This window comes from Schistocerca americana, chromosome 1 (assembly GCF_021461395.2).
Source record: "Schistocerca americana isolate TAMUIC-IGC-003095 chromosome 1, iqSchAmer2.1, whole genome shotgun sequence".
NCBI lineage: Eukaryota > Metazoa > Arthropoda > Insecta > Orthoptera > Acrididae > Schistocerca > Schistocerca americana.
Window position 1 is genome coordinate 235,690,194 of NC_060119.1, and position 72,089 is coordinate 235,762,282.

The 72,089-nt window shown below is 40.5% G+C and overlaps 1 protein-coding gene across 1 annotated transcript; it reads left to right on the forward strand.

Annotated features, from left to right (window-relative positions):
• Window positions 1-9,014: 9,014 nt before the first annotated feature.
• LOC124621869 (E3 ubiquitin-protein ligase RNF25) lies at window positions 9,015-43,184 on the forward strand. Its single transcript, XM_047147372.1, has 6 exons — window positions 9,015-9,166; window positions 9,281-9,349; window positions 22,279-22,519; window positions 27,084-27,302; window positions 36,874-37,101; window positions 42,639-43,184. Exons 1-6 carry the CDS (start codon window positions 9,144-9,146, stop codon window positions 42,816-42,818), a joined length of 960 nt encoding a protein of 319 aa, XP_047003328.1. The 5' UTR covers window positions 9,015-9,143; the 3' UTR covers window positions 42,819-43,184.
• Window positions 43,185-72,089: the final 28,905 nt, after the last annotated feature.

Consider the following 72,089-nt stretch of genomic DNA (forward strand, 5'->3'; position numbering starts at 1 on the left):
ATTCATCAGCATATATTGAGCGCTGATTATGGCTACACTATAAGCTAACAGTACTTAATGATATCACAAGTTAAAAGAGATCAATGCCTTCCACGCACTCTCCTCCATCCCAGTGGCAGGAAATTTAAAATATGAAGGGGTGGGAAGCTTGAACAACTCAATTTTCATATGTTACAGGACCCTTTCGTTTGGTGCGAAATTTCAGAGCTTCTGCATACAAATGAATGAAATTCAAATTTTACAAGGGGCGATAGAATGTGAGACTGGCTCTTTTATCCCAAGTTAAAATGAGAGATAGTCCTCTCATTTGGAGATTTGCATCTGATGTGTTCTACGTCCAAGTCCTGGAGAATTTTTTTCAAAAATTTAAGATCTTCGATATTTTCTATTCTTACAACATGATGTTCCAAATTAACGATTTCTGAATTCTTGCCAATAATAGAACATCAAAAAAGAGACCCAAATCTCCTTCATAGTATAGATACTGAATGCCCATTATTGCTGATTGGAAACCATCTGCAACTGATGTAGCTTGTTTCTGATAAATTACTTCAGTTTATACGCTGAAGCACAACGTTCAACATGCTGGACAAAACTTTTTCTGAAGTGTAGCATTTTTCTGCTTCATAGAACGTACGGACTTGAGTATTTTAAGTAAGAAACACGAAGAGAAAAAACACATCCGAAAATTTGGAAATTTGTGGTAAGATCTTATGGAACCAAACTGCTGAGGTACTACTTAATCTAAATTAAACTGACGTTCGCTAAGGACAACACACACATCCATGACCGAGGTAGGACTCGAACCTCCGACGGGGGCAGCCGCGTGAACCGTGACAGGACGCCCTAGACCGCGCGACTACCCTGCGCGGCTTAACATATGAGAACCATTACTTGCAGAACACAATGGCAATGAGCGAAGTGTTATGGTCTACAGAATGTAATCATATTATATTGCACCATTGAGCCACATGAAAGCCCTAGAGGCTATTTGGTTTCAAATCCATGATTTGAAACGGTGTGTACGCGCGCCTGTGTGTGTGTGTGTGGGGGGGGGGGGGGGGCGTGCGTGCGTGCGTGCGTGCGTGCGTGCGTGCGTCAATGCATGCACGCTCTCCAACGAAAGCCCAGCCATGTACAGGTGTTGGAGAAAAATATGGAAACACAACGTGGAAATACTAAACTTTGCCACGCATAATAGAGTGTAAGAAAGCTGTTGGTAGTCGAAACAGCTTCCATTCATCTCAGAGGGAATAACTAACTACAGGTCCTGTATGGTTTTCAAAGGAATATTACATCATTCTTCCTGCAAAATAGTGGCAAATTCAGGTAATGATCATGGAGGTTCATAGCGATCAAGCACCCTTACCTTCAAAGTAGACCACAGAGTCTCAACAATACTGATGTCTGGTGACAGTGGCGGCCAGAGGAGATGTGAGAAACCATCCTTGTGCTCACAATATCAGTCGTGGACGATGCAAGCTGCATGAACAGGGACCATGTTCAAATGGCTCTGAGCACTATGCGACTTAACTTCTGAGGTCATCAGTCGCCTAGAACGTAGAACTAATTAAACCTAACTAACCTAAGGACATCACACACATCCATGCCCGAGGCAGGATTCCAACCTGCGCCGTAGCGGTCGCTCGGCTCCAGACTGTAACGCCTAGAACTGCACGGCCACTCCAGCTGGCAGGGACCATGTAATTTTGGAACACAGCGCTGCCACTGAGAAATAAATGTTGTGCCATGGAATGGACCTGACCAGTCAAAATTGTCACATGGTTCAGATCCATGATTTGAAATGGTGTAGGTGTGTGTGTGAGTGTGAGTGTGTGTGTGTGTGTGTGTGTGTGTGTGTGTGTGTGTGTGTGCGCGTGAGTGTGTGCATGCTTCCCACCGAAATCCCAGTCATTTACAGGTACGTGATAGTAATGCAACCTCGTAGAGTAACCATAGGACCCAAGGAATTCCACGATAGGCTGCCCAAATTATCACCGAGCTCCTGCCGTGTTTCACTCTTGGCACATAAACTCGGCCAGAAGTTAGAAACAGTGTGAAACAAGGCTCACCCGATCAAATGACTTTCTTCCATTGCTCCACAGTCCAGGATTTATGGCTTTGGCATCACAGTCTCCTGTTATGGTCACTTGCATCACAGACGAGTGGTGTTGCAATCTCAGTTCACACTGTAATTCCCTGCTTGTGGAGCTCGCCTCATGTTGTTTTAGTGTTGACAGGTTTCGCGAGTGCGACATTCAATTGTGCAGTGTCTTTTGCAGCTGTCGTTCTCTTCTTTTTTGCCACGCTCGTCTTCAATGACCGTATGTCTCGACCACTCAACACACATTTTCGTCGACGTTGTGACTTATTTTCGACTTTCCCTGTATGTGGTATAAATCTTCGATACAGTGCCCCTTGATACACCAAGCATCTCTGTACACTTTGTTTTGGAAGCATACACTATATGAACATCAACAATTTTCCTATGCTGGATCACTTACCTCTGACATAATGCCCTTACAACTACCTGTGACATTCTTCTGACTATGTCTGACATTTGCAACATATTGAGGACATTACATGGGTTCTGTTCTTAGTCATCGGCTAGCATCTGCATTTATGTCAAAGCACTCATTTATTACGGCGTTTCGATGTTTTTGTCCAACCCTTGTACATACCTATCAACAGCTGTGGGCAGCACTGCAGACGGCGTGACTCAAGCTATGTTTGGCTGTCTGCAAGGATCTGGCTAATTCACTTCCATTTCGTCCATCTGCTGTATGTACTGCAGAAAGTGGTTGCTCCGAGTAGTCCTGAATCTATGAGGCGTGTTTTTAAGTAAGGTCCGTTTGAACATAAGTACACAATGAAAGGTTATTTCAAAAAGTAAACTTATTTTCAGAAAGTACATACTTCACTCTATTTTTCGCATAGTTTCCAAGTTTGTTCAGACACGTATCATACCTTTCAACCAACTTTAAAATACCCTCTTCATAAAAATTTGCTGCCTGCTCCGATAACCAAGAGTTCACTGCCGTTTTCACGACGTCGTCATCATTGTAACGGTTGCCACTAATGTGTTGTTTGAGGTGGAGGAACAGATGGTAATCGCTCGGCGCAAGATCAGGACTGTAGGGTGGGTTGTCTAAAACTTCCCAGCTAAAACTGTCCAATAAATCGCGGGTGAGGTCTTGCATTCTTCAGGAGAAGGACAATTCCCTCTGTCAGCATGCCGCATCTTTCTCAGGGTTTGGCAGTATGCTTCTGCATTGATAGTGGTTCCTCGATGCATGAAGTCAACCAACAAAATACCATGCCTATCCCAAAACACCGACGTCATGATTTTGCGCTGGGACAGAGTCTGTTTGGCCTTCACCTTTACAGGTGAGTGTGTGTGTGTGTCTCCATTCCTAGCTCTGTTGTGTCGATTTGGGCGTGATATGCGAAACCCATGTTTCGTCTCCAGTTACGAACTGACTCAAGAAGCCGTCACTTTCTTCGTGATAACGAATCAAGAACTTCATCGCACACTCAAATCTTTGGTTTTTGTGGTCCTCTGTTAGGAGTTTCGGGATCCAACAGAAGCACAGTTTGCTAAACTTTAGGTGTTCAGAAACAATGTTGTAAAGCACTGATCTCGACACGTCAGGAAATTCGTTTGAGAGACCTGTTGTTGTGAAGCGCCTGTTCTCACGAATCCTCGCTTCAACTGAAGCCACCAAATCGTCTGTAGTCAAAGAAGGGCGACTGGAGAGGTCCTCATCATGGACGTTGTCACGGCCATCTTTGAATTCTCGTAACCATTTACACGCTTTGATTTCACTCATAACAGTATCACTGTACACTTCACAAATCTGTCGACGAATTTCTGCAGCAGACAGGTTCCTTGCTGACAAAAACCGTATCACTGAGCGAACCTTACACGTGGCGGGCGGGTTAATAGTCTTAAACATTTTGAAAGCACAGAACAGAGCTGTACAGGTTAACTACAGAGCTGAAACTGAGCACAGTTGTTCCCGAGGCATGCCAGTACACGACGCACGACCTCTTTGCGGTATGTGCGCGAACTACTAGTGTCTACAACAAAACGGACCTTACTTAAAAAACACGCCTCGTACATCAGTACTCTGCAAACCACTGTGAAGGCGATGGCAAAGGGTACCGCCTATAGACCAATGTTTTAGAGTTTCATCACATTCCATGCATGTATGGAGAAGAAGCCATTATGGAGTACCATATGCAGAGGGTCGTAATATATTCCTTAGTCACTACTGAAACTTTTAAAGTAGGCTTTCACAGGATAGTCGGTCTCTGTCTTCAATCTTCTGCCAACGCCGGTTTCTTACACTTTCGTTGCACTTTCCTGTGGGTCAAATGTAGGCCTGCCTCATACCATATGTCTGTCTGTGCATGCGTTTAAACATCCTCATTTAATCCCTAAATGCTTTCTGGAAGCCAAGCAGTACTGTATCTACCTCTTTGCCTTGATCCAGAGCTTTCAGTAGGTCATGTGCGAAAAGCTCGAGTATCGCAGAATCGATGTTTTGGATGTCAAAGATTTTGGATGGTAATTTTGTACGCCTAATGCTCCCTTCTTGTACAGAGGTGTGATCTGAGCTGTATTCCAACTGTTGGGCAATGTTTTTTGTCTAACGGATTTTTGGCACGTTGTAGTTATACAGGGACCTTGTTCAACTTCAGCGATTTTAATTGTTTCTAAACGCTGTTTAGATGAATATCTATATCATTTATCTTTGCTGTAGTGTGGGAATTAAACTGGCACAGTACTTGTGGATCCTCCTTCGCAAAGGAATATTTTAAAGCAGAGTTCAATATTTTTGCTTGTGCTTTGCCACCCTCATTTATAATTAGCGTGTCACCAATGATTGTTTGTGCACTAAATTAGGTGCCACTAACAGTGTTTACATATGACCAGAATCATTCTCGATTTTGTGAGAGGTCTTTCAATGAGATTCTACTACAGTAGTCACTGGAATGTTCATGCATTACCTTTTGACAGCCAAGTGTGTCTCACTGAGCATCTCTCTGTCTTTAGTCCTATGTCTTTTTCCTCCTGTTGTGCAGTAGTCAATGTTTTCTTATAAGTTTTCTTACAGAGCCTGTGTACCATGTAGGGCTCCTCCCATCACGAGCTGTTATATGAGACACATATCCAGCTCTTGCTGCACTGTTCTTCTAAACAAGAGCTACTATTCCTCTATGCAGTTCCACTCACAGTAAGTACTTAGATTTTCTCTTGAGATATGACACTACTGCCTCTGTGTCTAATTTACTGAACAAATAAGTTTTTAAACATATTTTAGATGCCCTTCACACTTTAGTAATCGTTACTGCTTAAAGTTTCTTACAGTCACTCATGCCAGTTTAATGTGGACCTCCTGAAAGAGGTTAGGTCCTTTTATTGCTATTAGACCTAATATACACTCTAAGACAAAAAAGGAACAAAAACGACACACCATGACGGAATTATGGAAATTGGACACAAATTGATTTTCATACAGATATCGGTGGAAAATGCAAAATAACTGTAAACTTTGGCGATCAGTGGATGAATGTGTAACATCGCAGCATAGTTTCACCACACAGCTGGCATCTCAACACAAGGGCCTAAAGTCTTTGCTAATTTCATTCCGTGTACTCAGCTGGACAGTAACTATGTATCGCATACAGGTGCGTGAACAATATATGCAGTTGTCAGCATTTGAGAGAAGATATGTGGTTGGGCTCAAAGAAACCAGTTGAAGTAATCTGCACATCAGTCAACAATTGAGTAGGAACAATGCCACTATTCGACAATGTTGGCAGGAATGGGTGAGCCAGAAGGAAATGGTTCACCTAGAGAGACGATAAAACATGAGGACCGAGCAATCGCCAGAGAGGCATTCAGAGCCTGGATTAATCATCATTCTGTTGTGGAAATGGTGCCTCAGTAGCCCCAAGAAACAGTTATAGGCTGCTTGCAGAAAGGGGCCTGAACTCACAGCTCCCATTGTGCTGACTATCATTGATCTCTGTACACCAACAAGCCTGTTTGCAGTGGTATTTAGCACATTCTGCCTGGAACATCACTGACTGGAATCGAATTGTCTTTAGCGATGAGTACTGCTTTGAACGGAGCCCCAAAGACCAGCGAAGACGTATCTGGATAGTGGTGGGATACCAATCTGACTGTCGCCCGCCATATGGTTTGAAAACCAGGAGTGATGGTTGGGGATGTCAATTGATTTCTTAGAAGGACACCTTTGGTGGTCATCTGCGGCACCATGGCACCATAGCAACGATATTCCAAGCGCTGTTTTGTTGCCCTTCAAGGTAAACTATCCAGTGCTTACATTTCAGCAAGATAATGCGCACCCACAAACAGCAAGAGTTTCTACTGCTTGTCTTCTTACTTGCTGAACCCTACCTGTGGACCAACATGTTACTGGCTTGCTCAATTTGTGAAGCTCTTTCTCTTGAATAAATCATCAAATTTATCTGAAACTGTTATCATTTGTTTGTCTGTGCATGTGCATCACATTTGCCGAATTCCATCCCATTCAGATAATTCTTTTGTGGAGTGTCTTTTTTTATTTATTTATTATTTTTTATTAGAGTGTATTTAAGTCACAAGTCTAAACTAAGTGTCTACTATCTGAACTAAGTAGTTTTCATGTAAAGGATTTTTTGTAGGAAGTTTTATCATGCACATTATGTACAAAACTGTAGTTACATCATGCAATTGCTGAAGGGCTCACATCTTCTCCAATCGTGACAGAATGACTGGGGAATTTGCTGATGGTAAGTGAATGTTTAAGGAGACCAGATAGCTAAGGTCATCAGTCTCCTATTCAGCCCCCAACGACAAAAGCAATGTACACAGTCTGTCTGTGTGTAAATTGTGTGTGCAAGTGTGAGAAAGTGATCTAAGTATTTGTTTAGCATGTATCTGAGGTGTAACACGGGAATAACCCAGTATTCACCTAGTGGGATGTGGGGAAATAGTGTAAAAACCACATCAACGCTGGCCGACACAACGGCGTTACTACGTGCAGCTACATGATCGGATTTACAGCAGAGGTGCATAGTTATTTACTAAATATCTGGGGGTGTGTGTGGTGATCGATAGAAAGATCCGATTTTAAGTTCATGCCCGCCCTTAATATTGAGCCTTGCCCAAACAATTGAATATGCAACCTCTATTTCTATGTCATTGGATATAAGTTTTTTATCTACTATGTCGAACATATTACTCCATTTTCCATTAGCCTAGCCTTTCGATACGCACTTACCTTTACCACAAAAACCTTACTACTATCAATTTCAGATTTTATCTAGCTTTCTGTACCTGTGTGAATCCCATTTAATTTTAGATGTGTTTCAAACTCTCACGCTTTGTTTTGATGCTTTGACAGTGGATCACTAGGATTTTAATAGTTTCATCAGTGGGGAAAATTTTCTTCAATATTACACTAAAAATTCGAGACCTCCTACAGGTATCACTATCTGGAGTGGTTGGAAAGTCGCTTTGTAAAAAAACGAAAGAAAGAGAGCTGTATGCATTCCATACAAAGTCCGATATATGCCAAGGAGTCTGTGATGTCTAGTGCAATGTTTCCCAGACTGTGTTCTTATTCTGCAGGAACTGAATAAGTGCTCCACAAAAAGCTGCTAATAACATAGGAATTTTTCCTTGACTTTTTGAAGATATTAATTATTTTTGAAAATTTTATTGTGATTCTTGTGTTCTTAGTTATGATTTAAAACTGAAGTAATAATTGAATAAAACAAGTTTTTGTCGATTTTTAAAATTTTATTAACCTTCAAAATAAACAAAGTACGCCACCAAAGTATTCTCAAAGCGTTCTGTCAAAGGAAAAGTTTGGGAGCCGCTGGTCTAGTGAACTGCTATGCCACTGGTGAGAAACACGCACTTGTCAGCCCTGTGGCTCATTTCCAGGAGGTTGCAGCCTGCTTGTTCCATAACCTTCGAAATGTCTGGATCAGTCTTTCCACTTTACTTAGAACCAAGGGGCAGGTATAATTGTCTGTGAATGACCGAGCAACCAAACAATATGGTATTTACTAGCCGCTGTATTATACCTCGCATGGGGCTGAGTGGAATCAGAGAATCATTTTTATCAATTTATTATGTTATTCGTAGCTGCTATTTTTTTCAGCAACTGTAGTATGGCACATATTTCAGAATAAAATTCAACCTTCAGTTGCATGTGATTTTTATTTTACTTTACCTGCTTCGACAGATTAATGTGTCATCTTTCGAAAGCTACAAAACAGGAACTTTATATAAAGTATAAGAAGCGTATTACAAAAGCTTCGTTAATGTTGGTTTAGCAGATGTCAATATCTTCTGCATAGAAGCATAAACATAAATGGAAGATATTTACTGTAATTTTACGTACAGTTTTGGACACGTCATGACATTGTACTTCTGTGAAGAAGATATTGGCATCTGCTACACCAACATTAAGTAAGTTCCTGTAATTCACTTCTTAAACTTCACACACATGTAAGTACCGAACAAGGTGGCGCAGTGGTTAGGACACTGGAGTCGCATTCGGGAGGACGACGGTTCAAGCTTGCGTCCGGCTATCCTGATTTATGTTTCCCGTTCATGCCCTAAATCGCTTCAGGCAAATGCCAGGACGATTCCTCTGAAAGGGCACGCCCGACTACCTCACCGAATCCCTAATACGGCGGGACCGATGACCTGGCTGTTTGGTTCCCTCCCCCAATCAACTAACATAAATATAAGTCTGTGTTTAATTTCTATTAAGGGCGCACGCACTCCGTACGGTGAAGATGATACTTTCGTAACTTACCGGGTATTGAGTGCTCTTGGTTCAGCAGGAAATATTTTAAATAACATTTTCAGTAAGCACTATTTGTGCACGAGACTATCACTACTAACGTTAAAATACGTCAATGCCAAGGGCTATTTGCAAACGGCGGGTAATACTGTCATCTCAAGTATTGTAAGATCTCTGCAAATCAGATGTTGGGAAGTAGTTTGGATTGACGCTGCAACGTCGGAGTCTGAACAATTGCACTCGCTGCATCGCCACATAAGTTTTTCGGTTTTGTGTTTGCTGAAAAGGCGTGAAGTTTGAAAAGCGAAGATGTCAAGTGAATTAGATGAAAGGTAACCTAAACAAACTAATTTTTATATTGGTTGTTTTAGAAGTATCATTACTATGTGAAAAAAGCAAAATGAAGTTTTGTCATTTTTAATTTGCCACTGGACCCTTTATTTTAGAGTCTTGGATGAATTGGAAGCCTTGCAGGCTATACTGATGGACGAGGTAACAGTGAAAACTAATGAAAGGTAAGAGTGTGTGTATTTATTAGTTATTGATCCTCATTTCTGTTCGCTCATTTGCGTTGGCGTTCGTGACAAGTAATGAAACACATTTAACGTGATCTCTCGCTTTGTGGGTTTGTTTTGTTCTATTTCACAGCTGTGTTATTAATGAAACAATGTACAAATACATTGTTGTTTCACTTGCAATCTTTTTTGTACTAAATAAAATAGTGCGACGTCGTAGTTTGCCTTGAAACACAGTGCCGAATGTGTAGGAAAGTCGTGTTATAGTCGATGTGTGCTTAGCAGAAAATAGAAGAGATGAGTTGATTCCATCCGTATTGAAATTCATCGGAAGGGGGCAGGGCGGCGAAATCACATCTTTTCGCACTCGTTCAGTCGTGCTGCGTATTAGTTTTCAGCCTGTTGTACTATGATATCGGCTACGTTTTAGTAATTGGGTGCAATCTGAAACATAAGGCGCCAAATATTTAAAGTATTAAGTTGCAAGGAGAGGTTAACTTTTTTTTCCGATCAGCGGATAGATATATCCATAGTTCGTAATGCACTTCATGTTAAAACAATATTAATGCTTGCAGGCACTACTGACTATAATTGTACCATTTTTGTCATTTATACAGTTTACTCTAATTTTAACTGACTCTGACAGGATTACGGTTACTGAGCTGCAGGAGTTATGGTTAGTTTTGAGATGCAGTGGTCGTCATTCGGTAGTGATAGTTCACTTTTGCATATTCACAGGGACACATGAACAAACCTGAAGATAATCTTTAATGCCTTGATGTTAACGTAGCACTGTGGCAGTGAGTGTAGTGAGATAATGTTCTGTATGTGATTACTGTACATATTCATATCAATAATAAAAAAGATGTCGAAGTATGAAGCATATTTACCTTCAACGTATTATGAACCACAATTTTACTGTCATGTTCCTCACTATTATCCGAAACTTCAACATGGACACGAAAGACGCGTAGCTAAAGTGGTTAAAACTCCATTGTCATCACAATTGTCTTAATGATGTTGATAGCGAAAAATTTTGTTTGCCACTTCCTTCTATCTCGGGTTAGAATGTGATGTTGCACCTTCCTTGAAATCTTTGTTATGGTGGCAAACTGATCTGTAACGTAGCCCAAGGTCTTGGTTGGTTTGGAAGATAACATGGTTGCAAGTAGGCGAAGCCAATGAATTTGGATTTCAAATAAAGATTTGGTAATGGATTGAAATTTAACATAGCCTAACATTTATGTAACAACATATTTAACACATCTTTCATAATAAGAGCTAGAACTGCTACATATATTAGCTAACAGACAAGTCTCCGCCAAGTGTTTTATGTATGCTATGTACGTGTATCATGCATAAATTATGAAGAATGTAAGGGGGGACCCACTGGGTAACTTTTATACAATCTGGCATTATGCAGAAAAGTTTTTGTGTAATAGTTTTAATTATTGTAGTGTGTTGTTTGTAAGATGAATAACAATAGTTGCCTGTCTTCAACAATAATAAGTGAATTAATGTTTCTGTTGTAACAAATCCAGAGATCCACAGACATTAAAATCATAAAACATAAGATTATGGACATGCAGTGACTGGCCCATGGCATACGTAAGTGTAAATTAACAAACATTAAAGCTATGATTAACAAAACTGAGATTAGACCATTAATAAAAGTGCAACTCGTAGCTATACTCAGATTAAAATCGCTTTGTGGTGGACACTTCAGGGAGTCAAGTGGTAGGGGCTAGGCACCATCCAGTCTTAGTTCTGTCTCAACTGCCACAGCCTCTTTCACAGTGCATTGTGAAGGGTGACTAGCTGCAGACTGCCAACACTGACTACTGCCGTTGCAATCTGTCGATCACAAAGTAATTTTAATCAGAGGATAAGAGCCAAGAACATGAAGTGACAACTGAATGGAGCTTCTGAGAGGAATAAAACAACAGCATTGCATGAAAAATAGAAGAATTCACCATGGCTTTGAATTATGGGTGTGTTACTATTTGCTTTTGTTTAAACTCTCCTCAGTTCCAGTTCATTTTCAATTCTCAGGGTTGTTTTTTTTAAAAATAGTGGGCCTACTTCATTGGAGATTTGTGAAGAAATTACTTTTAATTTTAGGTAACTGCAGAATAATGTTAGTACTTGACAATGGATAGTAGAAGATTTTTGAAATGATAAGGGCTTATGGATAAATTGAAAATCCCTGAAAATTTAAGATATAATTTAAGCCTATCGTGTTAGATACTCCCACAAGTATAGAGAGAAGTTGCAGCATTAGAAAATTGCAGCGATATGCAGGAAGGTCTGCAGCGAATAGGCACTTGGTGCAGGGAGTGGCAACTGACCCTTAACATAGACAAGTGTAATGTATTGCGAATACATAGAAAGAAGGATCCTTTATTGTATGATTATATGATAGCGGAACAAACACTGGTAGCAGTTACTTCTGTAAAATATCTGGGAGTGTGCGTACGGAACGATTTGAAGTGGAATGATCATATAAAATTAATTGTTGGTAAGGCGGGTGCCAGGTTGAGATTCATTGGGACAGTCCTTAGAAAATGTAGGCCATCAACAAAGGAGGTGGCTTACAAAACACTCGTTCGACCTATACTTGAGTAGGCCTATTGCTCATCTGTGTGGGATCCGTACCAGGTTGGGTTGACAGAGGAGATAGAGAAGATCCAAAGAAGAGCGGCACTTTTCGTCACAGGGTTATATGGTAAGTGTGATAGTGTTACGGAGATGTTTAGCAAATTTGAGTGGCAGACTCTGCAAGAGAGGCACTCTACATCGCAGTGTAGCTTGCTGTCCAGGTTTCGAGAGGGTGCATTTCTGAATGAGGTATCGAATATATTGCTTCCCCCTACTTATACCCCCCCCCCCCCCCCCCCCCAAGGAGATCACGAATGTAAAATTAGAGAGATTTGAGTGCACACGCATGCTTTTAAAGTGGCAGAGAAGTTATATACTTCTAACATAATATATAGATGGCAGCTTTTTTTTGTAGGAGAGGTGAGTCAAATGAAAATAATGTGCACAAGAAACTATTCATGAAAGAGAGAGAAAAAAGTATGATACAGTACTGCACTCCTCATTTACACCTTCTTTCCATATCAGTTTTTTTTCCTCCCCTGAGAGACCTGTTTCATGAGCTTGAGTTTGTCATAATAAATAAGTAGACTGTAGCAGAGAAACAAAATAATGTTGAAATAGGTAGTAAGGAAATAGAGCTGTAAAATTAATGTTTATTTCTGTTCATTGAGCTAAATTATCAATTACAGGAAAAGAGAATAGATTAACTATAGGAAAACTTGTGAATTTAGTTTCAAAAGTGTTAGGAAGTAATGAACACATACTGATATATTTCTAAATTCACCTTATGATGAGTATGGTTAAACCCATATATGTATTAGTGCCATACCAAACCTTTGTTTGTACTTGCTATTGTATAGCACTCCACCACATCTGTCCAAAAGCAACAGACAGAAGAAAAAGGTGCTCCCATACTACAGTGGAATGCGAGTTTTTTTTTTTTTTTGGGGGGGGGGGGGGGTTGCACTTTATTTTGGAAAAGGTACACCTGTCACATCCATGTCAAATATTTAAACAGTTGCTGTAACAATGCAAATTCCATCAATGCTCATGTTGTACCATTGTCTATCCACCTGAGGACCACTTGATGTCTAGGCTCTCATTACTCTGATTTTGCATTCTCCAAATCACTTCTTTTGTTAGAGAACTTTCATGCAGATAGTAAATTACATGCTGCACAATTTTGCAGAACTTAAGAGTGAGCCCTAAGAAATTACTATATCTTTTTTAAACAAAATCTGTTTTTAAAATTTGTAGATGGAGCCAGTTTTACCCCCTCCTCCACTATACTGAGAGAGAAACAGTACTTGTTAGTAGTTGCTGTAATGCTAGCCTCATTAACTGTGTAGAAAATACTGTGGAGTATGTGATAAACTACTGCCTGATCCAGGTCGGTTAGAATCTGGGAACTTCCTTGACTACTTCAAATTTAGTTCCAGGGGATTGTGATCCATTCTGATAGGGAAATCAGTACTATGTGGAAGCCTTGTGTTATCAAGTAGCTCCATGAATGTGGTTTATGCTAGTATGTTTCAATCTTCACGTGCTCCATTCTTTTGCAGTACTTCATCAAAAATTGTGTGGCCTGTTATGCCCTGTAAAACATTTTTATTTATTTATTTTACTTTTAGCAAAAAAGTTATGGTCCTGAAAGATTGTTTTTAAATGTCAACTTGCTTGCAAAGTTTATCAACAATGTCTCGTTCATAGCAAAGTGCTCTATTCAGTGCTTACTTATTGACACAGTTAACTGCATCACATCATACTTTGTATCTCACACCCCTCCCCATGTAATTTGAGTTTTGTGATTTGATTTCCTTCTAGTAAAACTACATATCTGAATTTCAATTTTCAAAATTATGTTAGTAATGTACTTTCATCTTATATAAAGTCATTGCTTTGTTGCTTGTGCCTAATGCTGCTATATGTGTCAAGGTAACCCTGTCATTGATTCACAAACTATAAAAAATAAAAAAAATAAATCATTGAATTTATGAAATAACACTGAACGCAAATTTACGGCAATGTAGATTTCATGGCAAAATTCTTCAGTGTTCCTTTACAAAAGCTAAGGATTGTATCCACCAGCAGGGAAACAAAGCTACCAGTAATTTTTTGTTAACTATTGAAGGTCCAGCAGAATGATAGAGTGTGAGTTTTAAAAATCAAGAAATAGTGATAGGATGTGTTACAAGCACTGGCACATGCTGTCAAAAAGAGTGAATGTTACAGCAATTACTATGTATTAAGTCACAGCAGGTTTACATTAAAATTGGAGAATGCGGAATTCTGAGCTGGAAGTACAGCATATAGCGAAAAGAAACGATGAGAAATGTATTTTGTCGGTGATAAAATTCGACAATTTTATACAGAAGAGAGAGTGCATAACATGTGTGACATACAAAAAACAAAAAATAGACATTCGTAGATTGAAATGTTTGCCCTAATTTAGTGCAAATTGGTAATGATTTTAGAAGCTTATTTTTGCATTCGTAGAGATTGTAGGAAATATTGTTCCATCTATAAGTATACAGAATAAGCACTAGCAAGTCATGCAATATAAATTGTACTGCATTAAATTTTACTGTACAGCAGATATAGAAACAAATTAATGTCAAGAGTTTCTGAATTGAAACAACATAATCTTAATTTCCTCTCTACTGCAGGTGTACAACTTACATCTTAATGTGGCAACACCTTTGTTTTCAAATAAACAGTTTCTTGTCTAGTGTCATATGATCCGACAACCCAAAACAAAATACCATTACTTCATACAGTAAAATATGGAAGTAATAATTTTGTTGTACTAAACATAGGTAATGATTGATTAGAGTAGTGTGAAAATACATTTTTTACCTTCTGTTGTTTAATTATAGCAGAAGTGGACTTTCCAAACTGTGCATTCGGGATGATAGAACAAATCAGCTCAGTTTAAGTAGACAAGGAATAAATTTATCTGCGCATGCTGTGTTTCAAAAGAAACAGGCTTACAGACTTTTATAGAGACATCAGGGAAAGCCTATCTGGCAGTGAATTCACCACCTTCTGAGTGTAATATTCCTGAAACTTGAGAGAGCTTTCCTCAGTTCACTGCTGTTCCACATGATAATTGAAGAGAGTTATAATAAAACCTCGTGGTGTACATATCTCAAAAAAACTGAAACAAAAGTTGCCTGGTGGACAAATGCAATAACATTCAGTCAACATTGGAGTTTCACTAATGAGGAGAAGAAAATTCTACAGGAGAAGATCTAGGATCATGTGTGCATAGCAACATATTATTAGTGGTTAAAAGCCATGAAATAGAGATAGTGTGTTGGTAAAGATCGTATATCTGTATTTGATAAGCTTGGTGTGAAAAATCCCCTTACATCCTGTAAGGTTTAAATTTTTCCCTAAAGCATTATGGTGGTTGTCACAATAGTTGCCTAAAAGAGATGACTGCTTACTAATTCAACCATCTGCTCCTTTCACACACTAACTGCCACGAGACTGGTCTTAACTAGTCACTTCTGTGTAGCACTGTTATGGCAGGTGGGGCAGCTGCTGGTCCTATTCTCACAGGTGGTTATTTGATATGAGTGGGACCCCCCTTCCCCTGCCCCCTCCCCTCCCCCATGAGTGACTGGCCCAATTGCTACACATTTATGTTTCCATAAATAATTATTGGGTGCACTTGAAAGTGAAGCTTTGGGCTTCGAAACCAGTCATGCTATAAGTAAGACATTGCTGGTAATTGAAGTGGATTTTTTATTCTATTTGATAAGGTATTATCAGTTTAGTTTCGGTCGCAGGAGTTCCTTCTGACTGTTCCGCTTGGTGTAGATTTCTTGCAGTGCATTGCCATCACTATTAGAAATGCGATCATTGTCATTTCTGTCTGATGTTCACAGCGGCATCTACTTTATCAGAAAATTTCGATAACGCTGCACCATCAACATCAAAATCTGATTCTTCCAACATTGGTAACTCTTTACCAGTAAACCAGCCTTTTTCGACATTTGCAATGTCGTACCACACCACTGATTGGCGGGGCAGAGTCCATTTGAGCTTCAACCATTCATACTCATATTATACGTTGTAACAAAACTCAATGTACATACCAAAATATAAATTAGCGGTCACCTTTAAAATGGGTGTGGAACAACATTGAGATTTTGTAAGAATTAGGAATAAAAACTCAGTTAAAAGTAAAATAATTAAAAAATGGCAAGATTCAAAATGTAACAAGATATTGTACCTGATTTTCTGTATGCCAGTGTCAATTCAATCAAGAAATACAAATTAGTGTATAGTATGGTTATGTATTGTACTAAGCAGAGTGGAACACTTGGTCACCAGCAGGCACATGATGTCAGGTGTGTGACTTGGCTGCGGTTGCTGGTGGCCTCATGGCCATAAACATGTTATTTATATTTTTTGAAGGTTGTAATTGGCTAAAAGTTATCACACGCGAAATTCTAACCAACACATTTGATGAATGAAACAGCTGTAACTCCTTCACGGACATGACAGGGATGGTTGTAAGATAGGTCTTGCAAGCATTGCCACCAAAACACAGTAATAACAAAGGATGGGAAATAAGAGTAAATATCTTGACAAACTCAAGAATTTCTCAATGGTTTTCTCACAAAATTGTCGAAAAGGACCTTAGAACAAGACTTTGACAAATTGAGAACACCAACAGGCACTGTCATATTGCTGCAAATGATAAAGACAAACTGATATTTGTCTTATTTTCTGTGAATAGTTACATGTTGTTGTATTATGCACCACTTTACTGCAACCTAAATTAATTCATTTAGTTTTGTAATTCGCTGTGGTGTTTGTGTTTTTGCCCCAGTGAGTTTTGCTACACGTTTATGTGCCTATCTGGCACTCGGTGCCTCCTCTATGTGATGAGTAGCAATCTATCTTGATTCATATTGTACTGTTCCATCCCTGGTTTTCCATTGTTTGAAAACAATTCGAGTAAGATGAAGACGTAACTAAAACATATATTGGATATAGACCACATTTCATCGAGATGGTATATGGCTCAGTAACTGACAACATTAATCAGTCACACCAAGAAAACCAGAGAGATCACAGTGTAGGGACAATTGTGCAAACATTTCAAGATTTATTTGAATGTTTTTCTAGTTATCTTTAGATTGGTCGGAATCAGGAAGCTATTAATAAAAATAGCGACATTGTGGAAATAATGACAGAAGAGGTACACTGTGTGTTCAGAAGTATCCAGATGCCTGGCTGAAAATGACTTAAACGTTCACAGCGCCCTCCATCGGTAATGCTGGAATTCAGTATGGTTTTGGCCCCTCCTTAGCCTTGATGACAGCTTCCACTCTCGCAGGCATAGGTTCAATGAGATGCTGGAAGGTCTCTTGGGGAATGGAAGCCCATTCTTTATGGATTTCTGCACTGAGGAGAGGTATCGATGTTGGTTGGTGAGGCCTGATACAAAGTCAGCATTCCAAAACATCCCAAAGGTGTTCTATAGGATTCAGGTCAGGACCCTGTGCAGGCCGGTCAATTATAGGGATGTTATTGCAATGTAACTACTCCACCACAGTCCGTGCATTATGAACAGGTGCCTCATCATGTTGAAAGATGCAATCGCCATTCCCGAATTGCTCTTCAACTGTGGGAAGCAAAAAGGTGCTTAAAACATCAATATAGGCCTGCGATGTGATAGTGCCACTCAAAACAACGAAGGGTGCAAGCCCCCTCCATGAAAAAAATGACCACACCATAACACCACCGCCTCCGAATTTTACTGTTGGCATTACACACGCTAGCAGGTGAAATTCACTGGGCATTGAAAATACCCACACCCTGCCATAGGATTGCCACATTGTGTACCGTGATTTGTCACTCCACACAATGTTTTTTCCACTGTTCAATAATCCAATGTTTACACCCCTTACAACAAGCGAGGCATCGTTTGGCATTTAACAGCGTGATGTGTGGTTTATGAGCAGCCGCTCGACCATGGAATCCTAGTTTTCTCACCTCCCGCCTAACTGTCTTAGTACTTGTAGTGGATCCTGATGCAGTTTAGAATTCCTGTCTGATGGTCTGGATAGATGTCTGCCTATTACACATTACGACCCTCTTCACCTGTCGATAGTCTCTGTCAGTCAATAAACGAGGTCAGCCTGTATGCTTTTGTGCTGTATGTGTCCCTTTGCAATTCCATTTCACTATCACTCAGAAATAGTGGACCTAGGTGTGTTTAGGAGTGTGGAAATCTCGTGCACAGATGTATGTCACTAGTGACACCTAATCACCTGACCACTTTCGATGTCCGTGAGTTCCACAGAGCACCCCATTCTGCTCTCTCACAATGTATAACAACTACTGAGATCACTGATATGGAGACCTGGCAGTAGTTGGCAGCATAGTGCACTTAATATGAAAAACATATGTTTTGGGTGTGTTCGGATACTTTCGGTCACATAGTTTATATAATGCTATTTGAGATATGAAGGAATGAATAACACCTGCAGATGATGATGTTATAATGGGAATAATTAAAACTGCCAGAACAATTAAAAACTTATGAATTGTTTGCACAGCACCTGCAGTGAAGGAAGAAAATTCCTCCCACACCCGCAAAAGGGAAACTGTAATATAAATATTCTACTTCACAAGAAAGGAGATGGTATTCACTAAAATTATCACCAACAGCATAGAAGACTCATTAGTTTTTAAGTGGATGTAGGGAAATAGTCAATTTGAAAATCATAATGAAACTCATAAAACAGAGCAGTGAATATAAATTACTACTTTGTTGGGAATTAATAGAGTATGAAAACAGCTTTGCCAGTTTAAGTTAAATTCCTGTTCAAAGCTCTTCCCCATGTTAGTATACTGAGAAATATATATACATCAGTCCTACAGCTTCATTTAGACTTAAATAAAATGCAGAATTGAAAGAAGATTTAGGTGATGAGTCCATAGCACAAAACTAGTCTCGGCAGACCTATCGGAACTGTAGATGCTGTAAAAGTTAAAATGGCATATTTTTGAGCCACCTTTGTTTTTGTGGTATGGTACTGATAAGTAAAATATCACACAATTGTAAAAATGAAGACTTCATGACTGCAATGATATTTTGTTATGTTGTTTATTAAGTCACAATCTATATCAGTAGTTTGTGATTGTTAGCATTTAATGTGCAATATAAAAAATTAAGCTGTTTGCATCAAGTGTAGATGAATGTCTGTTCTGAATGGAAGAACTTAATAAAAGAAATTTGAAAGTAGTTCTGGAAATCAGTTATAATTAGACTAGAATAAAACATAATCAACATATTAAAATTTTAAAAACAATGCACAAACAGAAAAGTTATAGAACCATTTGATGAGTGTTTCCTTTTAGAGCAGTTGAATGCAACACTGGATAGACAGTAAAAGAAATAACGCAATACCGTAAATGGCCCTGGAGAGGTTTTTCTGAACCAGATTTTTAAAAAATTTCCTCTGTGTCTTTACAGAAAGTTGCAATATGGCAGTTACATATCATTTTTTATGCCAAATTCACATTCAAAAGTAAAGGGTCATTCAGCTAACAACGGAGCGTTGCATGTTTAGAATCGAGAGTGGAGACAGGGACATGAACAAATGGTTTAGGGTACAGAGTGCAATGGGAGATGTAATTCATCTTTGAAAGTTCAGATATCAAGCACATTCAGAACGTGCGCGCGTGTGCGATACCCTCTGGTATTATATGTAATTCTAAAATATTTCCGTTTGCTGATGACACTAGCTTGGTAGTAAAGGATGTTATGTGCAACATTGGCTCTGTTTCAGATTGTGCAGTTCATGTCATAAGTTCATGGCTTGTACAAAATAAACTAAAGCTAAATCACAGTAAGACTCAGTTTTTTCAGTTTTTAACACACAATTCAACAAAACCCGACATTTTAATTTCACAGAATGGGCATATGATTCGTGAAACTGAACAGTTCTAATTTCTAGGTGTTCATATAGATAGAAAATGTCGTGGAAAGCTCACTTTCAGGACCTATTCAAAGACTTAATGCTGCTATTTTTACTATTCGAACAGTATCTGAAGTAAGTGATCGTTCGACACAGAAATTAGTCTACTTTGCTTATTTTAGGGCAACTCGTCTCATCCGCAAAGGATTTTTTTTTTTTTTTCTCCGGACATTGGCAATTCAGGCTATAAGTGGTGTAAGTTCATGAACTTCTTCTCGACCACTGTTCACTAGTGTGGGTAGTTTGACATTGGCCTCCCAATATACACTCCTGGAAATTGAAATAAGAACACCGTGAATTCATTGTCCAAGGAAGGGGAAACTTTATTGACACATTCCTGGGGTCAGATACATCACATGATCACACTGACAGAACCACAGGCACATAGACACAGGCAACAGAGCATGCACAATGCCGGAACTAGTACAGTGTATATCCACCTTTCGCAGCAATGCAGGCTGCTATTCTCCCATGGAGACGATCGTAGAGATGCTGGATGTAGTCCTGTGGAACGGCTTGCCATCCCATTTCCACCTGGCGCCTCAGTTGGACCAGCGTTCGTGCTGGACGTGCAGACCGCGTGAGACGACGCTTCATCCAGTCCCAAACATGCTCAATGGGGGACAGGTCCGGAGATCTTGCTGGCCAGGGTAGTTGACTTACACCTTCTAGAGCACGTTGGGTGGCACGGGATACATGCGGACGTGCATTGTCCTGTTGGAACAGCAAGTTCCCTTGCCGGTCTAGGAATGGTAGAACGGTGGGTTTGATGACGGTTTGGATGTACCGTGCACTATTCAGTGTCCCCTCGACGATCACCAGTGGTGTACGGCCAGTGTAGGAGATCGCTCCCCACACCATGATGCCGTGTGTTGGCCCTGTGTGCCTCGGTCGTATGCAGTCCTGATCTTGGCGCTCACCTGCACGGCGCCAAACACGCATACGACCATCATTGGCACCAAGGCAGAAGCGACTCTCATCGCTGAAGACGACACGTCTCCATTCGTCCCTCCATTCACGCCTGTCGCGACACCACTGGAGGCGGGCTGCACGATGTTGGGGCGTGAGCGGAAGACGGCCTAACGGTGTGCGGGACCGTAGCCCAGCTTCATGGAGACGGTTGCGAATGGTCCTCGCCGATACCCCAGGAGCAACAGTGTCCCTAATTTGCTGGGAAGTGGCGGTGCGGTCCCCTACGGCACTGCGTAGGATCCTACGGTCTTGGCGTGAATCCGTGCGTCGCTGCGGTCCGGTCCCAGGTCGACGGGCACGTGCACCTTCCGCCGACCACTGGCGACAACATCGATGTACTGTGGAGACCTCACGCCCCACGTGTTGAGCAATTTGGCGGTACGTCCACCCGGCCTCCCGCATGCCCACTATACGCCCTCGCTCAAAGTCCGTCAACTGCACATACGGTTCACGTCCACGCTGTCGCGGCATGCTACCAGTGTTAAAGACTGCGATGGAGCTCCGTATGCCACGGCAAACTGGCTGACACTGACGGCGGCGGTGCACAAATGCTGCGCAGCTAGCGCCATTCGACGGCCAACACCGCGGTTCCTGGTGTGTCCGCTGTGCCGTGCGTGTGATCATTGCTTGTACAGCCCTCTCGCAGTGTCCGGAGCAAGTATGGTGGGTCTGACACACCGGTGTCAATGTGTTCTTTTTTCCATTTCCAGGAGTGTATATATATATTCTTTACTGTCGTTTCTGGCTAACAATATCAGCTTATTCCCAAGAATTAGCAGCTTTCACTCATTTAATATTGGGCAAAAATCCAATCTGCATTTGGATCGCACTTCCTTAATTCTTGTGCAGAAAGGTGTGCAGTATGCTGCTGCATCCATTTTCAATAAGCTACTACAAGAATTCAAAAATCTTAGCAGTAATCCACATGCTTTCAAATTGAAACTGACGAGTTTCCTCATGGCTCACTCCTTCTATTCTGTCGGAGTTATTTGAAAAGTGAAGCTGGTTCCTATTTTATATTGTTGATTGCATTTACTTAAACTTATGACTTGACATTTTTTGGTTCATAAACATTTCATTTTATCTGTTATTACTTTTATGTTGTAATTTCATATACTGACATGTTCCATGACCTTGGAGATTTGCTCCTCAATTTGGTCTACAGAACTAGTCGTGTAAATAAAATAAATAAAAAATGAAACACTGTCATTGAAGAGCAGAAGTAGACATTTTCATTTGCTTTGACATTTTATTACCTTCTTCATAGAGCTACATGTGTGCTTTTACTGAGATAAAGTATATTATTGTTGTTATTATTATTATTATTATTATTATTATTATTATTATTATTTTCAGTGGCATGCCAGTATCTGTTGAAACTGTTTTACTTCCTGCCACTGCTGATGACACTCTTCAGCAGTATGTCAGGATAACACTAGTCGTGGAACTACCACCAGGATATCCAGATACTGAACCAGTAGTGCATCTGCGAAACCCAAGAGGTTTGGATGACTCTGTGCTAATGAAGATTGAGGAAGAGACTAAAAAGAAATGTGAAGATTATCGTGGACAACCTGTCATTTATGAGCTTATTGAGGTACCACATATTCAGTACTCATATTTATTATTTTATATAAGAATGATATAAATGTATTCTCTATTCTGCTTGTATAAATTAAATAATATAGAAAATGAAATAAATATTAATGAAGAGAGAGATTAAACTTTGCTATTATCAATTAATTTCAATATTGATCAAATTAAAAATAACAAACTGACCTAGGATGCAATAAGTAAATTGTGAAAAAATGCACCACCAAAGATAAGAGGACACATTTGTTTTGAGTTTTGACTGAAATGGTGGACTACACATATTAATTATATTCTACAGGGGGGCATATGTCCTTTTGCAGTTCACATTAGCAGATTTTCCCTTCTTATTGTCAAGGTAGCAGTTAAAGTCTGTGGTGTCTGTGGGCTAACTTTGACCCAGTGATATCACTGATGTGCTGATGTTCACATTTGTATGTGCTTTTCCTGTAGGATGAGCATTTTTACTTCCACTGACTTGTTTGTTAATTAATTCTTTCTTTGATACACATGCATTTTGTATCAAATGACAGTCATCAATGGGATGTTAAATTGTAATTTCCCATTACTCCTTTCTTACTTAATTCAGCCTGATTCACATCTTACCTTTGGTGCTGAGAATAATTTATTAATTATTGCCCATCCAAACATGATGTTTACGGCCTAAAATTACACACAGACATGAATGAAAAATGGCAGTTCCCCTTCAAAATTGATCATGAGGCTAGAATGTATTTGATGGAAGAGAGCTTTGGAACTGTCTTCTACATAATATGTACATAGAACACATGACAACATCCCCTGCACATTCCTGGAGCGTAGTTTAAGAAAGCCTATTATTCTCTTGGCATATGTTTTATATTGCCTGAAGAAATAGATGTCAAAGGGTTGTGTGTATTTTGCAGTTTCAGCTGGAATGATTTTTAAAACTTTAATTTTTCTCCAGAGGCTTCCAGCAGTATTTGTGCATCCTTATGTCCAGACCAGGACTAATGAAGTTCTAGTGACTTTATCGGGAAATATGGAGTCAGAACTGATGGGAAAAAAGTCTTAAAGTTCTCTTGTCATCTTCCTGCTCACACTTGCATCAGCGAAGACAGTTGGAAGGCACCGTTTTTCTGTTTTCCATGACACACGGGGTCTGACTTTCCATTTGGTTCTTGGATACATATATCAACTTCGTCTGCCTATCATCTGTCCATTGATACAGCAACATTGATTGTTTAGCTGTGTGTTGCACTGTTAACAGATTGCAGCATTGACCCAGTGTTTCTCTCTGTTGTTTCATGCATAACATTCTTTTGGAAGAAAGTTCATAGTTGAACTGGCTCTGATCATTGTTCCATACAGAATCCATGTGGATGTTTTCTTTTGTGATGTGCACATTGATTTCAGCAACAAATGTTTGAGCTCTTTGAATTATCTCTTCTATAGTCACCCTTATCTTTTCGTACTTGGAGCATTGCTATACGGCGTGATGTTATCCTAAACTCCTTTTTCAAATTGGTAATAAATCCCAGTGACACTCTAAAATTTTTAAACCCAAGATTTTGGGCCAAAATCCAACACCCATTGTTGTAAATGCCAATATTGAACCAAAGAACTGTGCTTCATCAAATTTGCCATTGCACACTGTTTTATGATATTGATCTGCAGCATACAATGTCCTTTGAAAACTGTACTGCCTTCTCTTTTCTTTGCCACATAGTCCAGTATGCTTTCAATGTTGCTTTTAATCTTCAATTTCGGGTATTTTTTTCTGGAGCTTATCATATATGTTGAAAACTCTGAAGTGACAATCATCATAGATGTTCTCTAGTGTGCTGTCCTCAGACATCATGATGACACTTTCAACTTTAAACTTCGTATCAGGAGGAGGTTGGAATTCACTTTCACTGCTTGTCATTATCAGTACTAGCATCATTTGTGTTTGTGTTACAACAGTATGCGTTTCTAACTGGTGATAACATTTTTGCACTATAATAGATACCAGAAAATGTGTGAATGATTCATCTTTTACACCAGTATCATCTTCATGAAGATCTGATGCTTCACTGTACAAATAACTTCACAAAATGCAACTTCACATACACAGTGCACTGGCTTCTACTAGTCTCGACTGGTTTAGTGGCAGTAAAAGGTCGAATTCATCATGGCATACTCAGCAGCCTCCAATGGGTGAATGCAAAAGTTTGCTGATAAACGAACATCATTGGTGCAGTAAGGGATCTTTAAATGATCCCTCATGGGATTGGGGTGTAAATGTGTTTGTTCAGACCAAATACTTTCCTTGTCATTGAATCAGTCCGGTAGGTTTGAGTTGCGACAGGCTGTGAACTGAAGTAAAAAATGTACACATAGGCAGGTTTGCTTTGTATCCCACTTTCAGTCCCCTTCTCTCACCCCATTTCACTGTATAATACACTACTGGCCATTAAAATTGCTACACCAAGAAGAAACACAGATGATAAACAGGTATTCATTGGACAAATATATTATACTAGAACTGACATGTGATTACATTTTCACGCAATTTGAGTGCATAGATCCTGCGAAATCAGTACCCAGAACAACCACCTCTGGTTGTAATAACGGTCTTGATATGCCTGGGCATTGAGTCAAACAGAGCTTGGATGGCGTGTACAGATACAGCTGCCCATGCAGTTTTAACACGATACCACAATTCATCAAGGGTAGTGACTGGCGTATTGTGACAAGCTACTTGCTCGGCCACCATTGAACAGACGTTTTCAGTTGGTCAGAGATCTGGAGAATGTGCTGGCCAGTGCAGCAGTCGAACATTTTCTGTATCCAGAAAGGCCCGTGCAGGACCTGCAACATGCGGTCATGCATTATCCTGACAAAATGTAGGGTTTTGCAGGGATTGATTGAAGTGTAGAGCCATGGTTGTAACACATCTGAAATGTGACGTCCACTGTTCAAAGTGCCGTCAATGCAAACAAGAGGTGATTGAGACGTGTAACCAATGGCACCCAATACCATCACGCCAGGTGATGCGACCAATATGATGCTGTAAACAGAACCTGGATTATTCTGAAAAAATGACGTTTTGCCATTCATGCAGCCAGGTTCGTCGTTGTGTACATTATCGCAGGCACTTCTACCTGTGATGCAGTGTCAAGGGTAACCGCAGCCATGTTCTCCGAGCTGGTAGTCCATGCTGCTGCAAACGTCGTCGAACTGTTCGTGCGGATGGTTGTTGTCTTGCAAACATCTCCATCTGTTGACTCAGGGATCGAGACAAGGCTGCACGACCCGTTAACAGCCATGCGGATAAGATGCCTGTCATCTCGACTGCTAGTGATAAGAGGCCGTTGGGATCCAGCACGGCGTTACGTATTACCCTCCTGAACCCACCGATTCCATATTCTGCTAACAGTCATTGGATCTTGACCAACGCAAGCAACAATGTCACATTACGATAAACCGCAATCGCGATAGGCTGCAATCCAACCTTTATCAAAGTTGGAAATGTGACGGTACGCATTTCTCCTCCTTACCCGAGGCATCACAACAACGTTTCACCAGGCAACGCCAGTCAACTGCTGTTTGTGTATGAGAAATTTGTTGAAAACTTTCCTCATGTCAGCTCGTTGTAGGGGTCGCCACCCGCTGCCAACCTTGTGTGAATGCTCTGAAAAGCTAATCATTTGCATATCACAGCATCTTCTTCCTCTCTGTTAAATTTCAGGCCTGTAGCACGTCATCTTCGTGGTGTAGAAATTTTAATGGCCAGTTGTGTATTTTTCACCTTTTCAGTGTTAGTGTTGAACCCTTTTGCCTTAATGACACATACATGCCATCTGTTGAAAAATTATTTGTTAGAGAAAGTATATTTTATGGACTATAAGACATCCTTTTTTTCTGCGAAAAATTGCCTCCAAAATTTCAGGTGAATCTTATACTTGAAATTAATATAAAAATGGCCAGCATTTGACTTAAAATTCCTGGCAGTCTTAGAAATGGTTGTATATTCGATGATGTGGGAACTCTATCTCTATCTGACACAAATGAATTCAACTGGCAGCAGCAGTGCTTCGATGGGACGGACATGAGTTGCAAGGATTCACAAGCTTGCTAACACTGTCTCCCTCCCAAACCAGCATCACGAACCCAGAACACTGTCCAGCCTTCAGGGATCTTAAAGGCCAGGCGAGTTGTGTAAACAAAGAACTTTTTTAACATGGTTTTGCAGTTGATAATAAAAATGGTAAAAATGTTATTTTTTTTAATTTGCTTAAACATTAAGGTGTATCTTATAGACTGTAAAATACGGTAATATTGACAATGACAGGAGATAATTTTTTATCTTCTGTTTTTTAAGATATATGTAAAATGAGTTTAAAAGGGTACTGCAATTTTGGGAGTTATAATTTGCTCTCTTTCTTTTACTGATATTCTAGATGGCTAGACTGATTTTTCCCCTTTGACATTTTTTATGTCACAACTGACATCATTTGCTCATTTGCCTAAAGATCTCTCAGGTTAATTTTCTCCATTTCGGCTGGAGATTATAACAGACACATTGATTTTACATTATTTTGTTGCAGCTAGTGAAGGAACATCTGACAGCAAGCAATCTTCCATCTTGCCAGTGTGTTATATGCTTGTATGGATTTCGCGAGGGTGACCACTTTACAAAGACACAATGCTTCCACTATTTTCATTCACATTGCCTGGCATGTCTTGTGACAACTACCGAGAAAAATTTTCATGAAGAACAAGAGAAATTACCAGCCTGGCAGAAGCAACAAAGCGGTACCTTTCAGGTGAGAGAATAGATATAGTACAAGGGCATGCTGAAAAGTAATGTCTCCAGTTTTTTTGTGAAAACTCTTAATTAAAGATTTTTAAATAAAGCAAGATATATTAACAGTCTACATTTTTATTTTATTTGTGAACTCATTTCTCCCAACAGGAGACCACTTTGTTGATACTGTTACTGTAGAATGTTTGACTTTGTTGATGGAGCCACTTCACCACCTCTGTTAGCACCGCTTCATCACTATCGAAGTGAAGTCCTCAAATGTGCTCCTTAATGTTTGGAAACCCATGAAAATCATATGAGCCCTAGTCGGAATTGTGTGGATGAGGATCAGTGACAGTGATTCCAAGGCATTTGATTGCTGTATATGTCACAGTGTTTGTGTGTTGTGTTGTCCTGCTGAAGGAGAGGGTGCTCCATGTGTAGACATTTTCTACTCTTAGAAGCTATATTATAGTATATTGTTCCTCACACACCAACATAGTAAGTTAAACACTCCCATGTTACCGCTACAATTCGGAGCCCTCTAGCGGCAGAGGGTTACAGCTTGTGTCAGTGCAGCTGGAAAGTAGACAGAGTAATACGCTTGACGTGTAATACCTCGAATGATGCTGAGAACAGAATAAAAATTCAGAGGCATTATTTTTCAGCACGCCTAATCAGAGTAAGAGTATATGACATCAAAAATCCTGATTGTAATGCAAACAATGGCAGGAGTAAATATTTGGGACAGTGAAACCTCAGAAAAACCGTTGTTTCCTCTTATAAACAAAACCTTTATTGTTTCAAACACATTAAATGTTTCACAATTTTTTTTTGGATAACCCTTTCCTGTGGGCAGTGCAAAAGGCTGCTGACTACATAATAAATTGTACACTTGTTTCAAACCGAGCTTGGCTGGCAATCAAATCCAGAACCTTTGCCTTTGTCTCTGTGCAGTAGAGTGGAAACTGAAATTAAGTGAGATGGACAGGATGCGATATTGTGAGAGTAATTTGACAGAGCACTGAAAAACCTAAGTTGAAACAACTCACCTGGGATGGACATTTCATGTAACCAACCAAGATGAAACTATTCCAGTTGATATTCAGGATTTATGAGCCAGGCAAAATACCCCCTGACTTCAAGAAGAAGAAGAATGTAAAAATCCCATTTCCTGAGAAGGTGGGTGTTGACCAGAGTATTGCCAAACCATCAATTTAATACAGAAAAAGTGCAAAATGTTAATACCATTATATTTACAATATAATGGAATCAAATGGAGAATATATATATATATATATATATATATATATATATATATATATATATATATATATATATCTCTCTCTCGCACGCGCACACACACACACACACACACACACACACACACACACACACACACAGTCTCTGGCAGCTGGAGCCACACTATGAGCAGCAGTAGCAGCAGCAACAGTGCATGATGGGAGAGGCAACTGGGTGGTGGTAAGGAGGAGGCTAGGATGAGAAGGGGGAGGGATAGCAGGATAGAGGTGAGGGATGATTTGTACTACTGGGGAGCATGCAGGAACGAAGTGCGGAGAAGGTGGTGGGCTGGGTGCTGACAGGAGGTTAGACAAGTGGGGGGGGGGGGGGGGGTAAAGGAGAGGAGTAGAATGACGTTGGTGGAATAAAGGGCTGTTGTGAGTGCTGGAATAGAACAGAGAAGGGGCTAGATGGGTGGGGACACTGGCTAACAGAGGTTGAGACCAGGAGGGTTGCGGGAACTTAGGGTATATTGCAGGGAGAGTTGCCAACTGCGCAATTCAGAAAAGCTGGTGTTGGTGGGAAGGATCCATGTGGCACAGGCTGTGAAGCAGTCACTGAAATGAAAAATGTCATGTTGGGCGGCATGCTCAGCAACAGACGGGTCCAGTTGTTTCTTGGTCAGAGTTTGTCAGCGGCCATTCATGCAGACAGACAGCTTGTTAGTTCTCATGCCCACATAGAATGTAGCACAGTGTTTGCAGCTTAGCTTGTAGATCACATGACCGGTTTCACAGGTAGCCCTGCCTATGACGGGATAGGTGATGTTTGTGACCAGATTGGAGTAGGTGGTGGTGGGAGGATGTATGGGATAGGTCTTGCATCTAGGTCTGTTACAAAGAAACGAGCCATGAGGTGAGGGGTTGAGAGCAGTGGGGTTGTATATGGATGGATGAGTACATTGTATAGGTTTGGGGGATGGTGTAACACTACTGTGGGAGGGGTGGGAAGGATAATGGGCAGGACATTTCTCATTTCAGGGCATGACAAGAGGTAATCGAAACCCTGACGGAGAATGTAATTCAGTTGCTCCAGTCCTGGGTGGTACTGAGTTACAAGGAGTATGCTCGTGGCCGGACAGTGAGGCTTTGAGAGGTGGCAGGTGACTGGAAAGATAAGGCAAGGGAGATTTGTTTTTTGTACAGGGTTGGGAGGATCATACTGGTGTGTAAAGGCCTTAGTGAGATCCTCAGTATATTTCGAGAGGAACCACTCGTCACTGCAGATGTGACAACCACAGGTGGCTAGGCTGTATGGAATGGGTGGCAGCTGTCGAAGTGGAGATACTGCTGGTGGTTAGTATGATATGGACAGAGGTACTGATGTAGCCATCTTTGAGATGAAGGTCAACATCTAGGAAGGTGGTTTGTTGTGTTGAGTAGGACCAGGTGAAGCAAATGGAGAACTTTTGAGATTCTGGAGGAATGTGGGTAGGGTGTCCTCACCCTCGATCCGGATCGCAAAGATGTTATCAATGAAGTTCTGAAACATTTCACAATCTGCTGCAGCTTAAAAGATTCAGTCTGAATACTTGTTTTGGTTTTATGCAAGACTTATGAACTGAATGGGATCTTGTGTTGAAACCAGTAAGTGTACATAACATGGTATCTTTGACTGCAAGGAAGAGTGTTGTTTGATTTCCAGTGATATTTGCAGCTGTTGGATTTCATATTGAATATGCAGCAGAATTTTTGTAACTTCTAAATCCCATTTATTTTTGTTCACTAGGGTTCATTTAGATTGATGGAATCTCTTGTAGAAGAATGTGGAAAAATATTATGAATATGAAAAATTACTTTTCAGGGTTCAAAATTTAAGGAGCTGTACTAGTGTGTGTAGAGAGTTGCCTACAGAACTTCTGTGCAATCTTTTCTTGAAATATTACCTGATTAGGTTTTGTACAATACTAAAATGGCAGAAACAACAAGAAATTTTGGAAAATAGCTGTGAAATTTGCTTAGAGCTTGTTTAAACAACACAACTTGATTATACCTTTGTGTAATCTCCAGCAGGTGGTATTAAGGAAATGTGTTTTAAACAGTGTGTATGATCATTTTAAAAAATAAGGAATGTTTCCAGAATATGAGATTATTCTAACTGACCACACAAATAATTATGCAGAGGTAATAGTTTTTGCTTTGTACCATCTGTGAATGAATTAGCTATGTGCTAGTGTAAGGTAGTCTGTTACAGCATAATGTTTTTTGGAGTGTGAGGTATGGTAACACACCATCAGTGTATCATTGATCCTGATTAATTTCATCAGCTATTTTTGACTTATGTTGGGATTCTGATCCTTGCTTGAGTTATCTTAGAAACAAATATCCTTACACATACAACTAACACATTTTTCATTTTTGGCTTGTTTATTTGTGCAAACCACTGCATCTCGCCATCAAAATTTCTTCTTCACAAAATATCACTCAGTAAAGGAACTGTCAAGGAGTTGAGCCGTATCCATTATGGATCAAATTCACTTAATTTGGTGCGTTTCACAATTCTCTTCCTGAGTCAGCTTGCATGTACACTCGGAGATTCCTAGATGATACCTTTGAATAAGCAGTACTTACTTTTCTGTCATCCCCTCAGCTTTACTTCCACCATTGGTAGAGCAAATGCCCGTGGAAGGCAAAGGTCCTGAGTTAAAGTCTTGGTCTGGCACACAGTTTTAATCTGCCAGGAAGTTTCATATCAGTGCACACTCTGCTGCAGAGTGAAAATCGTTCTGGAAATGTGATCTTCCTTCCTTTTTTTTTTTTTTCTCCTCCTTCACTGATATCAGGATGTAATATTTGGATTCTGCTGAATAGCTAATGGCTGTATTCCCCCCACCCCGCCACCCCTCATCAATAAAGGAAGAAGGTGTTTTGCTATTTACCAATTAAATGTCTCATTACTTATCATCTAACACACACTGCCACTGATAAACCAACCACAGTTGAAAATATCAGCAACTCTTTCACAGTGGTTGATCACTGGAATGCCAAAAATATCATTAGACAATATCTTGTTAAGTGCAGTTTTTTAATTCCCCCACTTGTAGCAGAAGGTTTATTTTTGACTGTTTATAAAAATCGTTGCTTTGTTGGAAACATTTGTTCACTTCTGCTTTTGTCTGCTATGTGTTGTCCGATTCAGAGCATGTATCGGCTTGTAAATCCACTTTTATGCGCAGCTGTCCAGTGAATAATTGCGTAAATAGAAATACACTGACAAGCCAAAGAAACAGGTACATCTGCCTAATATCATGTAGGGCCCTGCGAGCACACAGAAGTGCCACAGCAGAATGTGGCATGGACTCGACTAATGTCTGAAGAAGTGCTGTAGGGTATTGACACCATGAATCCTGCAGGGCTGTCCATAAATCCATAAGAGTATGAGGGGTGGAGATCTCTCCTGAACAGCATGTTGCAAGGCATCCAAGATGTGCTAAGAATGTAACTGTCTGGGGAGTTTGGTGGCCAGCAGAAGTGTTTAAACTCAGAAGAATGTTCCTGGAGCCACTCTGTAGCAATTCTGTACATGTGAGGTGTTCCATAGTCCTGCTGGAATTGCCCATGTCTGTCGGAATGCACAATGTACGTGAAAGGATGCTTATGTACAAGTCACCTGTCAGAGTCGTATCTAGACATATCAGGGGTCCCGCGTCACTCCAGCTGCACATGTCCCACACAATTACAGTGTCTCCACCAATTTGAACAATGCCCTGCTGACATGCAGGGTCCACAAATTCATGAGGTTGTCGCCATACACGTACATTTCCATTTGCTCGATACAATTTGAAACGAGACTTATCTGACCAGGCAACATGTTTCCAGTCGTCAGCAGTCCAATGTCTGTGTTGACGGGCCCAGGTGAGGGGCAAAGCTTTGTGCCACACAGTCATCAAGGGTACGCAAGTGGGCCTTCGGTTCCGAAAGCATATATCGATTATGTTTCTTTGAATGGTTTGTATGCTAACACTTGTTGATGGCCCAGCATTGAAATCTGCAGCAATTTGTGGAAGGGTTGCCACATCAACAATTCTCTTCAGTCGTTGTTGGTTCCATTCTTGCAGTATCTTTTTTCAGCCGCAGTGATGTCAGATGTTAAGTCCTATAGTGCTTAGAGCCATTTGAATCACTTTTTTTTTTATTAAATTGAAATTAATTCTGAATAGGTAAATACATAATTTCTTAATAGAAAATACAATTGCCAACATCTTCTTTTCTATATGTGAATAGTTCCAAAATCTTTGGCACATAGCTAATACATTATTCAGTATCATTATCATTCCTATATATCAGTACAGCACCAACGCCAAATGGTGAGACCTTCTTGGCCACAATAAGTGGACATGATTGTAAAAATGATGTAAGAGAAGGGCACTGAGTGCAGCATATACTTTATCTTTGTGGAAGTGCACTCACAGACAACTATCCATCTACAAGGGACACATTCCTTCCGCAACTAGTTCAATGATTGAATAATATGGGCTGCTTGTGGGAGGGACTGCAAATTGATAGCTGTTACATAGTGATCAGTGGACTTGATCCCTTTTTTGTTTAGGAGGTACCTGAGGTATCCCACTTGCTCTTGGAAAAAAAATAAGAAAATAACATATGTCTAAGCAGCACTTTAGCCATTTGTAACGTGATGTATTTCCCAACCACCCCCGATTCATAGTGCTTGTACCGATGACGTCATCTAGACAGTTAGTGCAAGTGGATACAAACATGGATAACTCTTCCAGCTACCTCTGGAAGGTTGCAGGAGCAGGAGAGATCCCAAAAAGCAAGCCCTTGCATTTGTATAAGCCAAAGGGAGTGTTGATAACTGTGTTGTTTTGCAGTGCCTCGTCCGATGGTATTCACAAATATGCCTCGGCAAGGTCGGTCCAAGAATAATAATCTCCTCCAACAAGCTTTGAGAGTTGGTTTCCTAGACGTGATGTATGATAGGATTTTACTTGTGCCTGGGCATTGATTGTTAATTTAAAATCTCCGCAAAGTGGGACCGAGCTATACTAGCGCCTGAACATTAAGTGTTGATTTAAAATCTCCACATAGGTGGATGACACCATTAAGTTTTGTGACTACTACCATGAGCATAGCTCAAGTGCTTGTTTTATGTGGTTCAATCAGTAGAGACAGTAAAGTTCCTGCTTAATAGCTGCCCATAATGAAACTGGAATGGGCAATGCTTGGCAGAAATAGGACAGAGTTTCTGGTCACAAGAAGATACAAGTCTGGAAATCTGTGGTGCACCCCAGGCCAGGTTTGAATAAGGATTAAATGAGGCACAGAGGTAGTCAAGATCCTGGAAGGCAACTCTATCAAAGAAGGCCTGAACGTTGTCATTGGTAGAGAATCAAAATAATGAGAAGGAATCCAGACTGAAAATGTTTCTGGCTGAGTGACTGTTGACAGCAAATTGTGATATCAGCCATGTGACCTTATTATAGACCTAAAGTGCGCTTCATTTATGACGGCGGCCAAGTTTAGGTTTGTTCTGCACATCTGACGTCACAAAACACAGTCAGCCAGTGAACAGAGAATGACATTGCCAGAGCTCGACTGCAGTGCAGATCACGGACGAGTGGCTTCAGTTTTAGAAACGTTCAGTCATAAATAAAGTAACTGAACAAAAGCAATGTCTTGATAGCAGACTTTCTTTTATAGAAAGTTTGGAAAAAGCATTCTTTATACCAATTGCTTCATATTCTATTAATTAATTAAACCAAACAAGCAATAAGCCTCCTAATTCAGGCGATAGCAAGGAAAGGTGTTTGTATCATTCTCACAAACCGCTTTTTCGCAATAAAGAACAGCGGTAATTGTTTATTTCCTATTGTACATCGACGAAACGTGAATAATTCATAGTCACACCAACAGTGTTTGTCGGTATTTTGCGTGACATTTAGAGTCCTTCAGAAGCACATTAAAATGACGAGCTGCGTGAGCAAAATGGTTAAGGTGTTTGTCTTCTGAGAGGAAGGTTCAGAGTTCATACCTTGTTCAATGCTTAATATTTTGTTTATTTAAAAACAATATCGAAGTGTCTTACTTCATGAATTTTATTCGTTTGAATGTAATTTTTTGAAATGTCTAGTTCTTTGTCTTTTCATTATAATCATAATAAGTTTTCGGTTTTTCTAATTTTGTCCTCCAATATTTCTTTTCACAGCAATTAAAAACAATGAAAAGGCGCACATACAATATTCATTTTATCTATTTTGTTTATGTATCTTCTCTTCCGCAGTCGTGTTTTACTATTCATATTGAAATATATTCTTTGTGACAGTATTAAAAGTATTATAAGTATTATTTAGAGCAGAATCTTGGCTCATACGTTGCCGAGTTACTTGATAATCTGACGCAATTCTTTGCTTCGCTGCTTTGGCAACATCATCATATTCAATGTTTTCGTCAACTGATCTATGTTTTGGCAAGTATTTGCTGTCCGTTGTGACAAACACGAATTTTTTGCGCATTGCGCCTCGCTGACAATATATTTTAGTTTCTATGTTTTATTACGTCCACAATTCAGTTTTGTGTACTTCGCCAATTTTAATCAGAACTTTTTAGGAAAAAGCAAAATGACTCTAGTATAAATAAAACTTTTGTTACAGTCGCGAAAGACGGAATATTTCTCAATATTACATACGACACCAATCTGGTACTTAAATTAAATGAGATATTGTTATACAGTAAATTTTATATGAAATTTAGGTATATTGTCCACATTTCGTTCTCAACATTGTGGCAACTAAAATCGACTGTACGGAAAGTATATACTATGGACTTTTACCTCTTTTTAACTCTTCAAAATTTCATGCAACGGTTTACTACATTTAATGCTGCACAATAACTGCGTTGAACATTGAAACAAAATTAAGTCATTTATGGGGGGGGGGGGGGGGGGGGGGATCAGTCAAGAAGATGTGTAAAAATCAAATTTTTGGGCCAAATAGTTTTTGTGAAATCGAATGATAAGTGTGTCAAAGCAGTCGGAACACCACGTGTCTGCACAGGCGAGCAGCAGTGATGACAAAATCGTGCACAGCGCGGAATGCGGGGAGCGCGTCTCTGTAGCAGCGAAAGGGTTAATGTGGCCGTGGTGGCTTTGCTTCATAAACTGCGCGCTTCCACTTAAACGTAAGTTTGCGAACTATGCTATACTATAGCGCTACTTCTCTTGGCGCGTGCGTTGTTTGCAATTGGCAACGCAGCAATCTCCCCCGTCTGGGCGGGCATGCGCGAGCCGCCAAGATAAAAGAATTCAACTATAGACTATTGCGAATTTATCCTGGAGGGCTTTGAACTGTGATCATATGCTACCAACGTAGAAAAGAGTGGAACTAATTCTGGGGAGGTTTACCAAGTAAACTTTGTCTCCTGTGTCCACCTGGAGAAAGAGGTCATTGTTTGCGTTTGTGGTATATATAAACAGCTTGTTAGCTAAGGATTGAATGGGGAACTATTGCCTGAAGTTGCATGCACCATTCCTTGATGTATGCAGAGGACTAGATCTGATTGTCCTGATGGTTTACAGCAGACCGTTGGGAGATGTTCATTTTTTCCACAACAGGCACAGTGCTCCCAGTGATCTGGACACTCAGCACATGCATGTGCTTGGAAGCAGTCAGGGCATGATGGGAGTCGCCACTGCAGATGGCAGTGGGATAAGACTGGCTATTCAGAGATCATTGATACATCTAACGTTGATTGTGAATCCCATAGACCCTGTCTTGGAAGTGGTTTATGGGTATTTCCTGGCCCTGGAGCACTGTGTGGCATGTGGACTGTTGCTACTTGCGGTCAGGTCATGACATGCTAGTTTGCTGGCTATGCGATTTTCGAAGAGTGGACCTTCCAATCCAGAGTTGCGTAGTTTGGAGTGTGGCATGTGTAGTTGTGGGTCTGGAGCCAATTGGACAATTAAAGAGTTGGCATATGAAGTTTTGAATAGGGGTTGTGGCAGTGTGATGTAATAAATAGTGTGTAAGGTGAAATATATATTGTAGTAGAATATGATCAAAAATGAACAGTAAAATTTTATCTTTAGAAAAATGCTATTTGTAACTTACAGAAGTAATTGTTTCAAAACAAACACTTATTCTTTATCTAAAGTACATTAATGTAGACAGTTTTGAGCTAGTGACACACCAGTAGCTATTCAGGGCTACGTTTCATAATTTGTGAAATTAATTTAAGTAAATGGAAAGTGGCTTACATTAAAACATTTAAATCATTGGACCAGTATGTGAACAGTGTACTGATATGTTGAGTTTTAGTGTGTCTTTTTAACAGGTGTTGTGCCCAGTGTGCCGAGAACCAATCACATATGACATGGACCTGCTTTCTTCTGCCCCACCTCCTATGGATGTAGAAAATGCGAGGCAATTTGAATTGAGTGATGATCTTCGTAGCCTACAGCAGCAGATGGCATCACTATTTAGTTATCAGAAACAGCGAGGTGGAATTATTGATCCAGAAGCAGAAGAATCAAAACTTGTTTTGGTGACAGAAACACCGGAGGTAAATCTAGACAAGAAGCTGTTCATAGCTGCTTTGTGTGTGTGTGTGTGTGTGTGTGTGTGTGTGTGTGTGTGTGTGTGTGTGTGTTTGTGTTTGTGTTTGTGTTTGTGTTTGTGTGTGTGTGTGTGTGTGTGTGTGTGTGTGTGTGTGTGTGTTTGTGTGTTTTGCACAGTAGTGAAGATGAACAAGTGCTCATATCTTTCAAGGTGCACTTTTTAGAGAACATGTTTATTTGACATTTACTTCAAATAAGCATTCCTTCAGATAATATCCCTGAATACTGACCACTCCTGGGACACCATGTATTTCCAAATTATCCTCTCTCTGCTGCCACCTCCCTCCCGCCCCCCTCTACTCCGTCCCCCCTACCCTTGATCCCCTCTGTTCTTTCATCCTTCTCCTCTTCATTCATCCTTCAGTTTCAAAGTTATTGAATGAATAACAATTCCACAGGCATGGACTCTACATTGTTTTGATCTGTTATTTAGGCACAGATTTTTAAATTTAAGGTAGGAGTCTTCATTTTTTGTGTAATATGCAATTGTATACATTATGTTTATTGTCGCACTACATATGGCTTGCTGAAGCAAAGTTCCACTTTCACGCGCTACTGACTTGCCCTTAGAAAACATTTTAGTACAGGAGTCCTTTTGTAGCACTTTTTGCAAGGTGTAAATCTTAAAAGTCAAAACCGTGATCTCTTTGAACTTTTATATTGATTACAAAACTTAATACTTAAAAGTATAAATTGAAAGAGACCTTGAAAAAATTTTTGTATGGCTTTCTTGTGCCATAACTCAGTAAAAATATTTCCTGGTTTTTGTTTTCCACAAAATTAAAGCAATTGCTGCTTGTATAGGAAGTGCAGACACATCTAACTTGGCCAGAAGATCATCATCATAGGAGCCATAAAAAGGCATTCGTGGAAAGGGAAAGAAAGGTGTATGAGGAAGTATTGGGAGTCAAAAGGTAGGGAAGAAAAAACAAGGAAGGACGATTAAGATTTTTATAAAAGGAATGGACTAGCAGCAGAACACCTGGTTTAAGAAGATGGAATGTCATAAGGCAACATGGTACAGCTATGATGTGTTGATTAAATCTGAGGTTGACTGCATAATAAGTGATCAAGACATTAAGTACAGTCACAGATGTCATCTTCCATAGCCCTAGGTAGTTATCACCATCATTTAGTAATGAGAGATGGATTAGTCAGGAAAAGGGGCATCAAGCTAAGAAAGTAAGATAAGAAAGTGTAGGTGAAAGAAAAGAAATGCAAAGAAGATTTTCAGAAAATAGTAATGAGCAAAATACCAAGAAATGAAATGCTGTTATAAGAAGAGGACTGAGGAGGGTTCAAACCAACAATGGTCAAATTGGCAGAAAAAGTGTGCAGATGAACCAGTGGTTGGAAAGATGGAAAGAAACATTGAAGTGTAAAGATTGAGTTGCAAAGAAAACCAAGGTATTTTGTATATGGTTTCAAGAGAAACAGAGGAAGCAAGAAAAGAATACACTGAGAAGAAAATGGTTAAAAGATTGGTAGTGGGACAGAAAAAGAAATTAATGAAAGAGTGGGCAAAAATGGTGGAAGAGAACAGTGAGGGAAGTGAGGTACCCAGTGGAACGGTTAAGGCTAAGAAAAAGGGATGTTGGATAATGTCAGGATTATCTATAAAGAAGGAATAAAAGTTGACAAAGTACAGAAAATCAGAGACGTGGAAAGAATATTTTGAAGAGTTGCTAAAATACAAGGTAAATGTAATGGAACAGGCAAATGAGGAGCATGGGGACATAAAGGGTGTCAAGATAGACCTAACGTGGACAGAATTAGAGGAAGTGTTAAAGACCGTGAAAGAAGGAAAAGAGCCTGGACTGGATGAATAAGTGTGGAATGTGAGAGTAGCTGTCACTGTTGGAGTATATGGAATGAAGGGAGGACATCTGAAGACTGGAAAAAGGGAACCATTGTTTCATTTTTGAGAAGGGTTGCAAGAAAATCTCAGAATTATAGAGAAGTTAATTTTGATGTGCCATGCAGCCAAGGTATTTAATAAGATGCTAGAAAAGAAAGTACAGAAGATAATAGGAGGAGGACTGTATGGATTTAGACCATTAAGGTCGACAAGTGATCCAATTTTTGGTGTAAGGCAGCTCCAGGAGAGAAACTATGGTAATGATTTAGTAATGGTATTCCAGGATATTGAGATGGTGTATGATAGTGTGAAAAGAAGCAAGCTCTCCACAACTTGGTAGTCCAACCTTAGGCCAATCCCAATCCCTTGCCACAGTAATCATATTACTGTGGAAGTCCCAGATGCAGGGCCTGCCAAATCTACTCACCCAGCAATTCCTATTCCAGTCCTGTCTTTGTGTTCCAGCTCAGCTTTTTATACTGGTATGACTAACAACTAGTTATCCATCAGCATGAATGGCCAAACTGTGACCAAGAGCAAAGTGGAGCACCCTGTTGCACAACATGCAGCTGAACATAGAATGCTTTATTTCAGCGGCTGCTTCACAACCTGGGCCATCTGGATTCTTCCCTCCACCACTAGCTTTTCTGGACTGCTGAGATGAGAGTTATTCTTAAAACGCTTCCTCTGTTCCCGAAATCATCCCAGCCTTAACCTACAATAACATGTTGTTCCCATACCCTTTTCCCCTTTTCTGCTCGTCTCCTTTTGGTTCCTTTCTTCCCTTTCCTCCCTCACCCACAGCTTCCTGAAGCTGCACAGGGTTGCCTTGTCTGCTGCCTCTAGCTCCTGCATGCTCTGCCAAGCAGCACTGTTTCCTCTTCCCTGTTGTGTACATTGCTATCCCTGCCCCTTCCCCACTTCACTGCTACTCATTTCAATAAGTCTGGCCTGAACAGCCAGAGATAGTGGTCATGTGTATGTAAAGTGTGCTTGGTTGTATGAATGTTTGTGTGTTTCATTTTCCGATGAAGGCTTTGGCCATAAGCTTAAAATGGAACAGTCTTTTCATTGTGCCTGTCTGCAACTCAATGTGTCATCTATACGGTGAGTAGTAATCTATCCTTTCCCTGATTGTTGAAAAACAGACTTTAATTTTTTAAGTATAAGTGACAATCAAAAACTTCCCATTTGAGGGCATTGCTACTGCTTATATGCAACATAGAAGTGTACACATTCCACTTTTAGCCTGCCCATGCTTGCCTGTTACCAGGCAGGCAAGCTGCCGCACGTAAGCTGGAGAACAGGCAGGCTGCCATACTCCCATCCAAGTCAAGCTATGCCCAACCCAAGCAGGCTAAGGGAATCTTGCTTTGCTTGCCTGCCCATCTTCCCACTGTGCTACGCTACATTGCAGTCTGTTCTGTACATTTACATTGTAGTGCTATGAGTAGTGTTCGGAAGTTGATGAAAAGTTCCTTTTCGTTGTATTTTGGGATTATTTATTCATTTCAAAGTGAACGGTTTTCACTGCAGCTTCACCCTCTTTTGACCAGTGCTGACTGTTCTCAATTCGAACCATCGTCAGGTCGCCTCTAATGTAAGTGTTTTCTGTAGTAAGCAGAGCCATTGCGGAAAGTCGAAACCTTTGGTACCTATCAACTTGAAGATGTTTAGCATACTGCAACGGCAACTAAAGTAAGCTTTCGGGAGTCTTTTTTCTGTAACCTTAGTGCATTTCAGCCAAATATGACCCCAGTTATACTAATTTTAATTTCTTTTTCTTGGATGTGTATTTTGAGTTCACTGAATTCAGTGGCCAAAATAGTGCATTCTAAATTCCCCAAATGTCTTGTAGCTAATGCAAAGTTCATTTTTCATATTATGTTAATCTAAAAAGTACATGTCTGAAAGAAGAAGAAAGTATGTTATAGGTATACCCTCTGAGAGCCATATTTTTTTCCTATTTCAGTCAATGTTTGCCCTAAATGTAGAAATCCTGTGTACTGCTAAATGGCCTGAAGTCCTTAGCACACATTTCCACACACCTGTCAGACACTAAGTCTTTGTCATCATTCAGAATGTTTATGGAGGGACGAAACTGATTGTCAAATTTATGAACATATTCTAATATACTATAGGTCCCTGAACAACTATTTGTAGCTTTTTACACAATTTGCATTGTGAGACACCTACCGATTTATGTGAAGCTGCTTCTTAAACATATGAAACCTTCTTCCCTGCTGGACTTGGGCTCTGTTTAGTGACTGGTATATGTTTCCCAATTCTTAATTTCTCCTCTGTCTCCTTCAGTATGGTTTGTTCATTTTGGTGCTTCCATCATCATGATAATGAGCCGCAGTGAAACTACCTACACAAGCATATACCTGTCTGGTCTGTAGTCACATTGGATTGATAGCATAATCTGTTGTCAGATGCAGCAGGCAGAGCAGATCCAATGAAGCTTGCCAGGCTTGTGGCAACCCAAGTTGGCCTGCATTAGTACTCATGAACTCTTGTGCCTCACTGTGGCAGGTTGAGCTGTTTTAATGGTAACAGTGGAAATAGAAGCAGGCAGGCTAGAAGGAGAATTTGTACACCTCTGATGCAACACGGCATGTCTCTGAGGCAAGGGACTAGTGTGGCATTCGTATCTTCCCGACATTGGGTAAATGCGGAAACTTGAACAATGGTGATGTTATTACCAAATGCTTACAAACAAGAACAACATGCTGTTATTCTTTTCTTGCTGGCAACAGACAAACACTGGTAGGCATCTGTCATAGACTGAAGAATGTGTGTGGGGCAACACATCTGTCGAAAACAACCAGTGTGGAATGTTGTGCACCAAGGAGTGCTGCTGCTTCATGATAATGTATATCCCTATATCACAAATGTCGTAATACAGAAGTTACACCGACTGAAGTGGGAGACACTTGAGCACCTGTCCTATAGTTCTGATCTCTCCTCTTGTGCTTATCACACCTTTGGTCCCTTAAGAAAGGCCATGAAGGGTTGACAATTCCTGTCGGCTGAGGGTGCGCAGCAGGTGGCTATGGGTAGCAAGTGGTTACGGGTTTCTTCAGGCAGAAGAACACAGTGTTTTACCAAACAGGTATCTTCAACCTGGTGCATTGGTGGGGTGATTACCACAGTGCTCATGGCAATTGAAATACCAATTCTGGACTGTACTACCTTTGAAAGCAAAATTTTTAACCGGCTCTTATACTTTGATGTGGGACTTCTTTTAGTTGATCATAGAAGAAAGTGCATGCTGAGCACTTGGCTTCCTAGTTCTGAATAGGCTGAAATCGGGGGACCCAACAGTAAGTAGAATCTTAAACCCATCCTATGACAGAGCATTTCCTGCTCCATCACAGGTGCTAACAGCAACTCCTCTGCAGAAAAGTGCTGTAAGTGTAATAAAGTGTAGATTTAATATGTGATGGAGGCAGAACTAGATTGCTTGGTAGTATATATACTGCGTAGAACTTGTTTGCTCTTTTCACTGCACCTTCTTCTATTAGCACCCAGGAAAAAGTTTATAGAGTGTACATGTCTTCGTAGACTGAACTAAAATGGTGGACATTTTTGCTCAATGCTTGTCTGTGTGTGAACTTACAGAGTGAGGACACTGCTGGATCCAGTATACCACAACAACCACTCCCACGGTTAGCTCCTGTTGTGCCACCAGGGAGTAGGGATTGGAGGAGGGGCCAGGGTATGAGGAGCAGGGCTGCCTTTAGGGGACGCAGAGGCTCTTCACGTGGTAAACCACCTCAACAGGCTGCTACATCTAGATGACGTTGGCTGATTAAAGGCAGCAGCATAAATAAAATAAATGGAAAGAGAAAAAGAGCACATGGACAGCTTTAAATGATCACTTTTTCACACAGGAGTTCAGGAGATATAAGTTCCTTGTTGTTCTGTATGTGTTTCTCCTGTATTACAATGCTGAGATTATTTATATGAGCTTATTTTACACTGATTTGTACATAGATGTATTTATGTTTCTTGTTTGTATAGAAAATTTGCAATGTAGAACCCAAACTTCAAATTTTTGTTCTTTGAACATGAGGCAGCTAAATTATTATTATAATTATAAATAATACTCTTTGTATGATATTAAACATATGTGTTTACTTTGTGAAATAAATTGTGAATTGCTAATGTGTTATAACAAAGTTGGTCAGTGTGCATTTAGTAAGTCTGCATGCTTTTGTGACCATTGTTATAGAAGATTTTACCTTCAGTGTGTGTCCTTTCTTTCTTCTTCTGGGTCTCATAACCACTTCCTCAAAGAGATACAAGGCAAAATCATGGAATTTGACTGTATGTTATATGGCCTGCTCTTCAGGTTTCCTTAGTTTGTTATTTAGAAGCATGTAATTATTTCTGTGAATCATGTGTGGACCTAAGAGAGGTCTCTAGAGATTACTATAGGCGGAGCACATTGAATTACCAAGAAATCATGCATTTGGTGTGTTGAGGATTACATTTCATTTTTCATTTTATTTTCCTGCAATTCAAAATTTTGCACCTGTATTTTGTTGAAGTTGGTCTACTGTAAATTAAAATTTAAAAGGAGTCTTTGATATTTGTTTGTACAAAGATTTTTGAATTGTAAAACATTTACAGTGTCATCTTCCCCCTTTATTAACAATACATATTCAAGAATAAATTTTGGAAATGACCAATTCAGAAATGGTAAGACTTTTACAATCCTTCAGATGCAGCTTTTAGTCTATTATTGTTGGTCTGTAGGGATGACATTTATCAATAGTATGTACATCCCCCTGCAGTGTCAGGAGCTAAAATAGACCTGTGGTAATTTCTTGCCTATCTTAAAAGGCAACTAAAATGAGTCTTGCACATAGTCCAGTTTTTGCATTGATGACATGGCTATTATTAAGACACCGGTCAGTTTTAGCTCATTACACACTCTCTCCCTCAACCTTCTTAGCTTACTTATGGTGCTCTTTTATGGTTTGACCTCCCCTTTTCCAAAAGTTAACAGAGTTGTGGGCTGTTTTGGGAAGGACACTTTATACGGTGCATAATTTATCCATCAATTCACTGTGATTTTCTGCACCTACAACTAGAGTGGATTTATGTTCACAACTGAAATTTGGCATTGTAGCCAATCCATTGTGGGTGTGGTAGTTGTGTACCCTCACGGTTGTAGCCCCCTGACAACATACGGATCACACGACTGATGCTTGAGCTTGAACTTCCCATGTGTGACAAGAAGAAGGTGCCTGTCCAATCTAGACAATGGCTATTATGCTAGGTAGCCTGTATCCTGGCAGGTTGGTACTCACGGGGAGAGCTTCCAGTCAGAGTGAATGATACCAAGGCAGATGATCTGCAGTGAAATGGGTCAAAATCCCCTGTAATGGTGACCGTGCCAACATTACTGTCTAATCAAATAGAAAACAAGATTTTAATGCAGAGGCTTAGAACCCCATGGTGTTTCCTTCTTTGGCTTTGGCACAGGATGAGAATCAGGCAATGAAAAATGGAGGTGGCCAGTCCAGTCAGTTCTTAGTCTTCTCTATGACTGTCTGAGAATCTTTTACAACAATGAAGCTACTGATTTTTATTGAAAGTTTGGAGAAGTTGCTGCAACAGACAATATGTGAAATTGGTAACTGTTGATGAGAACTTTGAATGCTAATCAATCACAGGCTCTCTGGGGCTGTGACCAGCTCTTGGATACAAGTTACCATCTCTCCTAATAAGACTCAGCATGATTCAAGGTGTCACCTTCCATCAGGACCTAACACTACAAACAGGTGAAAAACTGTGTGCTTACCTAGAATAGTGTTGAGTTCATTTTGTTCATCACCTTCAGAGAGGACCTGAGCATAATGGAGCTTTCATTCTTGCAATGGAACTTTCATTCTCGCATTTGATGATAATGTTCAACCTGAGAAAGTGAAGGTCAAGGTGTATTGGTGTGATGCCAAATTGTATTTTACTCCTCCTGTAAGATGTTTTAAGTGCCAGAGATTTCGACCATCCCCCTCTCTATTAATTTGGCAACTTGTTGCAGGTGTGGAAGGGTGATGCATGAAATCAGCTCTTCCAAACAATCCCTTACATCTGTAAACTGCCCAAAACACTGACCCACTGTTCGCCAACATGTTCAGTTTTAAAGAAAGAGAAGAAAATCGAGGTGTATATAAAACATTTGTCCACCAGTCTCATAAGATACTAAGAAAGAGTTTGAATGACTCCGTCAAACTTTGCAAAGTTTGTTTCAGAATCCACTTCTAGTGTGAAGATGAGGTCTCAAACAGCAACTCCTGGCCCCAGCCACATGTCAGTGTGGAAATCAGCTGACTCAACTCTCAAATCCACAGTGCCACTGGTAAGCACATCATCAGTGCAGCTGGAGATACCTCATCCTTTTCCAGCATCACTGTGGAAGAGGACATCTGTCTGAAACAGACAGTAGATTGTAGGTAGGAATGGTCCTGTTTTATCCCAGAAGTCAAGTCAGATAAATCCTTGCAGAAACAAAAATATCACAGGGATTGAAGGAAAAATGGAAAGTTAAATCAAATTGTGATGCTCTGCCCCCCCCCCCCCCCCCCTCACTTCAGAAAGTGGACTGGCAGGTTTCCACTTCCAAACTTGCTTCTGAGGAAGTAGCTGCAATTAGCAGAGACTGTTGAAGGGCATTTCAATGACACAAATGCCACCTTTCTACGGAGCATTCAGCAGTATTCATGATACTTTGAGCAAAGGCACTGTTTTTAATAATAAGGGGAAAGCAGGAGTTTTGGGAACAGTGTGTATCTTCTATGATAGTCTGCACCCCCACCACCTCAAATATGGACAAACTCTACCACATGTGTGATGTCCACTGTAGTTCCCTGTATATGTGTACTGGTCCCACAGTCTCTGCTGAATGTTTCATGGCACACTTTGTCGAAGTATACACATGTGGTAATCTAGTTTCCTAATGTGGAAACACCTGGCAGTGACAAACTACTTTTTCTTTTGTGCATAAGCCTTAAATCTTTCAGTATCCAATTTAGTGGATGGAGTTCCACAGCTCTTTAGCTATGTATCGAGACACTGTCCCTGGACCCAATAAAATCTAATGTTTAAACATCTTAGCAATGACGGCATAAAACATTTTCGGGTTTTTCAATATCCTGAAACCAGTAAAAGACACTCAAGTTTTGATTAATTATTGACCAATCTTTCTAAGGAATGGGCTACGTAAATTACTTGAAAGAATGGTCAGTCAACACCTTTGTTGGTCAGAGGACATACTGACAAGAATAGTTTAGTAGGGGTATTTGTATAGGCACTATTTGTATAGACGATGGTAGTGGTGACTTGACATGCATGTTACTACACCGAGGATAGCAAAACAGTGGTTGAAATCTATATCTGCAATAAACAATTATTGATTACTGATTACTGCACATTTTCTCAACTTTAAATAAACAGTCACTGAACAGCCCCACTCCATACATAATCAAATCTGATAAGTTACTTGAAGTCCCTGAAACTTTCAAATTTTTAGGCCTTTTATTTGACAACAAGTTAATATGATTACCACATGTATGCTAGCTCATGGCAAATAGCACGAGGAAACTTAAAATACCCACATATACCTCTTGTCTGTGTACATAGAGTTCCCTCCTGGGGTCCCCTGTGGCGGGTATTCAATCCTATGATTTTGATGGACCTCGTCCGTGGCTCTAAGAAACAAGCTGACCCCACTATTCTCAGTTGTGTATTCCATTTCATTCTCCATGGCTATCCCAATTTGATAAGCATCTACCCAGATGGATTGATAGTCAGTGATAGGGTTGGTTATGATTTTGCACTCCCAAGAGGACACAATGAGTGTTCTCTGCCGAGTGTATACAGTACAGAGTTGATCACCATATATACATTAAAACTCTTGCAACAAAGGACTTCTTGGTTTGTAGTGACTCCATGAGTTGCTTACAAGGCTTATCTCAGTGCTAATTTAGAAAATTTTCAGTCACTAATATCCAAGACCTATTAGTTGACCTCCACAGCTCTGACCACAACAACATTCAGCCAGACACTGAGCCACGAGCGTAATCTGGGAAATGATGAGAATAGCTAAAGAAGCAACCACAGAAGGCAAACTTGAAGTTGAAGTACAAGGTGCAGAGCAATGTTTGCAGTTAAGGCATCAAATTTTGAAAGCCTTGGATACTAAGTTTCAGGCTACCTCAACCCTCAACAAGCAAAGCGCATTCAAGAGGACCACAAAAGTGTGATCCACTTCTCTCCAAGCCTCTTGGAAAGATGCCATCATACTGTGCCAACTATGTATTGGCCACATGAGACTTATCCAGGAACTCCTTTCATGTCAAGAGGACTGCCCCCAATGCAGCAGGGGTAGTCATCTCATAATAGCCCCTATTCGTACTGTGTGGCCTACTCGCTGATCTGAGATGAGCCATCGACCTGTCTACTTCTGTACCCACGTATTTGTGGATGATCAGATAGAAGATAACAAAGTCACGTTTCTAGAGGAAGTAAATTTTATAACAAAATTTAATGCACCATTGGATACTAGGAGAATACATATTGTTGTGGCATGTGCCCAGAGTGGTCTTGTGATGCTTTCTCCGTTTTGCACTGTCATGAACTTGCAAACATTTATGTACATATTTTATTTAACTATTGTTGCTAATTACCGCTCTCATCTGCTCATCCTTCATTTTCTCACCTCATTTTAGTTGCACTGACAATGATGGTCCTTCTTGGTGATCCTTTAGTAACCAACTAGCATTTTAGTTTTTGTTTCACCTTTAACCATCTGACTAAAGCTACTGTTGTACACATTTGCAATGAAGTTGACAAGCTCACAGATGCTGGAGCTGACAATTATCCACATTTCCCATCCATTTACATTAATTCCAAGTGAAAGAGGGACCAAGATGTTCAGTCCCTTTAAACCCACAGTCATCACATACCAACAGTATGTAAACCTTTTACACATTACATGTAGACCTGAATTTAATATGGTGAATGGTAGTACTGAACCACACAGAGCTGGGTTTATCGCAGCTTACCTGCAATATGAGTGATCACCAGGAGTTCAGGTGGGAAGATTTGGGATCAGGTCACCCTAATGGAAGGACTGGAGTCCCCACATACCTGCTTCAACGACCATCATCTTTAATACATAACTTGCTTTTATTATGGTGAAATTGGTTTTAAAAACAATAAACAGTAAAACTGACTGAACAAACCTTAAAAAAGCTGCCACTAATTGAGCCACCAGCCATTAACTATACACGAAAGAAACAGAATTTTAAAAACAATTAACTACAGTTAGGAAAATTCACTGAGCAGTTTTAAAATAAAATACTGAATGATCTTTAAAGAGTTGACATTAATTATGAACCCACTGTCACTCAGTAGACAGGAAAGGCACAGAATTTTAATAACAGTTAACAGTCACTGAATAGGCAATTTCAGGTGACCAAAATTCACTGATCAGTTTTTACCCAAATGATTTTAAACAACTGCTATTAATTATGAGTGGTGGGTGTATAAACCCCACCAGAGGGTTGGGGGGGCGGGGGAAGGGGAAGATTGTCAAAAAGCGGTGAAACAGGTGAGTAGGCCGAGGCTGCATGGCTCAGTGTGGACGTGTGTGACACATATGTAGTGGGCAACTTGTTACCTGGACTTAAAACTTGCTGAACATCGGTGGGACACTCTGGGTTTAAGGGTTTCATCCCTAATATCACTAGAACCATTGACTGCTAATGACCATCAGATGACTGAGTGATCATTTCTGCTAACTGGTCTGACCTTAGTCCTTTTATGATGCTCATTGTTTTTTATTCATTGGTATTAATTACAACTGTATATTACAACTTTATTGCTTGTACTTTAAAGATATTTCAGTATGTGTGTAACAGGAGGACAGTGTCAGGTACAGAGTTGTTGAGAGACCTGCTAATGTGTCTGTCAGAATATGTAAAATCTGACCTCATTTACAGGAGCATTAGACTTCAACCCCCATACTGCCTCACAGTAGGGTACATTTTCTATTGTTGGCTTGGCTTCATCTCGTAGACAGGTGCAATTGTGAACTGCAATGGAGCTTGCAGTCATTCTTGTTGAATTTCCCTCTGAAGTGATTAACATTGGTCTCTTCAGAGATGAGTAGTGCGAATCCTACAAAGTAATTCTGATTATTGTGATATTAAAATGAATCTTTAACTTTGCTAATATTTTGCCTGTAGCTGTTATCACCATGTTCCATAGATCTCATCGAGGAGGAGTGCCTTCAGGGGTGTGAAATGAATTGAGGTGTGGATTAACAAAAGACAGTCAGGTTGTAGGAACTCAATCTTTACACCATATTAATAATAACCTACCATTATATTGCTTACTGCTGTCCATGCTTGTATCAGCTAAATTTAACCAAGAAAGCTGCTACTTTGAAAAAATTTGCTGCTTCCATGGGAGCTTAATGTTTACCTTATTACAAAGGTATTTGCAAGGAAAATTGTTATATTGTTTGCTGTGTACAATCATTACAATTTATGATGCAACTTTACAATGAGCACTGTTACTCATTGTGTTGCTTAAAGGGATTTTCAATCCTTGAATCTAGATAATCAGACAATGTGTGTGAGTGGCTTATGATTTTTCAATTTACTTTTGATTTGATCTTGATTTTCAGTTTCTGGCTTGTATATTGGATGCTGACATGCTGAATACGTAGGATCAGAGTGCTTTACTCCACTGTGAACTGAGAAGTCAAAATATATATTAAAATGATTTTTATATCTTGTACTAGCTTGGCACCCACTGCTTTATTCACTTAGACTGTATGGCCTGCAGAGATTCTTTTGTTTTTATTTGACCGAATTTTTATATTGTTCAAAAATTGCAACACCTTCTAAGCTTCTCAAGGCAATTAAGACCGTATATGCGTGGTCTTCTCAATGTACTTCTGACCAAAACGCGATTCTGGTAGCTGGAATTCAACGTTTTTATCATTGTGCCTTTTGCGTTCTTGTAAACATATTTTCATAGCAACTTTTATTCCCTAACAAATATTTCTTTACATCTAACCAAGAAGTGAAATAGCAATTTTCACAAATTTACCTTTAAATTTTTTTTTAATGTAACGAAATATTTTCTCAAAAATTTTCTTCCCCTATGCCACTTCCTTAGGGTTTGGATTTCCAGAAACAAGGAAACTCATAATTTTTTTATTTGTTTGACTGAGAAGTACTGGTATTTACCAGTGGTCATAGACGTAGCCTTAAAAATCCATTAGTGATCATTTATTTTCAAAAAACCTTTCACCCAATTTTCACCTCTTTAGTGGTTGCATTTCCAAAAATGCTGAAACATATTTTTATTTTCGGACTGAGAAATCCAATACCGGTTTTCATAGTTCTAGCTTCAGAATTCTCTTAACAGCAACATACTTCCAAAAGGCCTTTCATCCCCTATTTAATCCTCTTAGGAGTGGAATTTTGGACAATCCCTTTTCAAACAATGCCCACAGTAAAAGATCCACAGCCTCTCCACACTTCATTTCTATCCTTAATGGTTTCGGCTGGGCAGTGATGAATCAGTGAATCAGTTGTGACCCCTATTTCACCCCGTTAGGGATTGAATTTCCAAAAGCAGTGAATCACATAGTTTTTCATCTTCAATCGAGAAACCAAACACCAATTTTCAAAGATTTAGCTTTAAAAATGCTTTCACAGTGAAATATTTTCATAAAACATTTCACCCCTTAATGGGTTCAGTTTCCACAAACACTGAAACATGTATTTTTTTTGTTGGTAACCGAGTATTCAGATACCAGTATCTAGATATGTAACTTTAAAAATACTTTAATAGTTCTTTAATAATGATATATTTACAAGAAAAGCTTCACCCACTATTTCGCCATAGTTAAATTTTCAAAAATGCTGAAACATGTATTTCTTTATTTCTGACTGAGAAATCAAATACCAATTTTTGTAGGTCTGTCTTCAGAATTGCCTTAACAGCGACATTTTTCAAAAATCCCTTCGTAAATGGCACCTATAGTATGAGATCCACACCTTCTCCAAATTTCAATGTGCTATCCTTAGCAGTTTGGGCTGGATGATGATGATGGTGAGTGAGTGAGTCAGGACATTGCCTTTTGTATCTAGAGATTGTGATTGTGCAAATCACCTTTCTGCTGAAACTGCTTTTTATTATTAGCAACATAAACCTTTAATGGGCAAACGTACTGAGGAGTGGTGCAAGTATTCCAGGATTCATAAAATACTGATCAGAAGTGATCAGTATGAATAAATACTTTATTGACTTTTGCTGCACTACTCCAGAACTAATTGCATATTACAGGAAGGAATGAGAATATGTAAAATGTGCTATTACTCTTCTCTTTAAGTAAACATGAAGAGAAAGATTTCTAATAGCAAAACATGCTGAATTGAGTTTTTTCATTAATTTATGCATGTTGACTTCAATTTTTCATGTTACCCAACTGTACCCCAAGAAATTCAACACATGGTGTTTCATTTACTGTTTAACCATTAATTTGTACTTTTGGTGCTAGCATTGCTTGTTTGAAATTGAGTAACATGGATCACTGTAAGAGTAAGACATAAATAGCTTTTATGACTGAGACAATTAAAGGCTTTGGCAACATAACAGAATATACCAAAAGGGCTATTTATGAAGGTCCAACTCAGAGGCAATTAAGTTCTGCTCAGCAAAATTAATCACTATTCTGTTACAGGCCACTTCCTGAAAAACGTTTGAAAAGGTTAGAAGGAATGCAATATCCCTGTAATTCGAGGTGGTTTACTTATCTCCAGGTTTGTAGATGAATGTTTCTACATCTTGTTTAAATTTGTCAAGAAGTATTCTCTGAACCATTGATTGACGGCTTAAGCCAGAATAAGATTTAGTATTATGCTAAATCCACTGTCACAGACAACAGAATTGTCACTTTTTAGTGACCTGATGAATATTGTAATCTCCATATTAGTTGCAGTTTTGAAAGAAATGTCTTTTGGTGGTGCATGCAATGCCTAGTGGGTGCAATGTTTGCTGCTACAGTGAGGAAGTAACCATTGAATTTTGTGTTCAATGTGTCACCATTTCTACCAGAGCTGTTTTCTGGAAGTTCAATTTCATTTGGGTCACTGTGTTTGTTTGGTCCTTGCATAGTAATGTTTCTCTGTTTCCGCATAATTCTTGGAGTGCTTCATTTTGGTGCTTAATGCATGTGTTTTGCCTTTTTTAAAAACACATTGTACGGTTTTACAATATTGGTAATACCAAAGTTTCGACTCTTTGTTGTTTGAATTATATAGTCAATCAAATGAACAAAAATGTAAAAGGACAACTGAAAAGCCATCAGATCATTCGACTCTTGTGTTATGGCTGATCAGTCCGAAGAGGGCCCATCCATGGAGGTAATTAATTATGAAATACATCAGAGGGAACAAACAGGTCCCTTTGCTCCTCCTCTCTGCACCCAACTGCCGCATGTCTGCAGTCGTGACAGTAACAACAAAAGGCAGACATAGAAACCTCATGGATAAAATATGTCCTGTACTGCATGGGAACTTGGGTGGGTTTAGGGTTTGTGTGGATGAACTAAGACTCCTGATGCAGAGCAGGCCCCTACACCTCTCCTCAGCACCAGCTTGCAGGAAGTGCTGTAGTAGTACATGTACCGTATGGGATGACACTACACTCCTTATACATGTTCTCAAAGGCTTACATGCTGCTCACTGAGAGGTGGTCGGGGATTTAGACTACAATGACCACTTTCTCACCAGGATACATCTAGCAGAGAAAAGACTGCCCAAAAGTAAGGTGCTGAAGTGGCTACTTCAAAAGGCTAACTGCATGCTGTACAGTCATTTGGCTGTGTTTGAACACTGGTATAACATCCAGGAATGAGTGGATCACATGACACTGCTGATCCACAAAGCTGTCAATGCAGTTACTCCACAGCCTACAGGCCATCTACAAAGACCGTCTGTGCCCTGGTGGAGTGGTGAGTGCTCTGCAATCAGGATTAAGAGGACAGCACTGTGCAGATTCAAATGCCGTAACAGGCAGAGAATCTTGCAAATTTTTGGGTGATGAGGGCCAACTACTGCCATATTATTCATAAGAATAAGAAGATATTGTGGCAGAACTTTCTGAGCTCATTACACTGTTCTGCCACCTCAGCACAAGTAGGGGAAGCTGACAAAAGGATTTTTTGAAAGGAAAGTAGGCCACCTGTACCAGCTGTACTGAAAGAGGGGTCTCTTCAAGAATCTTCCAGAGACATCACTCAGTGGCACAGCACTCTGTTCAAACCCACATATTGCCAGCCTTGATGCAGGCTGAAAAATAGAAAGAGGTGGTTTGTACTTCAGATCCATTTGCATTGAATCCTATAACTGCCCATTTTTCAAGTGTGAGCCAGATTCAGTACTGTCTGAGACACGATACTGCATCTAGTCACAACCAAATCACCTACAGCATTTTGTGGCAATTAAAGAAAAATGAAAGCAAATCCTTCTAGCTCTTGTAATACTATATGGCAGACACACAATTTCCCAACTCGTTGAGGGAGGCCATTACAGTCCCCCTTCACAAAACAGAGAAGGCCCAAACGAGCCCCAGTAATTCCCGAAGCATCCTCTTAACTAGAAGTGAGTGGAAACCTGGAGCATATGGTAAACTGTCACCTGGTACAGGTGCTCAAGAGCAGGAAGTTTCTTAGCCACTTTAGTTTCAGAAGGTATTACAACCATTCTCCCATTTTTGCTCATATTCAGCTACCCCCAGTCATACCCAGACATATCCAGCAGGGTTAGGTTGCCAATGGTGATTTTTGCTCATATTCAGCTAACCGCAGTCATACCCAGACATATCCAGCAGGGTGAATCACCAATGGTGATTTTTGCTCATATTCAGCTAACCGCAGTCATACCCAGACATATCCAGACATCACCATTGGTGATTCACCATTGGCAACCTAACCCTGCTGGATATGTCTGGGTATGACTGGGAGTAGCTGAATATGAGCAAAAATGGGAGAGTGGTTGTAATTTTAATTGAAATTGTACAAAGCTCATTTTTAGTTTTAACTTTTTTTAAAAAAACAAAGGCACCAATAATCATGCTGTTGAGTGCCCAAAACACACACACACACACACACACACACACACTCACACACTATTCGTGTGTAGTATATAGACCTCTCTCCTAAGCACTTTCAGTACCAGGAGATATTTGTCCATATACTTGAGTCTGTTCCGTTTTAGTCTCGTTTGTTGTAGGGGAAAACAAGTGCTATTGGAATATGTGTAAGAAAGAGTTAAATGTTTCATCTACACTGTCTGCTTCATAAATCTTTTGTCAGAATTATTCTCTAAATTTATCTCTCAACACTTTGAATCACTGGTTATGATTCTGTAATACAAAGTTTCTTCTGTTATCTATACCCAATTGGTTCATACATTTTTACTGTCAGTGTATGACCACCTAACATTTAAATCACTGAACCTTGTTGTGTCTGTCAATCAGTGGCTGTTGCATCATGCCCTTAAATCCTTGTAGGGAATATTACTGTGGCAAATGATCAAATGCTGAACATCAGTAGTCAGTATTATCTCACAAAACATCAGTATTAAGTTGCGACAAACAATGATTCTCCAGCCAGGTCTGCATAACTATAATGAAAGTGCGTTATCTAGGCTTTTCCAGTGCATAATGATTTTGAAATGTCCTCAGTTATTCAGCTAGGGTGGCTGGAAGATACCACCCTGCTGAATAGTCAAGATCATTCCAAAATATGAGGGGTGCTCAATAAGTAATGCAACACATTCTTTTTTTTTCTTCCAGTTTCAGTTGAAAAAATGTGGAATTTGTTGTAAGATATCAAGTAATATTCTCACTCCAGCCCCTATAGTTTCATGAAGTTCTGAAGGTGGCAGCACTATATGTAGCCTTCAAAAAGGCGTCTGTAATGTAGGTGCATTCCAAGCAGAGAGATTTCATGGAGTTTCTTTTGGCAGGAAACCAGAGCATTCCAGATATTCATAGGCTCTTGCAGAATGTCTATGGAGACCCGGCAGTGAACAAAAACACAGTGAGTCATTGGGTGAGGTGTCTGTCATCATCGAAACAAAATCTTGTAACCTGTCCGATCTCCTGTGTACTGGTCGGCAGCACACAACTGTGACTCCTGCAGTGTTGGGACATGTGGGCACTCTCATGTCAGGTGCTTGATGGATCACAAGAAAACACCTCACTGGGCTACTGGACATCTCTGTTGGTAGTGCTGACACACTCATCCACCAGGTGAGGTATTCAAAAGTGTGTACCTGCGGAGTTCCTCACCATCATAGAGAAGACCCTAAACAGCAACGAAGGACCATCTGTGCAGAACTGCTTGTGTGTTACGAGGCTGATTATGCCAATTGTTTGTCGAACACTGCCACAGCTAATGAAATGTAGGTTCAGCACTTCGAAGTGGAAACAAAGTGGCAATCCATGGTGTGGCACCACGCCACCTGCCTCGAAGAAAAAGTTCAGAGCCGTACCTCAGCTGGCAAAGTCATGCCGACAGTCTTTTACACTCTGAAGGAATTATTATTTTTGTGGTGTCCCTCGCTCATGGTGCAATGATAAACTCTGAAACATATTGTGCTACCCTCAGGAAATTGAAGAAATGAGTGCATAGATTGAAAAGGGTGTAAGGCAGGGATGTAGTTTTCGCCCCTTCTGTTCAATCTGTACATCGAAGCAGCAACAACGAAAATAAAAGAAAGGTTCAATAGCGGAATTAAAATTCTACATGAATGAATATCAATGATAAGATTCGCTGATGACATTGCTGTCTTCGGTGAAAGTGAAGAAGAATTACGGGATCTGTTGAACGGAATCAACATTCTACTGCATACGGATTGAGAGTAAATCGAAGAAAGACGAAAGTAATTAGAAGTAGCAGAAATGAGAACAGCGAGAAACTTAACATTAGGAATGGTGATCATAAAGTAGACAAAGTTAAGAAATTCTGTTACTTAGGCAGCAAAATAACCCATGATGGACAGAGCAAGGAGGACATAAAAAGAGGACCAGCATTGGCATTCCTGGTCAAGAGAAACTTGCTAGTAACAAACATAGGCCGAAAATGGAAGAAGGAATTTCTGAGAATGTATGTTTGGAGCACAGCATTGTGTGGTAGTTGGTTCAAATGGCTCTGAGCACTATGGGACTTGACTTCCGAGGTCATCAGTCCCCTAGAACTTGAGTACATAGATCACAAGTGCTACTCTGAGGTGAATACGATGGCACAGGAGAGGAATTCGTGATGGGCCGCATCAAACCAGTCAGAAGACTGACAATTTAAAAAAAAGTTATTCCACAACGCCTCGATGGAGGAACGTACCTGACCTTCCTGCAGAATACTCTGCCTGGCTGCTAGAGAATGTGCCTTTGGCAATACGTCAGGTTAGAATTCGAGAGTAATGTTCTGTGTACTGACTTGGCAGAAAATCCTAAGAAATTTTGGTCATATGTCAAAGCGGTAGGTGGATCAAAACAAAATATCGAGACACTCTGTGACCAAAATGGTACTGAAACAGAGAAGGACAGACTAAAGGCCGAAATGCTAAATGTCTTTTTCCAAAGCTGTTTCACAGAGGAAGACTGCACTGTAGTTCCTTCTCTAGATTGTCGCACATATGACAAAATGGTAGATATCGAAGTAGATGACAGAGGAATAGAAAAACAATTAAAACCACTCAAAGAGGAAAGGCCGCTGGACCCGATGGGATACCAGTTCGATTTTACACAGAGTACGCGAAAGAACTTGCCCCCCTTCTTGCAGCGGTGTACCGCTGCCTCTAGATGAGCGTAGCGTTCCAAACGATTGGAAAAGGGCACAGGTCATCCCCGTTTTCAAGAAGGGACGTCGAACAGATGTGCAGAACTATAGACCTATGTCTCTAACGTCGATCAGTTGTAGAATTTTGGAATACGTATTGTGTTCGAGTATAATGACTTCTATGGAGACCAGAAATCTACTCTGTAGAAATCAGCATGGGTTTCGTAAAAGACGATCGCGCTATTCGTCCACGAGACTCAGAGGGACATAGAAAAGAAAATTTCTGTTCCGACACTGACAATGTTGAGTGTTTATGGAAAAAGTTCAAGGCAATCGTAAAATGCGTTTTAGACCAAGGCAATCGTACAATGCGTTTTAGACAGGTACGTGCCAAGTAAAACTGTGAGGGACGGGAAAAATCCACCATGGTTCAACAACAAATTTAGGAAACTACTGCGAAAGCAAAGAGAGCTTCACTGCAAATTTAAACGCAGCCAAAATCTCTCAGACAAACAGAAGCTAAACGATGCCAAAGTTAGCATAAGGAGGGCTATGCGTGAAGCGTTCAGTGAATTCGAAAGTAAAATTCTATGTGCCGTCTTGACAGAAAATCCTAGGAAGTTTTGGTCTTACTTTAAATCAGTAAGTGGATCGAAGCAGCATTCCCAGACACAATGGGATGATAATGGCATTGAAACAGAGGATGACACGTGTAAAGCTGAAATACTAAACACCTTTTTACAAAGCTGTTTCACAGGGGAAGACCGCACTGCAGTTCCTTCTCTAAATCCTCGCACGAATGAAAAAATGGCTGACATCGAAATAAGTGTCCAAGGAATAGAGAAGCAACTGAAATCACTCAACAGAGGAAAGTCCACTGGACCTGACGGGATACCAATTCGATTCTACACAGAGTACGCAAAAGAACTTGCCCCCCTTCTAACAGCAGTGTACCGCAAGTCTCTATAGGAACGGAAGGTTCCAAATGACTGGAAAAGAGCACAGGTAGTTCCAGTTTTCAAGAAGGGTCATAGATCAAATGCGCAAAACTATAGGCCTATATCTCTGACATCGATCTGTTGTAGAATTTTAGAACATGTTTTTTGCTCGCGTATCATGTCATTTCTGGAAACCCAGAATCTACTCTGTAGGAATCAACATGGATTCCGGAAACAGCGATCGTGTGAGACCCAACTCGCTTTATTTGTTCATGAGACCCAGAAAATATTAGATACATGTTCCCAGGTAGATGCCATTTTCCTTGACGTCCGGAAGGTGTTCGATACAGTTCCGCACTGTCGCCTGATAAACAAAGTAAGAGCCTACGGAATATCAGACCAGCTGTGTGGCTGGATTGAAGAGTTTTTAGCAAACAGAACACAGCATGTTGTTCTCAATGGAGAGACGTCTACAGACGTTAAAGTAACCTCTGGCGTGCCACGGGAGAGTGTTATGGGACCATTGCTTTTCACAATATATATAAATGACATAGTAGATAGTATCGGAAGTTCCATGCGGCTTTTCGCGGATAATGCTGTAGTATACAGAGAAGTTGCAGCATTAGAAAATTGCAGCGAAATCCAGGAAGATCTGCAGCGGATAGGCACTTGGTGCAGGGAGTGGCAACTGACCCTTAACATAGACAAATGTAATGTATTGCGAATACATAGAAAGAAGGATTCTTTATTGTATGATTATATGATAGCAGAACAAACACTGGTAGCAGTTACTTCTGTAAAATATCTGGGAGTAATCTTACGGAACGATTTGAAGTGGAATGATCATATAAAATTAATTGTTTGGTATGGTGGCTGCCAGGTTGAGATTCATTGGGAGAGTACTTAGAATATGTAGTCCATCAACAAAGGAGGTGGCTTTCAAAACACTCGTTCGACCTATGCTTGAGTAGGCCTATTGCTCATCAGTGTGGGATCCGTACCAGGTCGGGTTGACAGAGGAGATAGAGAAGATCCAAAGAAGAGCGGCGCGTTTCGTCATGGGGTTATTTGGTAAGCGTGATAGCGTTACGGAGATGTTTAGCAAACTCAAGTGGCAGACTCTGCAAAAGAGGCGCTCTGCACGGCGGTGTAGTTTGCTGTCCAGGTTTCGAGAGGGTGCGTTTCTGAATGAGGTATCGAATATATTGCTTCCCCCTACTTATACCTCCCGAGGAGATCACGAATGTAAAATTAGAGAGATTCGAGCTTGCACGGAGGCTTTCCGGCTGTCGTTCTTCCCGCGAACCATACGCGACTGGAACAGAAAAGGGAGGTAATGGACAGTGGCAGATAAAGTGCCCTCGGCCACTCACCGTTGGGTGGCTTGTGGATTATAAATGTAGATGTAGAGATGATAAATAAACTCCAGTGGAAGACTCTGCAAGAGAGACGCTCAGTAGCTCGATACAGGCTTTTGTTGAAGTTTCGAGAACATACCTTCACCGAGGTGTGAAGCAGTATATCGCTCCCTCCTACGTATATCTCGCGAAGAGACCATGAGGATATAATCAGAGAGATTAGAGCCGACACAGAGGCATACCGATAATCTTTCTTTCCAAGAACAATACGAGACCGGAACAGAAGGGAGAACCAATGGAGGTACTCAAGGTACACTCCGCCACACACCGTCAGGTGGCTTGCGGAGTATGGATGTAGATGTAGATATGTGGTTCCTGCATGACGGAGCACCACCCCAGTTCCGCATTACAGTTCGCTGACACCTCAAAATCTTTCCCAGACGCTGGGTAGGATGAGCAGGCCCTGTAGCATGGCTGCTAGGCCATCGGACTTAAACCCCCTGGATGTTTACCTATGGGACCATTTGAAAAGCATTGTGAAGGCTGAACCGGTTCCTGATATGCAGACCGGTCAACAATGTGTTCTCGACGCCTGTGACTGTATTCAGATAGAGTGCGGAACGTGCGCAAGAGTGTGGCAACCCATGATGCAACGCATGAACGCGTGCATTGCATCCCATCCCTTGGGGGCCAATATTCCGAGACAATTTGTTGTCGTGGCACACACACTTTCCTTTTTCCAGACACATGTTCATAGGACCTTTATTCCTGCGTTTCCGGTCAGCAATCCGTCCCAACAGTTTTTCGATTTTATTAATGTTCACCTGAAAGGCTGACAAAGAAAATAGTCATGTTTTTTGACAAGAACCCCAGAACCCAAATTACCTGGTTCAAAGAAGTCAAAGCAGACTTAGAGGAGATGGGTATAGGAGATGATGATATAACCAACAGAGACTTAATGAGAGACAAAATTCAACATTTTGAAGGATTTGAAGTGAACAAGAGAATAACTGGAGGAACAGTGTGGACAAAAGACCGAAGGGATCAGCACAGAGAGAGGATGAAGACATATTGGCAGAAGAGAAAAGAGGAGGAGCGCAATAGGAGAAATGTACATTGAAAAATAGTTGTTTAACGCGGTCCCCAGACGGCCAAAATCGGAATAAAAAAAAAATTTAAAAAAATGTTCACCTGGCATACAGAAAACGTTCTCAAAATCCCTACAGCAGTTCCTGAGATTAGTCTGCGCATACACATGGTAATTTATACACAGAGAGATAATTTATCGTATGTGATCAAAGCTGACGTTTAGTTGTAACGATGTTAAATGAACAGTGATACGAGCAAAGCGATATTTGTGTTTGCCAAGATATAATATTAATGATTATGCTGTTATACTGTACTGTTCGAGGACACACCAGTCACTTGTTGAAGAAAGGCACGAGAGATTTTCAAATGGAATGAGATAGTAGTATGAGGAATGATTTAATCGATGCATTATTGCTCAGCATTGATGTGAACTACATCGAAAAATATCGATATACATCGGTGACAGTATTTTCCAAATATATCGTTATATTGATAACGAAATGGCAATAACAGATGTGGATATTTTTATTTTTAATTACATTTTTTCGCAATTTTCGGTAGATATTTGAAATTGATCTTTTGAAATTGCAGTACACCATAAATTTACTTTCACCTTGTGAAGGAGTCTTAATACTTTTTGAGCTTTCATCACGTCCAGTGTTCCTCTCTGACTTGTGAAGCAAAAAAGAACCGGTTGCACTGGGGTGGGGGAGTGTGAATGGAATAATAAGATTTCCGAAGTTAGAAAATAGCACACAATTTTTAACTTAATTAGTGTGCTATTTCTTTACATCAGCTTTCTTCGAAAATAATGATCAATAGTCGAAATGCGCTACTAACAGAAACTGCAACGCTTGACTTCACCATGCAATTTTGACACTACTGCTAGATCACTGGCGTTTGCAGAAGGGTACAGGGAAGTCGACATGGAGTGTTCTGGAAAAATCGGATATATCACGCATCCGAACGACTGGCTCATCGAACACCTTTTATTGTGTCACACACATGCAAAGTGCTTGTCGCCAAGCGTGAATGTGCATCGTCTTCTTTTCAATCCTTGCTCTGATAGGGATAAGCAGGCTACTAGATTGTTGATGTACAGAATATTAATAACAAATCGATTCTTAAATATGTTGTTGTTGTTGTTGTGGTCTTCAGTCCTGAGACTGGTTTGATGCAGCTCTCCATGCTACTCTACCTTGTGCAAGCTTCTTCATCTCCCAGTACCTACTGCAACCTACATCCTTCTGAATCTGCGTAGTGTATTCATCTCTTGGTCTCCCTCTACGATTTTTACCCTCCACGCTGCCCTCCAATACTAAATTGGTGACCCCTCGATGTCTCAGAACATGTCCTACCAACCGATCCCTTCTTCTAGTCAAGTTGTGCCACAAACTCCTCTTCTCCCCAATTCTATTCAATACCTTCTCATTAGTTATGTGATCTACCCATCTAATCTTCAGCATTCTTCTGTAGCACCATATTTCGAAAGCTTCTATTCTCTTCTTGTCTAAACTATTTATCGTCCACGTTTCACTTCCATACATGGCTACACTCCATACAAATACTTTCAGAAACGACTTCCTGACACTTAAATCTATGCTCGATGTTAACAAATTTTCCTTCTTCAGAAACGCTTTCCTTGCCATTGCCAGTCTACATTTTATATTCTCTCTACTTCGACCATCGTCAGTTATTTTGCTCCCCAAACAACAAAACTCGTTTACTACTTTAAGTGTCCCATTTCCTAATCTAATTCCCACAGCATCACCCGACTTAATTCGACTACATTCCATTATCCTCGTTTTGCTTTTGTTGATGTTCATCTTATACCCTCCTTTCAAGACACTGTCCATTCCGTTCAACTGCTCTTCCAAGTCCTTTGCTGTCTCTGACAGAATTACAATGTCATTGGCGAACCCCAAAGTTTTTATTTCTTCTCCATGGATTTTAATACCTACTGCGAACTTTTCTTTTGTTTCCTTTATTGCTTGCTCAATATACAGATTGAATAACACCGGGGAGAAACTGGTAGAAGCTGACCTCAGGGAAGATCAGTTTGGATTCCGTAGAAATGTTGGAACACGTGAGGCAATACTAACCCTACGACTTATCTTAGAAGAAAGATTAAGGAAAGGCAAACCTACGTTTCTAGCATTTGTAGACTTGGAGAAAGCTTTTGACAATGTTGATTATAATACTCTCTTTCAAATTCTGAAGGTGGCAGGGGTAAAATACAGGGAGCGAAAGGCTATTTACAATTTGTACAGAAAGCAGATGGCAGTTATAAGACTCGAGGGACATGAAAGGGAAGCAGTGGTGGGGAAGGGAGTGAGACAGGGTTGTAGCCTATCCCCGATGTTATTCAATCTGCATATTGAGCAAGCGATAAAGGAAACAAAAGAAAAGTTCAGAGTAGGTATTAAAATCCATGGAGAAGAAATAAATACCTTGAGGTTCGCCGATGACATTATAATTCTGTTAGAGACAGCAAAGGACTTGGAAGAGCAGTTGAACGGAATGGACAGTGTCTTGACAGGACGGTATAAGATGAATATCAACAAAAGCAAAACAAGGATAATGGAATGTAGTCGAATTAAGTCGGGTGATGCTGAGGGAATTAGATTAGGAAATGAGACACTTAAAGTAGTAAAGGAGTTTTGCTATTTGGGGAGCAAAATAACTGATGATGGTCGAGGTAGAGAGGATATAAAATGTAGACTGGCAATGGCAAGGAAAGCGTTTCTGAAGAAGAGAAATTTGTTTACATCGAGTATAGATTTACATTTCAGGAAGTTGTTTCTGAAAGTATTTGTATGGAGTGTAGCCATGTATGAAAGTGAAACATGGACAATAAATAGTTTAGACAAGAAGAGAATAGAAGCTTTCGAAATGTGGTGCTACAGAAGAATGCTGAAGATTAGATGGGTAGATCACATAACTAATGAGGAGGTATTGAATAGAATTGGGGAGAAGAGGAGTTTGTGGCACAACTTGACTAGAAGAAGGGATCGGTTAGTAGGACATGTTCTGAGACATCGAGGGGTCACCAATTTAGTATTGGAGGGCAGCGTGGAGGGTAAAAATAGTAGAGGGAGACCAGGAGATGAATACACTAAGCAGATTCAGAAGGATGTAGGCTGCAGTAGGTACTGGGAGGTGAAGAAGCTTGCACAGGATGGAATAGCATGGAGAGCTGCATCAAACCAGTCTCAGGACTGAAGACCACAACAACAACAACAACAACATCGGGGAGAGGCTACAACCCTGTCTCACTCCCTTCCCAACCACTGCTTCCCTTTCATACCCCTCGACTCTTATAACTGCCATCTGGTTTCTGTACAAATTGTAAATAGCCTTTCGCTCCCTGTATTTTACCCCTACCACCTTCAGAATTTGAAAGAGAGTATTCCAATCAACATTGTCAAAAGCTTTCTCAAGTCTTAAATATACGGCTCTAAAACCGGTAGTATATTTGCAATGTGCAGCCGATCTTTTATAGGCCGGTACGTTGGTATTTTCTTCCTCGATGTACCAATTCTTTTTTCGATATTCGGTGGCCGACGTTGATTTTTTAAAAATATCTGTACATAGGATTCCTGATATTTAAAAAATATCAACAGTTCAAATTTTGGACTGACGCAGGCCGAGCAACATGGGAAACCAGTTCAGCAAATCACTCACCTGTGGTACCTGACACTGTCAGCTCACCCGCACAAGCCACCCTTACGCAAGCAGAGGACTCAAGGGGATTCTTGAGAACCCGTCATCGCCTCGACATGAGCGAACTCCTAGCTGGACGTTCCAAGCATTGCAACAGTAAGACAGGCATGCTTCAGCAGACATGTTTACCTATGCAAAATGATGATGTCATGTGGCGTTTGCATGTAGGCAGTGTCGGCGAACCACTGCGTGTTGCCCATCTGATGAATACACCTGATTTAAACTCAGAACACATTTGATACCATCACAAATATACTCACGATCTCCCCTGACAATGTGCGCGAAAGACACGTACTTTTGCCTTTAATATATAGCCTTGTCGATAGAGCAGAATGTTTTACCAAGTGTGTGGAAGTCGCCGGCCGCTTCTCAGATGAGCACTTATCACGATTCAGGATGTTGTGAGAGTGAAACAACACTGAACCACTCTATTTTGATCAATCTTGTGACACTATTATCTTACACATGTACCCGAAGCAAACGTGAACAGCTGTGATAATATCAAGGACTTGCACTCTTTTAAGATATATTATGGTCACCGGTACAGTGAACATTTGAACTCGTGATTTCATATGAGTTGCAACAGAGACATTAGGGAGAAACTTGTATTGAGGACAATATTACGTTTCAACCATTTTATCTCATTTGAAACCAATGTTAACGTGCCAGAATAAACTATTCTCGTTACAGTGAACCCTGAATTCAGAAATAAAACCAATGACTATACCGATATCGTATGATGAACTAATGAAGTGGTTAACACCGTGTGTATTTTCTTTGTGGGACAACTTAATAAGTAAAGTATTGTACGTCTTAAATTTGTGTAATGGAAGCTGACCTGTAGTTCTTGATCACGAAAAACAAACACTACTGACGTTTAATATTTGTACAAGTTGAAAGATAATGACTAACTGTGTCATTATAAATTTGACCATTTTTGAATGTGTTATGTAAAAATCAGTTTCGTTTTAACTTGTTGTTTAGACTAAAATCCTATATGGAGAACACAGTTTGAAGCACTGTCGCAATATCTCAAGTAAATCTATTTTTCCGATACTTTGTGTACAGACCCTGTATGCTACGCGTACTGTGCATGCCTATAACAAATATACTCTTGTAAAATCAGACATTTCTTTTGAAAATAAAAAGTGTTTTTACTGGCTTTATCTCGTCTAGTCACGATGTCGACATGTTAAACTGGAATTGACATTGTTAGAGGCAGAGGGTGACTGGATGGCCTTCCTGTCGCCATACCTTACCAAACCCATCTCCCCTTCCTCCTGACAGAACTTATGTGCTATTTGTCTGACCCTGGTGGTATACGCCAGGTGAAAGTGTGAGAACGTTTTGCTAAATCTTTGCGAATCGTGTAACTGAGGAGCGACGTGGGTACCAACTTGGCATTCCCATACTCAGATGTGGGAAACCGCCTAAAAACCACATCCAGGCTGGTCGGTACACCGGTCCTTATCGATCCGAGCCCAGTGTGTCTCCCCAAATCCCGGAAGCGGTCATCTGAGAGGGTCATATTCATCCCTGTGTACAGGTATACCCTTATTCATGTACGAGGCATGTTCAGAAAGTAAGCCTACCGTGACCGTAACGGGCTGTGATTTCTTTTTTTATTTTTGTGGGTTGTCAACACTGAGTGGAAAATCTGCTGATCATAGTGAGCACCTCAGGAAGACGGTAGGACATAAACTCACGTTATAGTGTCCAATTGCGTGAAATACAGCCGTAGGAAATTCCGCCAAGTGCTAGTATCAGCTACTCGCGGCAGAAATAACACTTACCGAATTTTTTTCGAGATTCAAAACGTTTTACGGTGAAGGTGGTATGAACAGAGAGAGAGAGTCTTCAAGTGGTGTAAAGAGTTTAGTGGAGGCGGAACAAATGTTCATGAGGAACAGGAGAGTGAAAAGGCTTTTCATTTTGACTGATGATTTGATGCAAAAAATCGAGGAAACTGTTCGTGAAGACAGTGGATGAAATTTCTGTGATGTTTCAATAACTCCCTGGAACTGTCTTCTACGAGACACTCGCAGAAACGCTGGAATGTCGGAAATTGTGCTTAAGATGGGTCCCAAAACAGCCAACAGAGCACCACAAGAGAAATCTGGTTAATAGCGCCCGCGAGTTTCTTGAGCGACTTGAATCGGAAGGTGAGGAATTTTTGAGCTGTTTTGTGACTGAAGATGAAACGTAAATGGCTCATTAGATGCCTGAGACGAAAAAACTGTCGTCACAATGGCGTCACACCAGTGCCCCATCTGCCAAATAATTGAAAACCACATTTTCGGGCAAGAAATAGTCATGGCTCAGGGTTTTGGGACCGAAAAGGTATAATTCTGGTCGAATCCTGCCTCAGGGGGAGACCATCAATGTATAACGATATTCTGAGCCCATAAAAGAACTCAAAAGAAGCATTCAGAACAAAAGGAGGGGAATATTGACGAGAGGAGTCTTTTTGTTGCACGACAACGCTCATCCTCACACGGTCATAGCCACCAAGACGCCAGTCCGGAGCCGCGCTGTTGCTACGGTCGCAGGTTCGAATCCTGCCTCGGGCATGGGTGTATGTGATGTCCTTAGGTTAGTTAGGTTTAAGTAGTTCTAAGTTCTAGGGGACTGATGACCACAGCAGTTGAGTCCCATAGTGCTCAGAGCCATTTGAACCACCAAGACGCTCTTGGACTCATTTGGTTGAGATGTTTTGAACCACCCCCCGTATTATCCTTGCTTCAGATCATCATCCTTTCATCTCCCTGAAGGCACGCCTGAGTGGAATTAAATTTTTAACTCACGAGCAGATGCAGAAAGAGTTTCAGAAGTGAAAGAAAGACCTGAAAGAAGCTTATGCTACGGCTCACCACCTGCATTGATCGGGACGGCGATTATGTGGAAAAATAGTCAACAAGTGTCCCTACAATATCCTGCATTTTTCAAATACACTTTTTCTAAAAAATATAAAATCTAGCACACTCACTTTCTGAACATACCTCGTAGAAGATATGGTCTTGTGAAATCGATGGGCCTTTTGAAATACTCCGTACTGTGGAGTAGTGGATTCTAGCAGAATTGTCAGGTATGGTGCCGTTTATGTCAGATCCCGGATGCGGGGCCGAATCAGCATCTATCGCGAGTATGCGCTGGCTATTCCCACTGAGAGACGCTATGAAATTGTCGAGCTGTTCGGAATGCTGGCTGGTGCGAGAGGCAGCACGCGGAACGCAACATAGAGGTGTGACTGGGGCGTGGTGAGTCTGAAGGCGTATTAAAATCGAGTCGTGCGGTCGCAGCCGGACTAACAAACAACGGAGGCTTGTTCTGGTATTCTGCGCACCTAAAGAATATCCCCTTCCCCTCCCTCCTGATTTGGCTGCCTAGGACTGGTACGCATCTGCGATGCGCCGTTTAGCGCCACATACACGATATCTGAAATCTATTTATTGGCGTGCTAGGTTTAGGTCTGTGGCTGGCTTGTTTGCTTTTTTTTTATACAGGATGCGGCAGTCATTTAATTGTTGCATGTTCCTGTCCATGGTCAAATTAATAAAGTAATATCATCCTTATCTGAAAAAGTATGAAACCTAAGCGCGGTGGAATTTGTTTTGAGAGGGATGGCGGAATTGATTTGTTATTAGCAAGTGACAATCTGATCTTGTCGTCATTCACACATTCCTTGCAAGCGTGAAAAGTGTGCAGTGCGAACGGAAAGTTGTCTACAGAACAGCGCATGTTTGCTTTAAAGATTTGCTGAAAGTTTGATCGAAATTATTAAGATATAAGACTATATCTAGTTGAAAAGTTTCCACATACACAGCCACCACGTATACAAACTGTCTGCAAATAAAATCAAAGGTTCCAGGTGACAGGTTCTGTAGCTGACGTTTGACGCAGTGGCCGGCCAAGATTAGAACTGCTGAAGAAAATCTGCAGCTCGTTTCACAGACATTCTTAATTACCCAAGAAATCTGCAAAAAGAGCTTCTAAACTACAATTTTCCGACATAAGTTTAAGGAGAATGTTACAAGCGCTACATCTGACGCCTTAATAAGCCTACATTGCTACACGCCCTAAACGAAGATGATCATAATCCAAGACGTGAATTTTGTAAATGACATGTGATCCGCAGTAAACATGAGCCTAACTTTTACAAAACAATGCTGTAGTCTGATGAAGCTAGAACTAAGTTAATTGGAAAAGCTGACAAATACAGTCGTTTGAAAATCCTCGATTTGTTATAAAGGAGGAGTTAAATGTTCGTGGAGTTACGGTTTGGGCTGATATATACAACAAATCAGTGAAAGGTCCTTATATTTTCGATGGACCGTGACTGAGGAAAGGTATCTTGACATGTTAATAGAAGTTATTATTGAATTAGGTAATACATGCCTACTTGGAGTTATATGGAATGACATCATTTGGCAACAAGACAGTAACTCCACCGCAGTGAGTCTGTGCATTTTTGGATGAAGATTTTCAAAAGTGGATAGGAAGACGGCATAAAATCTATTGGCCTCCACGATCACCAGACCTCACACCGTGTGATTTTTCTGTTTGGGGGATACTGAAAAGGCAGCGTTTTCACTACAAAACCGTAAAACCTTCAGAATTTAAGGGATTTGATTGAACAAGAATTTGAAAACATGTTTGGTAATAACTGAAAGTTATGTGATATGATATATACAAGGTCCATTCAATAAATAACCGGTGAAGTTGTTTAAAAAAATACAAAACTTCGACAAAATTTGTGTTTCTTTGTTATTTTTTATGGTGTCCTAGAAATGTAATCTGATGGGCCAGGCACATCTGCCTCATGAACAGTATGCTGGGAATCACTGGAACAAGACGGCGGCACCCTTGCCGGTTCGCACCTCCGTGGAGCAGCGGAGTGTTATTAGATTTCCGTTTGCTGAAGGACTGAAACCAATCGGAATTCAACATCGGATGGCACTGAAATATGGTGAAAGTTGCTTAAGTTAAAGAGAAGTGTATGAGTGGGCAGATAAGTTGAAATGGGGTGTAATAAGTGTTGAAGATTCGCCACACCCAGGACGCTCTGTTTGTGCAGCCACGGAGAACAACATCGCGAGAGTTGATGAGTTGATATGGGAAAACAGGCTGAGAGGAGTATAATGGGGCGCTCTTTATGTGGCATCAGAATAAGATAAGAATATTAATAAATTAAAATGAAGCTAGTGTACTATAAACAATGAATGTCTCTGATAGGCTCGGTAATGTTGATCGCTGACTGTGCGCAACCACAGTGCCAAAGATACTTTACTGCTATGTTGGAGTAAGAGAGCTCTGGTCTCTCAGTCGTGGGTAGCTGTCTGTGAGGGAAAGACGACGGAGTAGGCAGTCTTTGGGATGTGCTGAGGGAAGCCACCAAGACTTACATTAATGTAGGTATGTCAATATTGTTGAACATGGAAGCAGAAGTCTTAATGGAAATAAGGTAAAAATATTAAATAACTGTGATTTCTGTTTTTGCCAGCGCGTTAGTATAGGAGAGTTGGCTGATAATTTGTAATTGTTGAGTAACTCCAGAAAGTACGTAAACTGTTTTGAGAAAAACACTAGTTAAATATTTCATTTTTGTAATGCTTTTAAGATTTGTTAACAGAGCTGTGTGTAATTTGATGATTTTCATTTATGTTGGATTACTGAAGTTAGATAATACTTGCTGTTTAAATGTCATTGTTTGTGAATTAATTGTGAGTAATTTAGCTTCAATTGTCAGATATTGTTGAAAAGCCAAAATTAACTTGCAATATAATTTTGCTAAAAAGCCGGCCGGGGTGGCCGAGCGGTTCTAGGCGCTACAGTCTGGAACCGCGCGACCGCTACGGTCGCAGGTTCGAATCCTGCCTCAGGCATGGATGTGTGTGATGTCCTTAGGTTAGTTAGGTTAAGTAGTTCTAAGTTCTAGAGGACTGATGACCTCAGATGTTAAGCCCCACAGTACTCAGAGCCATTTGAACCATAAACGCGACAAATGCGAGGGAAATTTTTACTTCGTAGGACAGCACCGACCCACAATGTCGGTCTGTCCGCAGCAGTCACCTGTCCTCCACAGGATTATGAATTTGCAAAAGGAGAATGCAAAGAAATATGAAAAAAGTTCGACCTCCTCCAGGGTGTTCTTATCAGTAACGAGCGTGGGAAGCAACTGTGAGAGGAAGAGAGGGGACATTATTTGACTATGGGGGTGAATAAGATTCATATGCGAAGGGCGGCATGGGCGGCAACTCTTACCACAGTAGCAAAATAGCGGCGGCGTGTGGCGTGGAATCGGCTAGCAGTCCTGACTGCGTGCGCGCGTAGTTTCGTCGATCGCGGTAGCAGTGTGCAACCTCCCGCGACGCGACCGAATCCTAGTGTGGTCACTCTATGTCTGTGCACATCGAACTCCAAGGGGAGCCTCCAGTTTTCGCGAACGACCCTGACCTAAACTGCATTGACGGAAGACTGAGTCATAGTGGGCTGGTGGGCTGGAGAGCGTGTCTCCATTACTTTTATTGCCTAAGTGATGTGCTCCCAACTGTAAAACATGGTCACAACATATAACCTTACAGCCCAGGCTGCGCTGACCCCTTCTACTGCTTTTCATGGGATGGAGGCGACTTTCAGGGCCTGAGGTTGTACATTCTGAAATAGCGCCACTCGACCGCACCGAGAAAAAAGGTCTTCCTCCGCGCGAACGTGGCCACGAAGCCAATTTGAACTAAACGGCTATTTTCCTTTAAGGGGGGTAGGACGTCAAACGGGCCGACTTGGAGCAGGAGAGGCATCTCAGGACATTTTAATTTCCAGTGTCTATACTTTTACAAATAAAAGTCATAAAACTTTGTCAGCATCACCAGGAAGGATTCAGGATTCACACCCATTGCAGTGGACGTTCGGAAACATAACAAAATAATTTTTTTTACGTGCGAAATTTCATCATTTTATCACTTACTAATGGCTGCATTTGTTGCTATAGGTACACTTTTCTTCATAAGTTAGAGAGATTTTTCGATGAATTTTGCACAGCATACATACCATACTCACAGGTGTATGAAACTGTAGAATTTATTTAATTTATGAAAAAACGCATGAACTGTTATATTTTAAACTTCATATTTAGAAAAAACACAAATTTTATAGTTAATTATCTCAATTTTCACCACAGTTTTTAATAGATTTGGAAGATTGTGGAGTTTCATACACCTTTAAGTATGGTTTGTATGCTGTGCAAAATTCATCGAAGAATCTCTCTTACTTATGGTGAAAAGTGTACGTATAGCAACAAATGCTGCCATTAGTAAGTGAAAAAAAGGTGAAATTTCACACGTAAAAAAATTACTTCGTTATGTTTTAGAACTTCCACTGCTATGAGAGTGAATTCTGATTCCTTACTGGTGATGCTGACAAATTTTTATGAATTTATTTGTGAAAGTATAGACAGTGGAAATTAAAATGTTCAGTGGTGCCTCTCCTGCTCCAAGTCGGCCTGTTTGACTTCCTACCCCCCTTAACGGCCCACGACATCTTGTGTCTTTTTCTCAGTGGTATGCTTGGAGAGTACGAAAATTATTCTGACTTCGGGATCCGATGCTGCTGTACTTCAGTAACACATCGCTGGGTCCAGAATTCCAAGCAAAATTGATTTTATGGGAGAAACTGACTTAATACGCACGCAATCGAACCGTGATTGTGGTCTTTAGGTTTGTAATTTCTCTTCTCTAAGAATCTGTGAATGGATTTTTCCGTCGTATACAAACTCTAAGGATTGATCGATAAGAGGATACGTAACAAAAAAGGCCTAATGAACCTGTGTCCGGAAATGCATGGTTTTCATGCTAGAGACCATTTATTCAATCATACTTTGTTACAGAGACTGAGGTCTAATTGCGCTCTATCATGCAGTCACAGTTAAAGTATGCATGGTTTCCTCCTAGAGGGTGGTACTGTTCCTCATACGTCATGCCGTAGCGCCCTCTCCTGCCATAGTATTTGGTAATGTTGTGTCCGATTCACTTCTATTGCTCGCTCACCTTCCAGTGGATGTGATACACAATGGAGGAGGAGGAGGATATTAGTG

Excerpts from the sequence above, each read along its gene's own strand:
- LOC124621869 (XM_047147372.1), top strand. The coding sequence starts at position 9,144 with ATGTCAAGTGAATTAGATGAAAG. Across the intron at positions 9,350-22,278 it reads ACAGTGAAAACTAATGAAAG|TGGCATGCCAGTATCTGTTG; the intron begins GTAAGAGTGTGT and ends TATTATTTTCAG. Across the intron at positions 27,303-36,873 it reads AACAAAGCGGTACCTTTCAG|GTGTTGTGCCCAGTGTGCCG; the intron begins GTGAGAGAATAG and ends TCTTTTTAACAG.